This window comes from Clytia hemisphaerica, unplaced genomic scaffold, assembly GCF_902728285.1.
Source record: "Clytia hemisphaerica strain Z4C2 unplaced genomic scaffold, Clytia hemisphaerica genome assembly, whole genome shotgun sequence".
Taxonomy (NCBI): Eukaryota; Metazoa; Cnidaria; class Hydrozoa; order Leptothecata; family Clytiidae; genus Clytia; species Clytia hemisphaerica.
Window position 1 is genome coordinate 1427318 of NW_027104561.1, and position 72089 is coordinate 1499406.

At 34.8% G+C, this 72089-nt stretch overlaps 5 protein-coding genes across 5 annotated transcripts in view; 2 read left to right on the forward strand and 3 right to left on the reverse strand.

The window, feature by feature from the left end:
• Positions 1–793: 793 nt before the first annotated feature.
• Positions 794–7437, forward strand: LOC136823300 (trypsin-like). The gene is made up of 10 exons (XM_067079481.1): positions 794–821; positions 1493–1592; positions 1792–1877; positions 2657–2803; positions 3421–3528; positions 4247–4312; positions 4761–4988; positions 5824–6080; positions 6571–6670; positions 7084–7437. Exons 3-10 carry the CDS (start codon positions 1829–1831, stop codon positions 7284–7286), a joined length of 1158 nt encoding a protein of 385 aa, XP_066935582.1. The 5' UTR covers positions 794–821; positions 1493–1592; positions 1792–1828; the 3' UTR covers positions 7287–7437.
• Positions 7438–9064: 1627 nt separating this feature from the next.
• On the reverse strand, positions 9065–15732 carry LOC136823298 (glutamate receptor ionotropic, NMDA 2C-like). Its single transcript, XM_067079479.1, has 5 exons — positions 15383–15732; positions 14077–14600; positions 11093–12143; positions 10650–10813; positions 9065–9493 (listed from the first exon to the last, which is right to left on the reverse strand). Exons 1-5 carry the CDS (start codon positions 15707–15709, stop codon positions 9085–9087), a joined length of 2475 nt encoding a protein of 824 aa, XP_066935580.1. The 5' UTR covers positions 15710–15732; the 3' UTR covers positions 9065–9084.
• A 2144-nt stretch (positions 15733–17876) lies between these two features.
• On the reverse strand, positions 17877–31297 carry LOC136823264 (L-2-hydroxyglutarate dehydrogenase, mitochondrial-like). The gene is made up of 10 exons (XM_067079446.1): positions 30896–31297; positions 27487–27617; positions 26785–26936; positions 26116–26247; positions 24529–24642; positions 23961–24026; positions 22766–22930; positions 21744–21901; positions 21348–21479; positions 17877–20810 (listed from the first exon to the last, which is right to left on the reverse strand). The coding sequence occupies exons 1-10, from the start codon at positions 30997–30999 to the stop codon at positions 20606–20608; spliced, it is 1359 nt and encodes a 452-aa protein (XP_066935547.1). The 5' UTR covers positions 31000–31297; the 3' UTR covers positions 17877–20605.
• Positions 31298–49101: 17804 nt separating this feature from the next.
• LOC136823266 (uncharacterized) lies at positions 49102–50520 on the forward strand. The gene is made up of 3 exons (XM_067079447.1): positions 49102–49225; positions 49523–49634; positions 50189–50520. Exons 1-3 carry the CDS (start codon positions 49146–49148, stop codon positions 50366–50368), a joined length of 372 nt encoding a protein of 123 aa, XP_066935548.1. The 5' UTR covers positions 49102–49145; the 3' UTR covers positions 50369–50520.
• Positions 50521–71606: 21086 nt separating this feature from the next.
• Positions 71607–72089, reverse strand: part of LOC136823262 (endosomal/lysosomal proton channel TMEM175-like) — a 4938-nt gene continuing 4455 nt past the window's right edge. Inside the window, exon 2 of the mRNA XM_067079445.1 lies at positions 71607–71751. Within this exon, the coding sequence (XP_066935546.1) occupies positions 71642–71751 (110 nt within the window). The 3' untranslated portion in view covers positions 71607–71641. The remainder of the gene's footprint in view (positions 71752–72089) is intronic.

Genomic DNA, 72089 nt, shown 5'->3' on the forward strand with positions numbered 1-72089 from the left:
GTGTCTTCCGCCGTCCTGGCGCTCTTTTGTTAATAGCTCGCTGGAAAAAGATTGATAACAATAGGGTTAAGGCTTTTGGGGCTCTAAAAAACCCCAATTTCTTAGGAAGATGTACAAAAATACTCAAAAAATGGAGAAAATATTAAGAACATGTAAAGGACATTTTTGGCTTAGAACTAAAAAAGTTAGGAATATTCGAAGGTTTCAAAAATGTATTCTTATAAAAAACATGTATTTTGATTTACACAGAACTACACACTTCTTTTATAAGAATGCACTCTATAAGAACATATGAATATTTTATTGAAATTGACCATCATGAAATTCGGCAACAGAACTTAAGAATCAATTTTAGAGTATATTCTACTGTAAAAAATGCCATTTTATGCTTCAGGTATGCATTACACGTTGAATATAAATTGAATTTGGATCCTAACCTAAGAATATCGTAATAATATTCCAGGATCAATTTCCCAAAAAAGTTAAGTATGCATTATTCCCCGATTACATAAAAAAACGTCATGCTTACATAAAAAAGCGTGTATAAAAAGAAAATTATGAGGTCATTAACGACGAAATCTAGAAAATGAAAATACTCAAAATCTAAAATTCTCACTTTGTTTGAAAATATGAACAGAAAATAATTGACAAGCAACGGATGCGATGACTTTCCCAAGATATTTGACAAATGTTTTGTTTTTGTTTATTTAGAACCACGTCATAAAGAAAAACACAACACCACAATACATCATTTAACAAGGATAAACATACCCCTTTCAATAAGATGAGAAAGATAGTAAAATTGCAGTACCTCAATAAAGGTAGAAAAGCTGGATATTTATAAAATAATAGCTAAGTTTTTAAACGAGGCTGAGAGATGTGATTTCATTTTCTTTCATTGCTGAGAGATGTTCGTCAAGTCAGGTGTTGAAGTCTTTTGTCCGCGAAATTCAATACATTGTCAAAGTTTTGGGTGGTTGAGTTTGGTTGCACGCTTCGTATTTATAAATTTATAAATTGGGAATTTTTCTGTTCTAAATCTATCTATGCATGTAAATGTGGAAGATGATCGTAATTTTCTAAATATTTTGAACAATACACGTTTTTTATATAAGAACAAACCATATAAGAACTTTAGATGGCCAAAATGTTAAGAGCAAGTTAAGAACATTTTAAGGCTTCGGGGGCTCTAAAACACCCGATTTCTTAAGAAATGGACAAAAATACTCACAAAATTGGGAAAATAAGAACATGCTAAGAATATTTTTAGGCTTAAAACTCAAAAAGTTAAGAACATCCGGAGGCTTCAAAAATTTTGGATGTTCTTATAAAAAGAACTTCCCCTCCCCTTGTTATTTATCATTTGAGGATAATTAAATTTGCACACTAACTTAATCAAATTAACTTGGCATGGGAAAATGACTTCTTGTATTTTGCCGTATTTGTTATAACACGAATGATATGAAATGATCATTTTTCTGTTTCTTTTTAGCCGAAAAAAATGTCAGATTGACACAGGTTGTGTCAATAACCAAATTCAGTTGTGTTGAAGTTGACGAAAAAGGCTGAAACAAGCTGAATAAATAAAACAGGCAGGTTTAACTTCATACAAGATTGCAAATGATTGGCTGATATTTTATTCAGCTTCAATGAATATAACCAATAGGGTTAAACCTTTCAAAAATACTCGTTATTATATGAAGCTCGAAATAACCAGGCGTGGGAAGAATGTATTCAAAAGTTAAATTTTTGAGTTACCAAGTCAAAGATTTGATCATTCTTCATTTTTAGTTACTTTTGAAATTGATCTGTACAAGAAGCATTTGCCATGGGTTTTATGTGGCTTTTTGTTTTGGCTTTACCCTCTATAGTAACCGGTAAGTAAAGCCTGTTTATATATCACTTACATCTCTGTATCCCCTTTCTGTACTTCTTTTCCTACTAAATCCCATTCCTGTTTTAATGATCTTGCAAGAGATTTCTTGAACCAAATTGGAGTAAAAAGGGTCAAGAACGAAATTAAGCTGCATTGAGTCTAAATAGGGGGGGGTTGTAGGGGTTCGAAATACCGTTTTCCCGTCAAAATTTTTGCTGAATCCCGGAATCCCGAAAAATTGAAAAAATAATAACACCGTCACACCGGCTTGTACAGGGCAAAAAATGTGCCTAAATACCGTCACCGTCTGATTTTAAAATACCGTTTTCCCGTCTCTTTTTTCGTCAAATCCCGTAATACCGTACTAAAAAAGGGCCAATCCCGTCACACCGTAAAAGTACAAACCCCCCCCCCTAAATAGATGCCGCGTCATAAGTGAAGAAATCAAGGAAAAGAATTGGTGCCCTCCCTTACCTTATAACAATACAAAAGGGGAGTCTTTGATCGCCCTCGATTGCGGTCTCAAAATTTACTTACTATGGGTACTAGGTTTGCTAGATGACGGGAACGTCCGAACCAAAACATCAATCCATAGAAAGCGTATTGACTCGCGTACCCGTATGACTTTTCCCACAGTTGAGCGATTTTTACCAATTTTACTCCTAAAGTTTGGAAATCGTTCCCTTTTTACTAATCCCTCGGACTGAAATTGTAGACTTTGAACTTTCAGGCATGACGAATCAAATGATTTACAATTTATTTCTATCGTTTTATTTTTAGCTCAAAATTGTGCAGATAAATCTGCTTACTGCAGTCAATGGGCTAGCGCTGGTTACTGTTTCCCAACAAATCAATGGTTTACATACATGTCAGCAAATTGCCCTATGACTTGTCTATTGTGTTCACCTCCTCCTACTGCACCTCCAGGTGAGAGATTGAAATTATCAAGACAAATACACGGTTAAAATGAACATCACACATTCAAAATTCAAATCATTCTATGTAAATATCCCTGTATCAGTGACCCGGTGAAGTTTTGAAATCCAACGGAGTGGGTACGAAAAAAAGTAAAATTCCACCGGGTTTGAATTTGAGATCTCAAAAACTCACTGGGGTGAGAAATCTTAACTCGATTCACACCGAGCAGGTAGGGAAAATTTATCTTGAAGCATTAGTGACTCGGGTTTTCCTTGAATTCATCAAATTGTTTTTCTTTTTCAACTTTGACTGCGGGTTGACCTGTTCAAGACTATGTGATACGGTTATTGATCTGAGTAAAACTATAGATTTCCCAGTTTTGATCGGGGTAGAGAGTTTCAGTCAATTTTGACCGGGTTTACTCATTATCTTACCAGGGCCTAAAATTAAGCCGGTTATTCATCGGGACGGATCTGATCGGATCACTGAATCTTCCAGTACTGTAAACTTCTTCGTGGATTGTAGTATAATAAAGTTTGAACATTGAAGTTTAGACAAAATCCTAAAGGTCATTTGTGTTTAAAATCAGCATTTAAAGTGAGATTTTGCACTTATTATTTCTTTAGCTTGTCAAGACAAAAGTCCTTGGTGCAGTTCATACAAAGATTATTGCAACCATGCTGATTATCTTGATTACGTGCAAGCTGAATGCAAATTGACGTGCAACTATTGTCGTAAGCTACTATAGTCAACTCATTCTATTATTTGATTCTTCTTGTAATGGGCTTTTCCCGAAAAAAACCGTATACCCCCTGATGAGGAGGTCCACCATTTTGTGGCTGGAAATGCTGTAACCCCCTGGAATTCCAGGCAATTTTAGGTTTAAACCCCTCTGGAATTCTGAATTTTAGTAAAATTTAAAAGGCTACCCCCTTGGAATTCCAGTTATTTTCGACAGATTTTTGTATCTCCCTATGGAATTCCGGCACATATCAAACCTTACCCCCTTGGAACGGAAATGGACCTCCTCAACAGGGGGTATACGGTTTTTTTCTGGAAAAGCCCAATCCAGTAATCTGAACTGAAATATCGGTTTTCTCAGATAGAAACTCAAAATATGAATCTTTCTCTGATACGTAGAAAATTTTCGGTCTCTTGAAAACCAAATTAGTGATAGTCGACTGTATTCAAAATCCATGCGTATACGATAGAGACTGTTTAGTATAAAAATAACCTGAATGTTGCGAGGACTTAAATATAGAGAGATATATTAGATATATAAGAGATATATTAAATATATAAGAGATATCTTAAATATAACTATTTATCCAAAAAATCTCCCGAAAAGCCTACGAAATTCTTGTATTCGACTTATCTTGGATAAGTTCGAACAAACTTGCCCACTAATAAATGACTGATAGTTTATCGAGATTATCTTCTTTTATTTCTTAGACATCACCACAGCTCCACCACCAACCACCCAACCCACACAACCATACACTGGCCCCGCTGGTAAAGGTAAGGCGTGTGTATCTTTTTTTCTCAAGCTCACTTCTTGTACGCGTAGGGTATGCTCAATCTGTTCTATACTACAATCATGGTCGAAAGATATTGAGATTTTAGTGTATTTTTTCAATTTAAAGTACGGGCGAGAATTACTATAATAGTGGAAGTGTACTTTCTTTCATTGAATATTAATGCATATCTGGGCTATATTCCAAGTCTTATTGGAGCGAATTTGAGCTTTTAAATCCTGAGATCTAAGTCTCGTGTTAAAACTCAAAGTTAAAACTCTACTTTCCAACTGTAGTTTAACGCGCTTAAAATTCATTTGTGGTGTTTAAAATTTCGCAGGGAAATCCCCTTCGTCTCAAATATTTTGTCCATGATTGTAGATAGCAAACGGAATTCGTCGTGTGAAGGAACTAGAAGAATTCAGTCCCCTCACATTGTCCCTTTTGAACAGGTTTACAGAAAAATTGTGGCCACAAAGGACCGTCACATACTCGAATTGTCGGTGGCACAAAAGCTAGACCAGGAGATTGGCCTTGGCAAGTAAATATCGACTACTTGTACAATACTGCTAACCCTGGAGCACACTGCGGTGGCACTTTGTTGAATGACGAGTGGGTTTTGAGTGCCGCTCATTGTTTTGAAGCAGATCCAGTGGCCGGACGTTATTGGATGAGATTAGGTGAGCGTTTTTCTTCAATTTGAAAAATCAAAAGGCTTTTTTATATTTAGACCCCTTGGAGTTGGAGGGATACGGGTTTAACGCTGTGACGGAATTAGCCTTTTTCCCGTCTTTATTCGGTGTTTGAAGAAAAAAGGACGATATTTCGGTTCCAAACATGTCATAAGGATTTCGCTGTCTTATTTTGACGCTTAACCAAAAATTAAGTAAAGTTTCAAAATAATGAAAATAAAATCTGTTGTATTGGGCTTTTCCAGAAAAAAAACCGTGCACCCTTGTTAAGGAGTCCATTTCTATTCCAAGGGGGTATGGTTTGAAATGCAGTGGAATTCCATAGCAATAGACAAAAATCCGTCAAAAATAAGTGGAATTCCATGGGGGTAATGATTGAAAATCTATAAAAATTCGGAATTCCAGAGGGGTATGATCCTAAAATTGCCTGGAATTCCAAGGGGATAATTCACAAAAGGTTGGAGCTCCTCAACAGGAGGTATACGGTTTTTTTCTGGAAAAGCCCATTTTATTGATTTGAAAAGGTGAAAAGGTGTACCTTTTCGTTGAACTGGAAATTTACGCAATGCTATAGGGCTTATACTCAGTGCTTTGCTTGATTTTTCAATACCAAATAAACTCGTACTCTAAACTACGTACCTCGTACTCTACCCAAGCTTAAAGAGTCAGACAGAGCTCACACCCAAAAAAGCCCGACTGTTTGATACTAGTTTCATTAGTAAATTTAAACTTACGTAGTTGCAAACACCCGGTCATTTTTGGGGACTTTGTCCCTATAAAACATTACATCATGAATATCACGATTATTTCCAAATCATTTCAGCTGAACATGACATTCATTCTTCAAACGGTTGGGAACAACGCTTCAACGTTACCGAACTCATCATGCATCCAAAATACGACGCCAACAAAAACCACGATTATGATTTCGCATTATTGAAGTTAGACCGTAAAGCATCGTTCAATGATCGGGTACGACCGGCATGTATCCCCGGACCAAAAACTAGTTTTCCAGTGGGCACCGAATGTTGGATCTCTGGATGGGGATTGTTGAAAGAGCATGATTTGACTGGTCCTAAGGTTTGTTACACATTGCAAAAAAAAAAGAGAGCAAATTTATATAGTACTCTACTGTTGTCATTCTTAATTATGTTGAAAATTAAATTCTCGTGACCATGGGCTAATAATTAACATTTTCTAAGCCATATTAGAAATATTAGCACAGTGGAGTCAAATGTTTCCTTAATTCGAACAAGTTTTCTTGTCCCTTCAGTTAACAATGCTTCATAAACCTTACTCCATATCTTCAAATTTCCCTGAATCGAACAATTTCTGTTTCCTGTACTTGTTCGACTTATAGAGATTCCACTGTATTGCTTATTTTTAACGCTTTCGATGCCAAGAAAAATTAGACTCAAAAGAACAAAATTATGTATTGATTCTTTTCAACTCACAAAACTGAGATTTCAAATACCTTTATGAAATGAAATTATTCCAAAAATTTACGAATACAAGAATGCATTCAAAAAGGTGCGAAAAAATGATCTACTGGTGTACGTATTCATTTTAGATTTTGCAACAAGCGAAAGTGCCATTGATTGACCAATCAACTTGCGAGCAAGCATTCAGTCATATGAGTTACCCAATCACCTCAAGAATGACCTGTGCAGGTATGACATATGAAACTAATTGACAAAGTGAGGGCTTGTAAATTCGAAAATGTTCTTGTAAAAATTAATTGAAAAAGAGTTTGCTCTAGTTTAGACGGCCAACTTTCGGCCCTGGCCTATTCTAATTGTTAGAGTAGGCAGAAAGGGGGCAGACAGTCAGCAGTTAAAATCTTTGCTTGAAAAGGATTGAAAAACGACATTGTCAAAAGAGGGTAACAGATTGACTTTAGACAGCAAACTTTTTGCCAACTTTAATTCACAATTAGAATAGGCTCGGAGAAAAGTGGACCGTCTAAACTAGAGCTTTGATACAGACTGAGCAATCTTAAGGCTAAATATTTTTCCCATGTTTCAAGGGACAAAAAGAAGGAATTTTTGAAGAAACTAAATCGAAAAAACATTTAATCTTCCAGGATACGACAAGAAAGCTGTTGATTCTTGCCAAGGTGATTCTGGTGGCCCATTGGTGTGTAAGAAGCGTGTCAATAATGCAGACGTATGGTTTTTATGGGGCGTTGTCTCATGGGGTAATGGTTGCGCCCGCCAAGGCTCGTATGGCGTGTACGCGCGTACGCAATACGTTACTGAATGGATCACACAAAAAGCTTTTGCCTAATCCAATTAACCAGGAAAATAATATACTATTAAAAAAATTGGGCTGCTTTTTGAAAGATTTAGGGTATCTTAGATATAGTCTGATATAATTTATCTTGCCTTTATTACATGTCAAAATATTGAAAGACCAAATAGAAAATATATTATTGAAAGCTGACTGCATTTTTCCTGACTGGTACTCACGGTTTTTATACGACTGTGATTTACATTTTAAGTGTCTCTATCTTGTTCTTCCACAGTAAGTAATGCAATTTGTATACAACCTTGTCCCAACAATCATCCGTCGTTTTTTAGCACTATGCACTTTTTTTATAAGAATATACTTTATATAATCATGATGAATATGTTAAGAATATCATCAAAATGGAATTTCGCAACTGAAGCTAAGAATGCCATTTTCTAGAGCATTTTCAATTATGAATTGTCAATATTTAAGGCTCACTCCTTTCACAAAAATGCCATTTTATGTTATCTTTTAGACATATGTATTAAATGTTAAATGTAATCTGATTAGGGTCCTAACCTAAGAATGCCGTAAGAATATTTTAGGATGATTTTCCCAAAAAAGTGTGTTTGGACGCTTAATGGATTTAAAAAAAAGTTTTACACCACATCAGTTTGTAAGTTATGGAGCGTGAAAATAGCTTTGAGTGCAAAAATAATAAACATTCATTTTCAGCAAATATGATCGCCACAATCTATAGTCTCATTTTGTCACCTACGGAAGTTCTATTTCTAACTAACTCATTGTTTCAACGTTACGACGTTTGCACCATTTATGTTGTGTTTCTTCTTCATAGCTTTGCCAATTACACAATTTAGATGTGAGCGCTACTTTCCATTTTAAGGCTGATAAATCAAGTTCCTTATTTGTAGAATGCTCGAATGACTCTCCTTTCCACATCACATCACAGACTTAAACAAGCGTCTGCCTTTCCGAAGACACGGGAGTGCAGGAATAGCGCTTATAAATATTTCTTGGAAGGATGGTCTGGAAAGCCAAAATAAGGGTAAGCTGCAGCGAAATACAACAACGCGGTTCGCTGGGTCTACACGTCACCACAAATGTTAACGTAAATAACCTTCTCTGACATCATTAAAAGTCCATGCACTCGTATTCAAATAACCCAGATTTTTCTCTTCGTGTTCTTTCTTCTCTTTCTTTAACTTCCTCTTTACGAAAAATTCATCCGCATATCTTTCAATTAATACTCCTAATCCACATACTCAAGGGGATTAAGGCGGGGTCAAAATGCTTGCAACGTTACAAATCATTTTCAGAAGCTCATTTTGGGCTCAAACAAAGCGTATGACTAAGTAGAATAGAATTCAGTCTAGGCAGATGTTTTTTCACTTTGAAATTTTGCGTAATTCGCAAAAATCCTCAATTTTGCGCTATTTTGATGACGTCATAATAATTAAAATCCCAATAACTTTTGATACAATTATCAAAATAATTTCAAATTTTGACCAAAGATGCATATCAATAATGTTTTCAGAATTAAATAAAAAAAATTATGAAATTTGATGACGTCATCACTTTTAAGGCAAAAAACTAAAATCCTCAAAAAATGCTGACGTCATCAAGATTTTGAAAATTTTTGAAAATTTTTCGAAAATTTGCATTGAAATGCATCTTTGGTGAAAGTTTGAAATTATTTTGATGATTCTATCAAAAGTTATTTGAATTTCAATTTTTATGACGTCATCAAAATAGCGCAAAATTGAGGATTTTTGCGAATTACGCAAAATTTCAAAATGAAAAAACATCTGCCTGGACTGAATCTTATTTTAATTAGTTATACACTTTGTTTGAGCCCAAAAGGAGCTTCTGAAAATGATTTGTAACGTTGCAAGAATTTTAACCTCCACGAACCCGCCTTATTCCCGTGGAGTAGGCACGCGAAGAGAGCAATAAACATGAAAGGTGTAGCGAAAAAATTCAACGAAAATTTCTCATTAGCGTCAATTTCATCAGTCTTGCAAACATTCGAAAGCCACCGTTGCTCGAGCTTTGCCAACTCTTTTTTCTCACTTAAAATTAATATAGCCTGTGAAAGAACATGTTTAAGATATGAGTTTTTACCAACGGCCATTCCATAGCCCGATTCGCCAACCGTGTTACTGTGAAGAACAACTTTGCATTGACCCAGTTTCGGAATCATGTAGTTTAGAAATGTATACTCGTTAAGGTATGCTTGGAGTTGGCTGAAATGATATAAAAATTTTAAAATGTTTTTTGAAGGAACTTTGAATCTCAGAGTGTCAAAGCTACAATCAGTGCCATAACATATTGGTACTTTTGGCTAATTTACCATTTTTCGAAAATTGAATTTCGAGCGAGAATGTCAATTTCAGGCCTTCAACTTGATTTCATCCATTATTTCGATCTGGGAGGGATTTATTGGTTGCTAGGCTACATTTCAAGCCCTACTGGACCATTTCTGAACTTTTGATCCTCAGATCTTAAGTCTAGCGTTAAAACTCAGAGTTAAAACTCTACCCTTTAAACTTACTTTAGAGCACTTACAAATCGAATGTGGTTTTAAAACTTCCCGGTGAATTTCCCTTTTGAGGCAAGTAATTTGTCACTGATTGTAGCGTTTAGAAGCTCATATAAAAGTAAAGAAAACTACAAGAACTCCGGAGAATTCCCAAACTCGCCCCCGTGTATCCAAGGCTTTATTTGCGTTACTGATATGGATGACACTCTTGTGAGTCCCCCCCCAATGAAGTATAAGCCTGAAGGGCTAGAAGTGAATCTCGTTGGTAGGATTTGAAGCCAATAAATCCTACCAAAGGAGGCGCGAACTTCACACAAATGCCGGATTGACAGTAAAATTTACCGCTAGATTTTTAAAAAGGTACTACTCGAAGACAAAGAAAGCACTAGATTCAATCCGTCATAAAAAATACGGTGTACATTTTAGAGGATTTTCACTTTTTCTTTCCTGAGAGCCTGAGAAAGGTGTGCTATCAATAAGCATTAAAAGCCGGAAATACGCTGGAGCGAGGTTAACACGCCCTATTCTATGAAAACACCTAAAGAGCTTCCGCCTTATTCCAATGGAAGATGTGCAGAGGATGTAGCCATTGAGTTTCAAGCCGAAGGCTAGAGTGAATCTTCAACCTTGCCCTTAACCAAGAAAAAGTGAATCCTAAAAATTTGCGCCGCATTTCAGATGATGGCAAAAAATTTTCAAATTCTGGCGATAATGTTACTTCAGATCTAAAATGAGGCTCCCTTTGTAGGAAATAAGTGGCTTAAAATCCTACATAGGAAATCTACTCTACAACCTTCGACATACATCATATGGTGTAACACCAATGTTACGAACTATTTCTAAGATTGCCAGATTCTTACCCATTGAGCACTTTATTGATTCCTTCATCAACGGTTTCAACGTTATATTTCCTCATGAATAGATACATTCTGTGGTAAGATGGATCTGGTGATTTTTCGAAAAATGTCTCAATGCTGGTATCTTTATTGGTGGCGAATTTGAAATCCTCTGTTGGATTGACAAACTACATTAATAAAATCGATATATGTTCAATCGCAAAGAGATCCGAAATTTGGTTAAACCAGGAACGTGGGAATAGTGCTTATAATAAAGAGTTCTTATAAAAAATAGAAATTGCTGCGGGAGATTGGAAATTCAGTGAACATTATAGACATAGATCCCATTGCAAGTTTAATCTGCAGCGAAATACAACGACGTGGTTTACTAGTCTAAAAGTGTGGACTAGTACAACCGTCTATCTATTTCCCAATAGAGAATGACGCCGAGTCAAAAAATAACATACCCTTGGATCTTTGAGTCCTTTAAAACCAGCTTGTTGCGATACCACCACCTTACTGGCTGTCAGTGACGCTGTATAAACCGTACTCACAGCCACCATACCAAATGCAAAGAAAATTGCCGTCACGCGTCCACCAAAGGAGCGTGGATTTTTTCCACCTAAATCTCGTTGGAAAGATAGTCCAGAGATGTAACTAAAGCACTCGGCAACAGGGTACATCTCATGTCTGCGGTTACGGTATTTCCGGTCAAACTGGTCTTTGAAATACAATGCACAGTTATCAATGCCACATAAGATGAATAATGAAAGCGTATATAGCGCTATTATTGCATATTGAGTCTCCTCAGCTAAATTTGCTATGAAATCCATATTGAAATAATTTTTATTTTTCTCAATTTTTTTTAATGTTAAGATTCCGATTTCTGTTCTCATAAAGGGTGTTGTGAAATCAACATATTTCGAACGTTGACTGTTGATAGTTAAGCCGGCCAGAGCAACGTCAGCTTTGCGCTTTATGATGTCACCAATTAAACCGTTAAATGTACCGTGTTCTGGGTCATATCCTCCATATTTATTGTCTTCAACAAGGTAAATCTCAAATTTCAAATCCAGTAAATTTGAAATGCTCGATATTAAATCCACTGTATAGCCAAAACAACAAGTGTTTATCCATACGGTGTTGGATTCGTTTTGCGAAGTACGTGTAGTGTTGGACTCATTTTGTAGTGTTTGTCTGCATATGACAGTATTTGCCATGCAAACGCCATCTTTGAGGTAATGCGATTGATCAACAAATAGGAAAGGACCATCTGGAATCGATACCACTCTTATCGGTTTGTTTCTCAACAATATCTCTTCAACATATTGTTGAGTAGTTCCTAAAAATGTTGAGTGTAGTTCATAATTTATTGAACTTTTTTGTTGTAGCATTTCTGTTGTTGTTAAATTTGAACGCATTTCAAATATTGTGTTCCACTTTGAATTTGTGTAAAGAGAAATTTCGGAAATTGTTTTTGACTCCAATTGATAAGCAATATTTGATGGTAATTCTGCTCTAAAAATAAAAATAAGGACAAAATGATTATTTAAAATTATAAGAAAATTTTTGGAAGAAATACACCCCTGTGTCCCACTGGGAAAAATTTCGTCCCCGGTGGGAAAATACCCTTGAATTTCAGCCCTACTAGGAAATCGACTTTTTCATCCCACTCGAAATTCCATGTTTAAAAGTTGCACCCCAAAACCACCCCCACTGGGTTTTTTAACCTTGGAACAATAGAATTTCTTTCCCCATTAGGATTCATTAGGAATTTTTATCTCCACTGAGGACAAAAGTTCCACCAGGGCTGCGAGACAGGGGTGTAGAAATGCACAGTACAATGTTCTTGGAGGGGGGGGGATGATGTAAAAGATTTTGTTCCAAAACAAATGGTCACAAAGAAATTTGTAAAACTACTTTAGGCCTAGCAGAAACTTTCGCGATTTTCGCGAATTTTGCCTTTTTCGCGAAAGTAAATGTCTTTGAAAATTCTTAACAGGGCAATTTGCGAAAGTTTATACTTGCGAAAATTTCTCAAAAGATTTGGAAATCTGTAAAACCTCAAAATCGTAATAAATATCAAATTTTCGGCATGTTTTTATAGTTTGATGTCTTTTTTTAAGTCGAAGAGGAGCAACCGTCTTTATCGAATTTAAGATAGATTTTTCAATTTTATGGCAATTTTCATTCAAAAATTCTCATTTTTATCCAACGAAAGTTTATGCTCGCGAAAAACATTTTTTTCTCAAACTCGCAAAAGTAAATGTCGTAAATTTCGCGATTTTTTGACCTCGCGAAAGTTTTTGCCTTTGAAAGTTTGTACGCCTAAAGTATACTAGTTTCTCTTAGCCCAATATTCTCTCACGTAGCCAAAGATTTAATTCGGATGAACAATGTTACGAATATATTATCAGCATTATAATTAAATGAACGTCGGATACATTTTGCCACTAAATACCTTAAGGGAACTAATTTTTGCGGGAGCTAAATTTTGCGGTTTTTGTGGATTTAGGCCCAAACCGTAAAATTAAGTTCCCGCAAAATTTTCAAATGCGAAAACAAAGGTCGAATAATTCACAGTACGGCTCTAATTTTCTTTCAAGTGAGAAATCCGCAAAATTAAGTTCCCGCAAATATTAAATATTAAATATTGAACTGCGAACCGCAAAAATTAGTTCCCGCAAAAAATGGTTCCCTTAAGGTAACAATTGGCCATCCCAGCTTCACCCTTCAAATATCATCTAATATTGTATAATATCAACATGATAGAATGAGAAAGGAAGGATCAAGGGTGCAATCCGGGAAGAAATAGTGGCGACCTCCCCTACTCTTCGGGGAGATAGCTATCGAAAGAGAAACCTTCATGTCGTCTTCGACGCTGCGGTCGCAAATTTTCTTTATATACAGTTGGGTCTCAAACTGAGAAAACTTGTTTGTGTTAGGATACACTTGAGTAATGGAGTTTCAAGTTAAAGAGACTCTACTTTATATATATGGGGTCTTGATAACTCGAATACGCACGGAGAATACAAATTTGTTTGAGTTAAAGGAAATTTCCAGTTATAGAGATTGGTTTATGAGGTATTGTTAACTAAAGGGACGAGAAATCTTGTTGTGACTTGAGTAATGGAGGTTCAAGTTAAAGAGACTCTACTGTATATATTTTGAACGTTATTCTAATCGGATTAAATTTCGCGAGCGAAAAAAATCGCGAAATTATCTGGATTTAACTTCGCGAACAAGCATGAAAACAGCTGAAAAATAGTGGTGACTATGAAGACTTTTAACTGGTTTCTCCGCTGAAAATTCATTTTAAAATTTTTTGCGGTGGATTTAATTTCGCGAGTCCAGGAGTCTCACGCATTTTTGCGAGTTTTAATTTCGCGAAAGTTAATCCGATTAAATTGGTTTGACATTGTTTTCACCAGGATCTACATTAAATACATACCTCTTTAATACTTGTCTCAAAACATCACCCAACATGAAAACATTATTCTCCATCATACCAGCATCTCCACTATATCCATTGACATGGAAGCTGAGATAAAAGAAGGGATCAAACTGTACTGGTACATGTCGAAGAAGTTGTGTTATCCATATAATATCAAACACCAGCATATTACTATCTTTTGCTTTGACCATCATAGTATTTGTAGTATAGTCATTGCATAAAACTAGATAGGTAACTCGTTTGTTTAGATTTACAGTCTCTTGGAAAGCTAGCTTCAAAGCTACCGATACGGAGTCAATATCGACGAGATAATCTTTTAAAAATAGAGTCCTCTCGTGCGATATTTGGACATGGTGCTTAAGCTCTGTTACAAGTGTTTTGAAATTACGATCGTAAAATATATAGATGGTGTTGGTCTCAAGTTTCAAAATTAGTTCATGGATAGTTTGAATGGTCAGCTGAATCGCCAGAGATGGTTCTGGTTCTGGTATCGTTTCCGTATTGTATGTTAAGGCCATTTCCTGCAAGAAAAGTTGGAGTATACTTTTAGGATTCGTTTCAATAGAAGCCAACCAAAAAAAAATAGATCCGATCTTCTTTACTAAAAGAGAGGTTCATTCCCTTAGACGTCGTGTGATAATGTACTGTGGTCTTGGTAACTTTATATCCCAATTATGTTTGAATATGCTTCAAGCCCAAAACTTATTTATATGCTTTTTCTTATGGTTTAACACGTTCGCTGCCAACTGCAAGTATATTCGTAGTAGAGGGGCGATACTAGGTTTGCGAGATGACGGATTTTTCAGAACAAAGTTCGAAAATCGACTCTTAGAGAAACTGAATTTCGAAAATTTTGTCCACTTTTTTTGGCATTTTTGGCACCTTTTGAGATTTTTTATTTCCGTAACTTCGGAACCCTTACAAAGACTCAATTGATTGATTTTTAATGGTTTTTGTACCCATTTGAGAGACTTTCGAGGGTGTGAAAAAGGACCCTTATGGGTCGCATATACCCGGAAGCTATTTCCCCTAAGTAGCCCCCCTTCCCCGGGTAGAGGGGTCAAAATACACTGTTGCTTTGCTTTTTTACTGCATTTCTGAAATCTTCGTGAAATCCGGTGTCGATGTTATATTTGATTCGAAGATATTTGAAGTAAAACTCAGGCCACAGAAGCCTCGGAGGGTTAGAGATCAATTTTTCGACTCATGAAAGAGGGGTCGGCAGGGGCAGTGAACGTGTTATAACTTAGTTATGCTGACTGATGTGTCCTAAATTACCAATTACCATGATATAATGTCAAACCTGTGAATCATTGGTTTCCAACGTATTAAATAAAGATGGAATTAAATCATAATGACTGTCAATCCATATCCCACAATCCTCCTTGGTTGATTCTCCCTTGACACGTGTTAGTGACGTCAGCGAATAATCAATTGTGTTAGATTGAAAATGGTAACCTGAGGTGTGATTGTATGATAAACGAACAAAATTTAATTCGTTTGACGATTTTGCTTTTTGAATAAAAGTGAAGCATTCGTGCTGCACTGAAGAAATCAAAGAACTTGTGACTTTGTAGCAAAATGCAGTGTAAATGTAAACATTGAATATGAATTTTGCAGTGATTTTCATTTTTAATTCTTTCGATTTTGCTAGAAACTAAATAAAATTCAGAAATTCAGTCATAAACGTCCATGATTTAACCCAGGTGGCACACAACGTTATTTTGACGTCCATCTATCGTCCCTGACGTCTCATTAACGTTAAATGAACGTTCAAACAGCGTTGTGTGCCAACTTTGGAAAGCCAATTTGTTCTAAATATATGCTATTAAAAATATACAAAAAGAAAATTAGAATATTAAGAGAAAATTGAAAAAAGAAGATAATCTTCATAAAAAAATTAGACTTGAGACTCATTCATTTGCATTGGTTCAAAAATAAATCATAGTCCGTATACAAACCGTATGTATAAATTGAAAACCATGGTTAAACTATCATCAAATTTGTTTTTACTTTAAGCCACTATTTCTAGTAAAGTTTAAATATAAAAAGATTTTGAATTCATGTTCAAAATAATTGGCCAAAACTTTTCTTCAACCTTCGATAAGTCCCAGATTTTCTCCACGTGACTTCCTAATTTTTTTCTCCTAGAAGGAAAATATTATCTTAAAGGTCATCAAAACAAAGTACAAGTCTTACTTCCAACAAACGATCTTACACATCCATTTTTTATTTCTGTTTTTCTGAGAAAAATTCAGATACGATTCTTAATATTATTTTGAGTTATAAATTCATAATTATTTCGCTATTTGATTTTAAATTATCATTTTTGCTTAATTTTCAATAATGTTTCCCCTTAAAGAAATTTTTTATGATTTATCCCTCTTCTGATTTAATTTCAATATCATGTTTTCATTAATTCTTTTGAAAATGATTTTGTATTTTCGTGTTACCATCCCATAACAGAATTTCTTTATAAATAAATAATGTTGAGCAAAAGTAACAGTACTTTAGGGATTTTTACCCTTTCCTGGCCCTTCAAAACAATGAAATGTTTCTATCTAAAGACATTTAGTTCCTTGTTGCTAATTTTCTTCAATTTTATTTCAAAGTTTAGATGAAAATTCACAGCCTTAACGGAATATACACAGCATTTGTCTAGCTAAAAAATAAGAACAAATTCCATATTATTAAATAAATTTTCTTTTTGGAGAGGGGAAGAATTTTGAAATTTTATGAGTTTTTGTGATATCTTATATGCCATATGATTGTGTAAGTTTAGGATTCAGAACACTAACATTGACAATCGGAAACAATCATGAAAACACCATTAATTCCGTCACTTTTTACCAAAAACTTTTTCACCAGAAGAACGTCGACTTTTTTGGAGAAAGTAAGGCTGCAAAATTAGAAATGAGAAATTATTGCATACCACCTTTAGTTTCTTTGGCAATCCTTTGTACTTTGTCGTAAGTAGCACATTAGCTTAAACATTTAGCGCTAAAGTATCAAAAATTTAAACTAAAAAATGTTCAAAGTAACCAAAAATCAATTGGAAAAATATACGCTGGCAAAAAAAAATCACCGGTAAAAAATCACCGATAAAAAATCTCGTCACCATGTGATAATTTCGCCGCTTCAATAAACCAATTAAAATACCCATTACAATACATCTTTTGTCATTGAACTAATAGAAAAACAACAACTATGTGCCTAAGAAAAGAAACGTACAATACTGTCAGTTTAAAAATACAAACTCCTCCTCATCATAGGTACTGGCATTTTCAATCTTCTCCGAAAACTAGAAATGTCTCTTGTCATATTGTTAAAAAAAAACTATCCAGGAATAATATAAGATTTGATCATATTTTGCTACATTATTTTGATTATCCAATTTAAAAAGCCCTCCCATCAACTTTTCGTGTTTCATTTAAATGAATATATTTGTTTCTACCACTCAGGTTTTTGTTTTGAAAATATCATTCCTAGAAAAAATGAAAAAGAAGAATAAGAAAAATATATAGTTGACTAATTTATCTGTTTTTATAGGTTTGGCTGTGTATTCGGTTTTCGGTGAAAATGGATCAGTTTTACAAAAGAGAAATTACCTTTTCGAGAGAGTTAGAGAAATGTTTGGGAATATATTGAAATTTTTTAATATTTTCTCATAGACATTAATTATTTTCCCCAATGGTTCTTAGACATGGGTTAGCAAAAGTATATAGAATGTATCGTTTTACATTTTCAATATTCACACCCCTTTCCTTCGATCAAAAATTAAAACAATTTATAACGGCTATAATTTATCAAAAATCTATATTTAGCTTATCAATCTAAGTAAAAAAAAATCTATAGTAATTTTTTTCATGTAAATTTTAATTTTTGCATTGTTGCGTTTTCAAAATATATATTTCATCTCAAAAAATCAATAAATATAATCATGTATTAAAAACTAACGCACAAATTCTTTTCTAATTTTAACGAGGCCCCCCCCAGCGGCACCCCTAATCACGCCATCACGCAAAAAAAAATTCTCCATCACGCATCACGAAAATCGCTAAAATTTGTCATCACGCAAAAAATAGCGAAACATAGGCTAAATCACGCATCACGCCTCAAATTTTTGCCCTATCACGCATCACGCCATCACGCCAAAAAAATCTCTAATCATGCAAGAAAAAAGTCCGAATCACGCCATCACGTAAACCGCTGGAGGTTTCAATAAGGTCTGCTACTAACGAGAAAGGAAGTAAGCATTAAGAATTTTTGAAATTTTAGGTGCGGCGCTCTTTGGTACCCTTTAAGTAAGTAAGTAAGCAGGTAAGTAATTTATTTGTCCTAAAAAGCGAGACTAGCGACCACACTCATAGACATAAAGCTAAACTAAGGAGGTGGCCGCACGATATAATTACAAGAAAAGCTAAGAAAAATAAAGTTACTAAGGTCTTACTAGTAACAAAGTGAAATAAATTTTTTTATAAAATGATTTTCGAAAAATTGGAAAAAAAAAAAAAAAAAAAAAAAAAACAAATCAAGTGTACGAGGAAAGGAAATATAATTTACTTAAATCTTTAAGACGATCCAATGCTAGTGTAGATGAATCATCGAAAGTAACGAAATCTTGAATTTCATTCCAAACCAAGATGGATTGGTATAAAATTGAATAGTTACCATAAGTCACTGTTTTTACTTCAGGTATTTTTAAAAGTCCAGACTTACAACGGATTACTTCATGACGGTCTGTATCGGCATTTAAACGTTTGTACTCAAGAGTTTCTATGAGAGGAAGAGGTAATTTTCGATTCAAAAGTTTAAAAATAAAGAGAATGTTAAGGTATTTAACAAAATCAAAAAATGAAAGAAGTTTAAACTGCAAAAAGAGAGGAAAAGAATGAGCACGGAAGTCAGAAAAAGACATGATTCTGAGAGCTTGTTTTTGAAGAATAAGAATTCGGCGGGCGTGGATGGTTTGGCGTTGCCCCCAGATTTGCGCTGCATAAGATATGTGACATTGAAAAAGAGAAAAATACAATGAAGTCAATGTTTTCTTGTCGACATAATGCCGAAGTTTACTCAGAGCTCCATTAGCTCTCTTTAGTTTATTGCAGACAAAATCGATGTGGTGTTTCCAGTTCAGATGTTCATCAATATACACACCAAGGTATTTTACAACTTTGCTTGGTCTGAGCCGATGCCCGTTGATTTTAATTTTCAAGTCGTAATCGATCTTCTTACGTATTGGACGAACTAATAAGAGCTCGGTTTTACTAGCGTTTATAGAGATTTTATTAGCTTTGAGCCAATTCATAAGAAGCTTCAGATCAATATTAGCTTGTTTGGCGATCGGTTTCAAAGATTCATTCGCAAAAAAGAGCATAGTATCATCAGCAAACAAACTGACAAGAGAATAGCGAAGAGCAATATGAAGATCATTAACATAAAGGAGAAAGAGTAGAGGGCCTAAAACAGAACCTTGGGGGACACCATGTTGCATGTGTTTAGAAGAAGAGTTTTTACCAGAGACTGAAACAAACTGTGATCTTTCAAAAAGAAATGATCGAAACCATTCAAGAGCTTTAACTTGAATATCCATTTAATTTACATGAGGAGTAGCGGACGGTCAATATTCAGTCCTTCAAACTATACATAATGAACAATTTACCAAATTGCATAATCACATATAGGCTCATAAAGATTTATACAACCCCTTCTCACAGACCCGCTGGGACCCCTTCCCACTGAAAAAAATTACCAAAATATCGTCTCCAGTGGAAAATTATCCTCCAAATTTTGTCCCCACTGAAAATAATCAAACAAACTAATCCTCGCTGAAAAATAATATGCTATTTTTCCCATCCCCACTGAACTTTCTGACTTAAAAAAAACAAAAGAATTGAAATCCCCAGCCATTAAAAATATGGGAATATCAATCCCCATCGAGTTCCAGTCCGTTATTTTTATCCCCATTAGCTGAAAAAATCCTACCGGGTCTGTGAACAGCGGGTGTTTTAGCTATGTTTATAAGTAACGGGTAGTCACCTCTGATAGGAAGATACAGGGATCTGATTGGTTAAAAAATAATATATCTTGTATTTTCCATGTACAAAATATAAATTGACGAAAAATTGTTGTTGCATTGTAGCGGTAGAAGCAATCTAACGTCACATTGCTACAAAAGTGCCTTGCGCTTTTCTCCAACACAAAAAGTGCATTTTTGGGGTCACCGATAAACCAGTTATCAGATATTTGCTCGTACAATATGAGAAATACTTCACTCGTTCCGGATTGTCCGTATATTTTACTCGTAATAAACTATTTCTCATATTGTACTCGCAACTGTCCGATAACTATTACTTATTATAGCTTGAAAACAAGTAAACTAACAACACAAATGCTTGTTTTTAAGCTATAATACTGTCTAATAGAAATAAACAGTGCTTTATTTTCTCAAGTCTGCTCGGATCGCTCAACCTTTCTTCAAGGTTAAACCCTGAAAATGTTGTTCATACTACACGAGAAAAATACCCTATTTTTTCAGATCGCTCCAATTCTCTTCCACTTTATCAACTATCATTTCCGCAATAGCTAAAGATGACGTGGCCGCCGGTGAAGGGGCGTTCCGGACGTGTAAACAATGATTTCCGATGGCACCTCTTCCCGTATCGAATATGAAATCGTTTTCAAGACTACCGTTCGTGTGAAGAGCTTGTGCACGAACACCAGAAGGTCCCCTAAAGATTTGAAATAATAAATTGTAACATCCAAGTCCTAAGACGACATATCCATGCATTCTATAGAATATTTCAGTGCAACAAAGTTAATAACTTGCAAGAAGCAGATTTATAAAAAAGTTAGCCGATATTAGTTATATTTTTCTTCAGAAATAAATCTATAGTTGTATTATCTCACTCCTAATGGTATTTCCCAAAAGTGTATCTTTCATTAAAGCCATTCTATACATATATGTAGCTGTTAGCATACATAGAGATTTTGTTTTGATGATTCGTTTTATAACACATGAATAATTTTACGAGCTAAGCATTATTTTCAAATCGATGTAAACCTACAATCCTCCAAAAAATATATTGAGACGAATTCTAAACATTTTTGCAAGATAAAAATCCGTCCCCCGGACCCCACTATCAGTGTTGAGTCCGGAAATGACCGAGAACTCAACGCTGACAGTGGGGGAAAGGGGGACCATGTGAAGTGTCTCGGATATAAATTGGGGGATTGTAGTTATCACATAAAGCACACATATTACATACCTAACAAAGTCATCAACAGTTAACGATGGAATGAATTTCTTGGCACTTTCGACTGTTTTACTGATCACAAAACCATTGTATAGTTCGCGTGCTGCAAATTTCCAATTCGTTTTAAGTAGATTTCGAAAACCACTATATAGATAAAATAAAAAATCTATAACTATCATGTATGGGCCACCATTAATTGATTTTAAACAAAGTGATAATGAACGCTCAGGAAAAGAACAGGAATCAGCTATTTTTACGCCAGCCCTTATTGACGTTATTTTATTCACCGCTGGTGGAATCAAATTAGGGCCAGGCTAAAAATGGAAAAAGAGCTTTGGTGTAATAAGTGCCGGCGCTAAATTAGGGCAGGCGCAAATAGGCCCATTGAAGCAATAATTAAGAGGTCACCTGTAAGCAATCGATTCGAGAAAATCTTTCGTATTGAAGTCAGTTAATCCATAACCTTCCCTCTTGAACGCAAGAATAGAGTTGGGACCGAGCCAAATGCTCCCATCCATCCTTGGTGTGAAATGAACGCCAAGAAAACTAAACTTTTGATCTGGTACCTACAAAAAGAATGGATGGAATGTGTATATAAAGATTGCATCCCCTATGTTGAGGAGGCGTGACGTCCAGGGTGGTCCGGAAAATAAAAAATCCAGTGGGGTCTGCTTTTTTTCGGGTTCAAAAAACCAGGATGGTCAAAAATCCCGGGTGGTCCAAAAATGAGAAAAAATATCCAAGGGGGTCCTGAAACATTAAAAAAAAATCCAGGGGGTCAAATAAAGAACACCTTCTCAAAACCATAGGAGGTACAAATATTTTCTAAAATAGCTTATCGTCTTACGATACGATTATACGAAAGAATGGATATATAAAGGTTATACAAGAATCGATAGCTGTTCTCGCACGCCACTTCCATCTCAAACCATTCAATTTGAGTTCAAAATTACAGAACTAAGCTCTAACAAGGTTCCCCTCAGACTTATCATATTTGCAGCTCTTAAGGGAAAATCTTTCAGGCTTTTGAAAGTAAAAGAGGCTAAAAATTAAATCTGCAAGGTCGAAAAAAAAGGTGTACATTGCATCATATGAGTTCATTTGCAGACAATCTTTTTACATTGCATGAGACCGATTTAAAAACAGTAATTTTTTGTGTCCATCATCCAACGTTTTCACATTGAGTGAATCACCCTCCACCCTAACGTGTCCGTTCTTCTACCTGTCTGTAAAGTGGAGTCTCCATCAATTGAATACGCAGGGTGGAAAGAAATTTGTATAAATTTTGGAAATTTCGAGTTATGGAGATCGGTTCATAAGCCATTGTTAACTGAAGGGACCAGCAAATCTATTCGAGTTAAGGAGGCATTCAAGTTATAGAGGTTCGAGTTATGGGAGTCTTCTGTATTATATGTATAAAAAAATCCTACCGGGTAAATATTGGTAGTGACCATATGAGATTTTTCTGGTTTCAAGACCAAGTAATCACCACGGAAGGGAACAATTTTCGGATCGGACGAGCATCCAGTCATTTTAGCAATACGATCAGATTGTAGACCACCACACGTGATCACGTACCGTGATTTGATTGGTGGCTGATTGATATGAAAGTAAAAATAATTAAAAATGGTATTTTGCGATACTAAGTGTGCGTTACTATACACCTTTTCGACTGTAGCCGCCAATTACCGCGCGGGCATTTTTTACCACCCTAAAACCGTCCCAGTCTTTTTTTCGCACCGAAAGACAATAGAAAGAAGTGTAAAAAAAGGATTGGATCGAGTTTAGGGTGGTAAAAAATGCCCGCGCGGCAATTAGAAGCTACGGTCGAAAAGGTGTATTGTACCGTAAGTTGGTCTAATGTCGACATATCTCTTCTAATTTCGACATTCTTTCTTAGATATAGGAATAATAGGAAGATCGGAATCACTGATGGGCAAAATAATATTTCCTCTCTGATAGCGATCATAAGCAAAGAAAATTAGTTTCAATCAGCAATTCCGACCTTCCTATTATTCCTACCCCTAAAGAAGGGTATTGAAATTAGAAAAGGGATGTCGACATTAGTCACAAATTACGTAACGTAAGTTGGTCAGTTCATCGATATTTGCAAGTTTATATATTTGCACTTTTGAGGAGAGAGAAGTGGCTGAAGCGATTTGGCAAAACCCGCAGTTTGGACCCGAAAAATCAAAAAAACAAATTAGAAGCCAACAATCTCCGTTGCAGACAAACATCTCTTCATAAATTCGTTATTAGAAAACAGTAAGTACTTCTACAGTAGAAGAGAAATAGAATCACAGCTCAAAGGATCCTGTACCCTACGAATGAATGTAATTCCCGTGAGCTGATAATTATCTCTAATTTTAATGATACCTTTCATAGCTTAAGCAAAACTAGCTTTGTGTGCATTAACAATATGGTCAATAACTAACAAAAAGAAAACCACTGGTAAATAGCCTTTATAAAGATTTCTATACCCTTAAGTGAATTAATTTTCGCGATTTTCGCGAAATTTGGCCCCTTTATGCGTGACAAAATTATAACCCGAAATTTCCCTTAGGAAGACGAAAGAAATTAGGTGAAAAAATTATCGAAAATTATCTACAATAAGGTGCATGATACCTGTGATTTACCAGTGATTTCAACACCAACAGATTTGATGTCTGTTCGATATTTGATATCTTGAACCTAAAAGTAAAACACAACGTTGATTCGATGCACATTTAACTACTTTTAGACGCTTTTTTAGTTGAGAACGTATAGCTCAAAACTTGCTTACAAAGTAGTAAAAAGGAATTGTCCAGCAAAATTCTAAAGTACAGTTAATTCATGCTAATTCAACGTGGAACGGGAAGTCTATTTTGTTCGAATTATAGAAAGATTCGTAATAAAGAGAGCATTTTACGATGGCTTTCCCTTGTCGGGGACTGAGAATTATTTCGAATTATAGAACGATCTGGATGAGAGAAGCTCGAATTGGCGAGAATCCACTGTACAAGTATTCTATTTGATGACTTCGTAACCTTCTTTTTGAAGGCCTCAAAACCGCCAATGAGTGAGTTTTGTAAGCGCCTGTACAAAACCCTATAGTCTTGATGTAGCGATCAATAGATCGTGGGGCTTTTAACAAAGTCTCGTAAAAAAAGACTTTGCCAAATAATAGTAAATATTTATAAAGATGGATGCTTACCTCATAATTACTGGCAACCATTCCACCCATTGATTGGAATCGTTTTGCATAATGTCTTGCCACCCGTGCATAATCAACGATTCCTGTGTTTGGTGAAAAAATGCCTGCCACGCCCTAAAATTAAAATATAAGTAAAATGTAAAAAAAAAACATATGCTTTCAGTAGGCCTAACTGGTAACAAGCTTCATACAAATCGTGCAAATTTAGAACAGGCATGTCTAATACGCTGTGGATTGATAAAAGGAGGGCTCTTAAGAAAAATAAAAGTAGGCCTAATTTGGTGGACACATTCGGTTGAAATCTAGGCAACAGCTCAAGGGTTCAATTTTTATAGAAATTTCAAACTAAATTTAGGCCAAAGCCAATCATAAAATCTGAAGGCTCTCGAAAAACTATAACGAAGACTTTGAAGCGAGTATTATTACTATAAACAGAAGTTATATGAACATAAAATACACAGTAGTGTACGACATTTTGACGGTTGTCTTTATAAAGTTCAAGTTCAGAAGTTATTTGATGTAGAAATGTCAGTTTATGAGTTTTATCACCAAATTTGAGCTAATATAGTACACATATTGTACATTATTTTCTATCACGGATATTACAACCGTTTATAAATATCAAGGGAGAGTCTAATCTTCGAGCAGATTTTCTCCGCACTGGCACCATGGCACCGAAAGAGACACATTCACACATATTTGCCATGTTACTTTAGAGCAGAGTGTAGAGTGCGCAGAATAGATGATGTATGCATTCTAAAGGCCATGGCTCCAAAAGAGACAGATTCGCACAGTGCGCGCAGAATGGATGATCTGTTATGAGATTACAGAGAAGCTATTCTTTTCTTCTTCTTCTTTCTTCTTATCTTTTTTTAAAGAAAATAACATAAATGATTTTTCTGCAAATGAACTTATATGATGTAATGTACTCTTAGATTCCAAATAAACGGGCCCCCCCGCTTGTTAATTTTTCGAAAATTTTCCGACCTCCCCGGACCTTATTAGGACCCCCCCCCGTTTATTAATCTCTAAGAATATTTTCAAAGAGAAGGCCCCTTGTTTTGCTCTAAATAGCCTGATTTTAGCCTATTTTTACCTTATTTTTGGGTTTCAGAAGTACAATTTCCAACCCCCCCGGCAATTAGGTCCCCCCCGTTTATTAAAATCTAGAAAATTTTCGAACCCCCCCCCCCCCCGTTTATTCGAACCTCCCCGTTTATTTGGAACCTAACAGTACATATTTTTTTTCAACCCTGCAAATTTCATTTTTCCACAATTCTTTTAACCTTTTTTAATTTCAAAAGCCAGATAGATTTTCCCTTAAAGCCATGACCTTTTACATAGTTATAATGTATGTTGATTCAGCAGATTGAAATAAATAGAATCTTTTGTAATGAATAAAGAAAAATGTGGAGCAAGATTTTTTTCTTCCTTTTATTTACAAATTTGAAAGGACTCTTTTATTAAAATTTTGCTGACATCAGATTCAGACGAGTCGGGTGTATATAACACCGTATAATTCCTTTAAGAGCTGAAAATTTTGTAGGTCCTAAAGTTTTGATTATAAATAACAGCAAAATGTCTTACCTCACAATAGGGTTCTATTTGTTTGATTTCATCTTTGGTGACTAACGTCAAACCTTCGACACCATTTGACCGACCACGATCGTACAATCTTTGTAAGCTGGCTACTTGACTGTCATCTAACGCAACTATCAACTAAAAATTAGAAAAAGAAAATCAATTTCCATCAATGACAGGACACGACAATGATTTTACCTACACAAAGAGTATAAAGTACAAAGTATAAAAAAAGCTGTACTTGGATTGGAAATTAGGAATTCTTGGATTGACGTCAACCAGCCCTAGATTATAGGTGGTTCGGTCGGTAGGAAATTCTTTTTATTTTGGTGTCTCATAGAATTTTTGTCTACATTTTGTAATTTTTGAAGAAAAATCTCTTCGTCGAAATAGCAATAAAAGTTTTTAGGTCGGTAAGTTGTGAGAAGAGTCGTTCGGCTGACGGCAAATCAAGTCTAAGGGTTGATGGAAAGTGGTGTGTATTGGAAAATATACACTATCCTATCCTACAATGTCTTATTACTTGGCTCTCCAACCCCGTTAAACTCAGGGCATTGCATCAAACCCGAACTAAGATACCATTACCACAAGATGTTTAAAAACTTGAGAATTTTTGAGAATTTTTAGGGACCAAGAGTTGCTGTGTAAGAATAATTACAATTCTTTCTATACTACCTTTCCAACCCTTTTACATGGTATGTTATGCTCATCACAGTAATTATACATCATTTTTAAGCCCTTCCAACATAACAGAGCTTTCAACGAACCAGGCTCGTAATAAATTCCTGCATGAATGACACCACTGTTGTGACCAGTCTGGTGATAAGCTGTAAACATTCAAAAAAAATCATACTAGGGATAATGTAATTTAGTATGGTAGGCAACGAACTAATTCAGAAAGATAGTAGAAAATGAGCAAGAGTTGACAAATTTTAGTTTATACAAACACTGATATTATCCCGTAACAATTATCGTATTATTATATAACACCCATATCATTATAAACGATTCCAGTCTAGAGATTTTGCAATAAATACAGTATTATCAGGCTACCTTATACACACAGCATCTATGTAATTATCACAAATGGACAAATTCATTCATTCTAATAAAGCTCCCCTTTTATTTCAAACAGATGTAGCATAAAAAAAAACAAAAAAAACAAACAAATCATACATATTAATAACTTGTGTAAATTTTAAGACCTTCAAAGTCTTGGCATCTTAACTTCGTGTAATAATGTAGGCAATGTCCTGGGATCTGCTTGGGCCATAAAAATTGTGAAGGGAAGCAATAGCAAGATACTTAACTGTTATAAGTAGCAATATAATCGGAATAATTTTTAGATTAAAATATAATGATTACAAATTTTCATACCTAACTGATCCTCTTTTTCTAAAACAATGCATTTTAGGTTTTGATTACGTTGTTGTAATTCTTGAGCAGTTGCCAAGCCAACGATTCCTCCCCCAACTATTGCAATATCATAATTTGTTTCATGGAAAGACCTAATAAATCAAAAAGCTATGTCATAAATTTGGCAGTATAGAATGGTTTCCTGTGGATTCAGAAAATGCGGCAAATCCACAAAACTCGTTATCTTACTTAGTGGATGGATGGATCTAAATACCAAGGGATGTCAAACAAACCCTTCATCAAATAGAATTGAACGATAGTTGTTAATTTACTTAACCAAGTCCAACACCTATAGAACTTTACTTCCCTCTTCAATTTGATTACAGTTTGATTAGAGGTTGCTTGATTAATTTTGGTTGATCTAGTTCTATTGAATCATCACATAATACATTAGTACATTTTCGTGATTTTAAACATAAAGGATAAAAGGATGAAATAAAAAAATAAGTTAAAAACATTAGCGCAGATGTTGTTGAGACGCTGGTTGAGGGTTGAAATCACAAAAGTAGGTGTAGATTTAAAATATGAAAGAAAAGACAAGACAATGCCTAGCTTTAGTAGAGAATTGTAGGAATTATATGAGAAAAATACTTGTAATTACCAAGGAGCGAGTCAAACAATTTACAATATGCAGGTCCCAAAGATGAAATTCAATTTTTCTTTCTTTTTTTTTTCTCTAGCCGCTATTCCCTTGTCTAGCCCTTTTGTTTCAATTCGAGGAAGATGAAGGGAAAAGAAAAATTAGCGTTTTAAAAAGAAGTCGCTGTAGTGTCAATCTTTCACAAAATTAAAAACTGATCAAGATTGTTCCCTTTGTATATATATTATGATTTAATGTTATTTATGTAATATGAAGATGTTATATGTACATAATATGCTTGTTACATGTATTATATACTTTATATTATGATATTATGTTACCCTCTACAATGGAGATCTCATGTTTGCATGTTGAAGAGTCTTGATCTCCATTGTCCCCAGTGCACTCCTCCTTTGTGTCCTTGCTGGAAGAATGGGCCTTAGTGAGCTCTCCTCCCTGTCATGTGGTTTTATAAGAGCCTGTTCTCTCCAGCAAGGAGGAGTTGAAGCCTGACCATCGACAAGACAAGATGAAGGTACTTTGATATTGATATATTAGCATGAGGATCCTTGCTTATGTATTAGGATTTATTCAGGACAAATGTCTTACAATGTAAATATATTCAGTCAAGTCATGTTAATACCTTTGGTCTCTCATCATATTAAAAGATCAAAACAGCCACCCAACAATTGCAAAAATTCCAAAATTCAGGAATTGACCCTTGACAACATCAGGGGTAAAGGGACCCAATGATGTCACGGGTTCGGAAAAACTTCAAAATGCGATATCTCAAGTTTGAAGAGGAGTTGGGAGGTCGTTGACCTCTCATTAGATCAGGAATTTTATGGGGATTAAGATGGGAGGATTCATGAGGCTTGAATAGGACTTTCTAATTCCGCTAAATTCTTTGGCATTTTTAGTTGATGACGTCATCAAGCAGATAAAATGTGATATCTCGCTTGAAAAAGGAGTTTGGAGAAGGTTAACCCCTCTTTGAACTGGAAAATTTATTGAGAATAAAATGGTAGGGGCTACGAGACCTTTGGACAGCTTTGAGAATTGGCATAAATTTTGGCCTGATGACGTCATCAAAACTTGAAAAATCCACATTATCTTGAATTTGAGAAGGATTTAAACAATGATTGACCGATCATTGGATTAGTAATCATTGATAGAGACTTTTTAGAGCAATGAGAAATTGATTTCATTATAAAGTAAAAAGTTTATTACCCTTTTGGATCCGAAAGGATTTAGGACCTGAATGACAACGTCATCAACCCAAAATTCACAATATTTTGAGTTTTGGTAATGTTTTGTTGTAATTTTTAGATTTATGTTTATATATGCGATTTTAGATTTTTTAGGGGATTTGGGCTTTTGGAAAAATATACGAGATTCTTTTTGTTGAGCAATCCACCCCTCTTCTTTAAGATATGAATAGCCCTCCACCTCTATGCCTAAAAATAACCGGAGCAGAGAATTCAAAGTAGTACCGGCTTTCTAGACTATCGCTATCAATCGAAACCATTGTAAATTAGAACATTTTCAATAGGCGGGTTTTGCCTTTTGCTTTGCGAACATGAGACTCGTTCCATCTCCTCCATGTGTAACCCCTTTTATGGCTTTTACAATTGATTATGATGGAAATCAAAAACTAAAATGATGTTCAAGTGGTTCAAATATTGATGACATTGTTGTAAATAAGTTAGAATTTCTATGTTTATTTTAATCTTTCATTTTAATGATTAAATACTGTACCGTCAACTGCTCTAACTTGGGACTATCTGACAAAACATGGGACGACAATTTGGCCACCATTTCACCGTACCTTCATTTTCATTTGATTTGAGTTAATGAACGACGTATTAAAAAAATGCAGGATTTCTCTTTCGCACAGAGTAGGCTTTTAAATCGAAATGTGAGTGAGTGTTCTGTGCACTCTAAAGAGGAACGAAGAAGTATGATTGATAAACTTGGTGGAGTTATCGAAACAAATTTCTTGTCAAAGAGATTTAACAGTAAGTGAAATTACAGAGCAGATATCAACCAGTCCCATGTTTCGACCAATCGTCCCAAGCTAGAGCTGATAGCAGTTGACAGTATTCAGTTTCAAACCTAAACTAAAATGGTTTTTTGAAAAAGGAATTGAGTAAATCATATGCTAAAAATTCTTTATCATTTCAGTCTTACAGTTAAGTCCAATATACATTTTCTCTGAATATTAAGAGCCATACTATATAACTGACTAATGTTGAAAGTTGTTGACCCCTTTATTAGATATTTTTTTATCATCAGATTTTGCATAAACCAGACGTAATTAATCGAACCAATCGAACAGAGTTTTTTGTCGAATTTGTCGAACCTTTTTTGTTGTCGAACTTTATTTATCCAACGGAGTTTTTTGTCGAATTGGTCGAATCATAGATTTTTCATAAACCAGACGTAATTAATCGAACCAATCGAACAGAGTTTTTTGTCGAATTGGTCGAACATTTCTCGTTGTCGAACTTTGTCGAACTTAATATAATAATGTTTTGTCGAATCAAACTTAATCGATCGAATAGCTATACGTTCACAATTTTAACAACTTTTGAAAAGTTCAATTAAAGAATTTAATCGAACTTTTGTCGTTCGATTAAGTTCGACAAAGTTTGATTAGTTCGGTTTAATTATGTCTGGCATAAAGAAAGACAAGATGGCAGCATGCAACAATTTTGACCAATTTTGAAAAAAATGAAGTGGACAAATAAAACAAAAAAATACAAAAGCAAAAAGAACTTTAAATCTTACCTTGTTATTGAAATAGTTCCATTCAAGCTTCTTCCAACTCCAAAGGAAGATTGCTTCAGGCCCTTCAGCTGGTTCAAAGTTTTATTGAAGAGACTAATGTTCATGCTGACACAGACCAGAATTCAAGCTAAATTTCCAAGAAAATGTGATATGGGAAATTCCCCCTCTTACAACTTCCCGTTTTTTTTCCGAATCGGGCTGTCGGATGCCGAATATATTTCTTGGGATGCTTCCTCATGGTCCGAAATCTTAGCGAAGTTGAAGTATGGGAAAAAAAACTGCACGTGCCTGTTCTGTTGAGTCGAGATGGGTGTGGTTGGGGAACAATGACAAATGACAAGAATTCCTTGCTGACCCAACCATCATAATGTATGTTTATCATCTGTCATCTTTTTACTTTAAGGGGATAAATTTTTGAAGAGAGTAAATTTTCCGGTTAAAATTTTAAAGATTTGTCGAATAAACTTAAAAAACACAATAAACTTAAACTCCTATATCCCAGAGGCGTAGTTAATTGATATAATTGATAATCTTGAGTATTCGATAAATAATCAATAAGTAATCGATGGATTAGATATCGATTAACCGATAGAATCGATATGTAATCGATACTCAAGTCAAGATTTTTTCAAAACTCAATTATTATCAGTTACATCAAAATGCCTCGAAAATGTCAATATGAAAATTGCGTAATCAGAGAACGTATGTCTCGCTCATTATAAAAAGGCCGACACAAACTTTCAATAATTGGATTGTAACATCGTATCGAGTTAAGTCTCTTTTGTTAAGTCACCAGGGGGTAAATAAAACAGACCTTGATACATTTATCGTTCGTTTCAACTTGACGATTCGTTTAAAACTCAGCCTCCTAAATATTTGGGGTAGGTAAAATATGTACAAAGAAATTCATACTTTTCCAACCCGGCAAATCTTTAAAAAAAGAAGCGAACAATAAAATATAATTACAGGACCCTGCCGACGCACCGGACTGTCCGGTTTATTTGTCCGGTGGCAAAAAGTATCCTTTCGCTACACCTGACGCAATAAGTCCGGTGTCAGTCCGGTGTTGCCTACAGGGAATTTTGGACGCCGGACATTTATGAAACAAAAAATTAAGAAACACCGGACCCACCAGACTGGCCATGTCCGGTGTTTTGATTGTCCGGTGGGAAAAATTATCCTTCTCCGACACCGGACATCCGACTTCCTTAAGTCCGGTGTAGAAATTGTCCGTTGGTAAAAAAAATTCTCATTTTACACCGGACTTTCGCGTGTCCGGTGTTCGTTAAGTCCGGTGCGTCGGCAGGGTCCTATAATTACCCTTTCCAAATAAACCTCTTCGGTGGCGAGCGTAGTCTACTCTGACGTAATTGTAAAATTTATGTGATGCAGTCAGGACCTCATTTCACTTTATCGATATTACGCAAACGGCAGTGTGCGCTAAATAATCTTGGTTTCGCTTTCGATTTCAAGCAAAGGTCTTAGCAACAGGGCGCGGGTACATAGCAACGGGGCTGGGTAGAAAAATCTAAACATAGAATTAAAAAAAAATAGCGATCATCGTATAAAGCACTAAAAAATCCCCCCTTTCTATGTTTAGTTTGTTCTACCTTGGATTATAACTGAAAATATCTTCAAAAAAACCTTCGTCCGCTATAAGCCGCGCGGTAATCTATTGCCCGCTTCAATTCTTAGATAATGAATAAGAGAGGTGCGCTTAGCTAAGCCGTGCTCGCGGGCGATAAATTTATGTTTACTTATCTTGTATATTTTAGTGGTATTTATCCAATGAAAAGGATGTTGACAAAATATGTATGGCGCTGACAAAATATGCACGGCATTGATTATGACATCATTAAATATGTCAATGTCGATTCAACGCCCGTTAAAGAAAATAATTCGTAGATAGTTCTTTTTATCTTGAAATTTAGTAATACGAGCAAAAAAAGATCAAATTTAATATTTGTTTCCTATCTAGATTATATTAGCGTTAGAATACGGTAAATTTTCACGAAAAATATTTCGCGATGGCGGTACGCCCAATCGCGCCCACGGGAAAATTCCAATTTTTAGTTATCGGGAAATCGGGGAAACCGGTTCACCACGTGGATAAAAAACGTACGGAATAAAACCTGACAGAAGGTTTTCAACTAGATTTATTCAGATAAAGCTATAAGAGGTTCATTACTTGTGGATTTTAAAACCTACATAAGCAAAAACGAAAGTTGTTGTGAAGGAAAGAGTAAACGCAAGACAGAAGGTTTGGTTGTGTTGATCAGGTATGTTTTTATTCTATCCGAACTAATGTTAAAAAAGACCAAAGAGGCCCTGACTGATGTGATGGGAGTTTGACATTAATGTAATGTTGTTTGGGGAATTATGAAGTTCTTTGGAATTTCGATTGCATTTATTCAGGTTGATTTTTTATGACTTCTAATGGTACTTTTTCTAACGAGTTTGATTACTCTGTTCCCACACTTGTGTCTTTTTTTTTTGCGTCCTTTTCCGTGATTACTTTTATTTATATTTTTAAAGACAGGTGTTAATGCCACACAGGAACTGACATTAGGGATTGTACTCGTCAATAAACATATATTGTACGGCTAAAACAAAATAGCACAAAAACTAAGTTACAACTTTATCCTTAACAAAATTCACAAGTTCTAAGGTCTGTATTAACTAAACATACGAGACATGCAAAAGCCTCTGTACAAAGGTACAATAATACAATGTAGACAAGCATACAACAAGAGATGAATACAATTACAAGAGAACATGTAACATAGAAGGATACTTACTAAGGACACAGTGAAAAAGGCTAGGAAGCCATCTAGGTCAACCAGCACACCACTAGACAAACATATACACAAGTGACAAGTGAATCCACAATACTTTTATACACAACAGTACATTCACAAGATGATAGACAATTAGTATGCATGAGTTAACATATAACAATACAATAATACAATAACATAACATGACATCACTATGACAACATTGACACACCTCCAAAACATGACAATTGAAAAAGCTACCATTTTGACAACATGACACATCACAACAAAAACGTGTAATTTACAGACCAACATTTAACATTGATAATTTACAGAACATCCTAGCCTTTTTCACTGTGTCCTTACTGTTAATGCCACACAGGAACTGACATTAGGGATTGTACTCGTCAATAAACATATATTGTACGGCTAAAACAAAATAGCACAAAAACTAAGTTACAACTTTATCCTTAACAAAATTCACAAGTTCTAAGGTCTGTATTAACTAAACATACGAGACATGCAAAAGCCTCTGTACAAAGGTACAATAATACAATGTAGACAAGCATACAACAAGAGATGAATACAATTACAAGAGAACATGTAACATAGAAGGATACTTACTAAGGACACAGTGAAAAAGGCTAGGAAGCCATCTAGGTCAACCAGCACACCACTAGACAAACATATACACAAGTGACAAGTGAATCCACAATACTTTTATACACAACAGTACATTCACAAGATGATAGACAATTAGTATGCATGAGTTAACATATAACAATACAATAATACAATAACATAACATGACATCACTATGACAACATTGACACACCTCCAAAACATGACAATTGAAAAAGCTACCATTTTGACAACATGACACATCACAACAAAAACGTGTAATTTACAGACCAACATTTAACATTGATAATTTACAGAACAAAGTCAAAATATATAAATAAATGTTACTAAATGTATAAGACTTAATAAATAATGGCTTAGATACTGAAAAGACACACAAAAGACACTGCAAACAAAAAGAGACTGGAAACAAGGGAAAACACTGACCAAACAGAAAAACACAGAAAAAACTGAAAAACCTAAAAATGGGGAAAACCCCAAACATCCTGAGGAGAACCATAAACAGACACTGTGCCTCAGCCGCTACAACAGGTAAGAAGGCATATTGATGTAACTGATTATTTATTGATCAATTTTGTCATCGTTTGTTTATCGATTATAGATCGATTATACTTCTATTAAATTAAGTATCGATTAAATATCGATCACAGCTTTTGATCGATTACATGATTGATTACAAATTGATTAATCATCAATCAAATAGTTAATACACCTTTCCTTCAAAGTTTCCTGGAATATGTCCGCTCCACCGTTGTGTATAAACTTGTTTGGGAGGTAAAAAACGCGTTTTTGCCTGCGAGGGGTTAGGGAAAGTGGGATTTCAGCCTCTAACTTTTGACAGCGATCTTCTTTTGGCAAAATATTTTCAGGGTAGTATAATATTGAATAGATTGAACCAGACGGTGTCAATCGAACGAATCGAACGCCATATCAATTGAACGCAATTGAACGCAATCGAATAATTGCAATTCGATTGTCGAACGCAATCGAATCACAATCGAATATTACCCAGGATTTGCCGTTCGATTGCTTCGATTATGTTCGGTTGTATTCGATTATGTTGGATTACGTTCCATTCAATTGCATTAGATTTTATTTGCATTCGTACGGTACGGTACTTAAGTACCGAAAGCAATCAAACTCATCGAACATAATTGTAATCGAACGAAATCGAATATTAATCGAATGTAATTGACAATCAATCGAACCAATCTAACCTTCTTCAAAAGCAATCGAACACAATCGAATTTTACCCAGGAATCGGCCGTTCGATTGCGATTCGATTACGTTCGACAATTGAATCGCAATTATTCGATCGCATTCAATTACGTTTGATTAATTCGATTGCAATTTTTGTTCAAAGTTGTTCGATTGACATCGTCTGGATTGAACATGCTAAAATTTGAGGGGATTAAGTTAAACAGAACTTAAGAAAAGCTCAAAAAACCAACTTTCCCTAAGGGAATGCAGGCAAAATCGGGTTTGTTTACCTCCAGAGACCAAACGGTGGAGAGCATCAAAATAATGCGCACGCATTAGTTTTACGAATTACGGGAGAGGTGTATCGATCAACTATCGATTTGTGATCGATTATTTATCAGATTTTAGGGAGTGGTACTTTAATTGCATTAACTTTCGCCTTTGCGAGATTAAATTTCTCGATTTCTCGAATTTTCGCCATTTTCGGGAAATTAAAAGCAATTGGGATGTACTTGAATCCAATCCCCTGGTAGCATAGGGCCTAGAAAAGCTACTACACTCATTTTTTTTATAAGCATACGGTAAATTTTGGTTGAAGCATTCTCAAACCCTCTGAAAGGCTGAACAAAAAAAAGTTAAAAAAAAACAACAAAGTTACTGTTTTATTTAGGGGCGTTATTGAATGGTTTGCCTTTTTGGAGGGGCATTATTAATTCGAAAGCAGGCGTTTATTCAAAGTAATACGATCGGTATGAGATTCGGCAAATTCCAGAAATTTTCTTTACTTTATTAAATACCTTATCTTGGCTCTTTTTACGCCGGACCTTATTAGCGTTATTTTTGGGCTCGTTAGTGGAATAAGGGTCGGCGTAAAAAGGGCCGGTAATGTAGTCAATAGTCGGTCACGATCGATATATAACCGATAATGATACGTGATCGAAGATAAGTAAATAATTGATAAGTAATTAATGCATGAACGATAAGTAATCAATGATTGTTAACAATCGATACATGATTGATAAGTAATTGATAGGTTGTATGTAGTCGATATGTGATCGATAAGTAATCGATAGCTTGGAAATAGACCTTTTTTCAAAGAGGCTACCCTGTTGAATAATTATGTAGTGCAGCAGAAAAACAATGATAAAACCATGCATAATTATTACAATATGCACGATACAGTAATTATGCATGGCTCTCTCATTGTTTTTATGGCTGGACTACATAATTATTCAACAGGAGGTCCTCTTTGAAAAAAGGTCTATAATCGATTGCTGATCGATACTCAAGATTTTCTGAACGTCTGATTACCTATCGATTCTATCGGTTAATCGATATCTAATCCATCGATTACTTATTGATTATTTATCGATTACTTAAGATTATCGATTATATCGATTAACTACGCCTGGTATATCAGGATTGGAAACTAGACTACTGTAGTCTTGCCTCTTTTGGACCTACTCCGGTGGAGGTCCTATAAATTAACCGTTGTATGTTCGTTAGTTACCAGCTTTTCTCGAGATTGGCTCATTAGTGTTTTCTGATTTTTTGCACAAAGATGCATAACTATAAACCCTCAAATGTGACGGAGCCCGACTTTTGAAAAAAAAATTTTTTAGGCAAATTTGGGCCAAAAAACGGCTAAAGAACAGGTTTTTTGGACTTGAAAATGTGAAAAATTGGATCATTAATTTGTTCTGATTTTTTGTATGAAAGTAGGGTACCATCATTGGTGAAAGATGGCTCAAGCAGATTTTTGCAAAAAAATTTTGTTGGCTTAAAAAACGCATGTTTATCTATAAGAATTAATATTAATAAGCATATATACATCAATGTTTTTAGTCAAATTACTAAATTTTTTTATGAGATAGATGTTTTTTTTTCTCATGAGGGCTTACATTTAAAGAATATATGTGTTTAGACATGAACCTTTGGTTGCTTGGCGTGTTTTTGTAGAAAAACTGGCCAATTCAATATTTTTTATAAGCACATTATCAATTACTTAGGTATTAGTTTTTCTCGAGATTGCCTGTTTCATTCTTTATCATTTTTTGCAAAAAGATGCGTAACTATAAACCCTTGAATGTGACGGAGCCCAATTTTCGAAAAAAATGTTTTTGGGCGAATTTGGTCCAAAAAACGGCAAAAAAACACGGGTTTTTTGGACTTTAAATAATTGGATCATTAAAATTTTTCTAATTTTTTTGAATGGAAATAGGTAAAAGATGGCTCAAGCAGATTTTTGTAACAAACAAATTTTTCAGCTCAAAAAAGCATCTTTATCTATAAGAATCACTATTACTAAGCATACATCAATGTTCTTAGCCAAATTATTCAATCTTTTGATGAGATATATGTTTTTTTTTGCTCACAAAGTCTTGAATATGAAAGAATATATTTTATAGAGCATGAAATTTTGGTTTCTAAACAGTTTTTTATAAGAAACAAACGACTGATTTTAATGGATCGTCACTATTAGTGTTCTGAATGATTGTTTTAATGGTCACGCTCAGGTAGATATCAATTATATATGTGTTAAATGCATAACCAGGTAGGTCCATAAAAGTATCACTTGTTATCTTTTCCTTTATATACAACAATACAATACTGACAAGTTGACACAGCAGACATGTGTACATGTCATGGCGTCCTCCAGCTTTTTGGTCCCCCCTTATATGAGGTAAAATCCCCCATCTGGCCTTACCTGTCTTTAAAATTTGTGCTTCCCCCAATTGGGAAATCCCCCTAGCCGTATTGTATAAGGGTTGCGAAGTGATGATCCAGACTTGCCTCAATTCGTAAGCTACTATAGCAAAAAAAAGACTCTCAAAATCCCTAGAAAGACAGGCTCATAAGCCTGAATGCCCAAACACACCAGGAAGGTCTGTATTTATCCTATTACTCCCTCACTAGGTAGAGGACTGAATATACCCCCTATTCGCCTTTCTCCCCCATCAAGCTTGAAATTTTCACTTCCCCCTGGCACCAAAATCTGATTCCCCCCATCTTCCTGGGGGGGATGATCCCATGCATGTACATTGACAACATTACAGTGGATGATCCAATTGGAGCACACACAAACTGCGCAGCGCATGCGTTCTTTTAAACCGTAAGTGGTTAAATAGCGTATAGAACTAAGTGAAATGAATTGCTAGGGGTGGTACAGTCACTTTTGGTTGAGGTTGTGGATGGCAAAATATGTCGTTTGTATTGTCGTTTTTTCGTTCTTTGTCGTAATTTGTCGTTTTTTGTCGTTTCTCGTTTTTTCTTCGTTCTTTCATAGTGTCTTTATGGTGGTCTCATTTTGGCACTTACACTCCCTCACAAGTTAGCAATGCCTGAGAGAAGTTTTTATAGAAATCTGCAGCAAAAACGAAAGTGGTCTCATCTATTGATTGCTTCCCAATGCTTCTTCGCAGCTGTTTATCAGTCCATCACAAACTGCCATATAAACAAAACTCAACATTCTCACAAAGGTTGTCTTTTTTGATTTCCCAAATTTCGTCGTAAGCGTTCACTTTCACATTAATTTATGTAATTGCAATTTCGGTCAGTCCACAGTCAGGTTCAACATATACGCGTGTTTTTATTCACGTGACCGAAGTGCCTACTAAAACAATCCAATTTCAATGGGCGTTTTTCCAGGGCTTCGTTTATCGCGCAATTTTTGCGTCACTCAAACTTTCTCGGCCGCTCGTAATAATTATGCATTGCCAAATTTGGTTCTCCATTGTCAAGACAGGATCGATGGTGACGTCACCTAAGCATAAAAAAGAAAGGATTCCAGCAGGTTTATGCATATATTAATTTGCGAGATATTCTATTCGCCGCGGGAGCCCATTTTTCGTAGACTAGTCGGAATACTTTCTTTTACTTGGGGGATTGATGGTAACTTTTCATCTTCGTTTTTTTTTAAATGAAGCACAACCGAAAAAAAATGAAACTTCAAAAAGTTGCGTATTTCCAGTGAGTAAAAGATTCTGACAATTAACAAAATTGATGATGATGATTTTTTTTCGGTCAGGCAAATGTCTCGTATTGGGGGTTTTAGTCTTGACCCCTAAGCCTATGCGAGATTGAAGCATTTGGGTAAACTAGACAAAACTCCAAAAAAGCTGGTGTTTTGAAATATCGCTGTTTGTGACGGACTGTTTATCAAATTTCCACCAATGAGGTTGCCGCATTTCAAACGGCCATTCCGTGGCCTTTCAGTGCCTTGCACAACGGGCGGCTGTAAAATCCAACCCTTCATATATTTGTTTCAATCCGTGGCGTGATCCGTGGCTTAGGTTTTTCCTCATCTTCAATTTACTGAAGAAAGCGGGGAATTTGATGCAAGAGCTAGATTGTCAACCAAGTGTCGTCATAGACATATGAACAGTGAGAAAGTCTCACAACGAAGCTCGGGTTGCCATGGTTTCCTATTGTTTTTCGAGAACAATATGTCCCGAAGCGATACTGTTAGAACTCATTCTCTTTTGCGCATAAACAACATTTTTTACGCATAAATTATGCCATTTGGGTTTTCCTTAGAGAGTGTTGCTTGCTATGCAATAAAATTTAGCGGGTTTTCCTAAGTAATCAATAAACCAGCCGAGGCTGGAAGGTCAGCCAATAGAGCTTAGCTAGATAGCTTAATAAGTGGGTTAACAGATGTAAGAGATGTACTGAAACACAGAGTAGACTAAAAATGTTGAATAATGTACAAAATGTGAAACATTTGATAACTTGATTTAAAATTATTTAAAATAAGCCTGAGAGCTCCTCCAACCCCCCCCCCCCCACGAGAAGCTCAAAGTATACTTCTCTTTAACATTGTAGCACTGTTTCTATGACATCAATCAATTAAGCTATAGTTCATTACTATAAAATAAAAGAGAAACATAGTGTAATTAAACTTTTTGTTAATTTCATTCCAGTCAGTTATGACACATTTTTTCTGTTGGATGTAGACAATATCCATATCTGACTAAAGTGTTATACTAGAAATAAATAAGAAAATTGCCAAAACGTCAGAACCAAAAGAAAGATATCCATCAAATATACATAGAAACTGTACTTTTTGTTTTCCTTGATAAAACTCTAATAACACTTTAAAAACTAACAAGCTACAAGCTTTAAGTCACAAAGTGCAAACTCCAGAAAAACACAATTTGCATCAAAAACTTTGCAAAACGTAGTTCATATTTATAACATTTCAACAGGAACTGTATTTTGGTAGACTTGGTCAAATTACAGAAACCATTAGTCAGTTGTGTGCAAGGCCAATGAGGTACGTAAAAACTGACTGCTATTCAGTCAAAGCCAAAATTTGGCAAGGTCAGAAAAACATAATTTGCATCCAGTCTGCATAAATAAATTTTGTAGTACCATCAAGTTCACAACATTCTTGAAGACTTTGCTGGTCGCAAATGATAATCGAAAGCAAAACTTAAAATTCATAATTATGCGGGGAAGCTCATTTTTCCCCCGTTTTTCTTTAAACTACCTTTTGATTGGTCTATGAATTTGGGCGATTGCCTTACCGCCTTGGCGGAATAAACACACGACCATAATATAAAATAAATTCAACAGGGCAGCTGAGTAGCAATTAATTTCAACTGGGAGTCCTCTCTTCTGTGCCAAGCACTGGCAGTGTTTTTTAAACTTTAAAACAATGTTAAATGAAGACCAGATGGATCTGTTTGTTATGACTGTGCAAGTTGTGACGAGAGTGTGCATGTTGTGTAACTTGACGGTATAATTCATTAAATTCTAGAAACTATTTTTCATAACTTTCTGCAGTCCGCTTTCTGCAAGTCTGATAAGAGATATGTATAAACTGTTATCGCCATTCATTCCATTCCATCATTCAGTCAAAACGTGCGCCAAGGTTAGAAAAGGTTAGAAAAACACAATCTGCGTCCGGAACTGCATGAAAAATAGTTTGATTAAATTTCAACAAGAACTGTATATAGTAATATTAATATAATTGATCAAATTGCAAAGACCATTTGTCATATTTTTGCAAGTCTAATAATAGGAGATGTGATGTCATCATTTGGTTCCCGTCATCTGACCGACCCTGATTTACGGTCAGCAGGTAGAGTTGGAGAGACAGAAAGCTTTTCCGCTGCTTTGCTGGATTTCCACTGTCGACCTCTGCACGCTCTGTGTTTACAAGTTTTCAAATCGAAGTAGCGGGCCGCATGCTAATGGAGAGTAAACCGAAAACCAGTTTAATCCAGGGTTTCTCAATTTTTTAATTCGGATCAGTCCACACGGATTCCCTTTCAACAAGATATAGCTGCTTCTTAACAGAAAAATATTTTCGACCGACCGACCCCGACTTTTTAAAGTAGAAATGACGGGAACCAAACAATTTTTTACGATTCGCCTTATCAAACACGTCCACAAGTCCAAAAAAGCACGATTGCATCCAGTCTTTATCATATTTAGACAGTAGCTGTACTTTTGTAAACTTTATCAAATTCCAATAACATTATAACACCATCAATTCCCCCCTAGAGACAAACAAGAAAAATATGTTTTGATTGCAAAAACTAATAAAAAGCAGCAATAAAAACTATCAGAAAATTCAACATAAACAAAAACTTGAGCAAACGGCTTTAAACCTTTAAGAGATGTAGAAAAAGAATCCCCTTGATGAAAATCATGTGTTTAATTTGCCGAGTTAAAAAAATAAATGACAGAAATTGAAGCTTGCAACAGATTTACACTGGAAATACTTTGGTACAACACTGACTTATCACATCTGACTTATCGTTTGAGCCGCCATCTTGAAACACCACTATGATCTGTAAAAACAACGCACGCTAAAAGTACCCAAAAAGTTAACCCGATCGGAAGAAAGTTTAGAAATCAAAGTGAGATCGGGAAATCGGATTTTTTTTTTGCCGTCTTATGATGATGATGATGGAAGAAGAACTGAATTTTACCTATTTGAATGCTCAGCTTAGGCTGACCAAATAGCAAATGATATGTCCATCTGTCAAGGGTTTCCTCTGTTTTCACTGGGAGAAAGAATTTGGAGTTTTCACTGATTACAAGAGGAGATAGTCATACTTGAATATAACACTTCAGTTTTCGAGGTATTTCATATTCTCCAGCACATATCTTCTTAACTACAAAGGGCTACAAAAAGGCTATAGAATATATTGTTAACAATGATAAAAGGTAGCTTCCCTCCAAATTTTAATGTTTAGCTATTTGGCTATCCAAAGTTACAGTATTTTTCGTCGGTAATTTTTTTCATTATTTTTTTTGCATAATCGAGAACAAACTTAAAACTTTTGCTTCGTAAATTCAAGAGTGAATTTGCAAGAGTTTTTTGGAAGTTTTCTATATTTTATGCTTCCTGATTTTGACCCTAAATCGACAAAAAGCCTTCTGTCGGACTGAAATATTTCTCTACAAACACAAAATTAACAAATTCATGGAAGAAAATTTATTCATACTTTCACGCATAATTATCTCCCCTTTCGCAAAACAAAAGGTATGGCTACGTCACATTCTTATCAATCAAAATTTTAACAAAAGAGAGAATTTTTTTATGAATGTACCACCAGTTCAACATGTACGGCTAGAACAAAAGAAAATAGCCAATGTGAGTCTTTCTTACTATTCATATGTCTATGGTGCCGTAAAAAATCATTGAATAAAAGAGAAACTTAAAATCTTAAATATTTTCATTTTGAAGAATAGGTGCAAAAAAGTGAAACATAGAAAAGTTTCATTTTTCATTGCATTAATCGAAATGGGGGATTTGGAAAATTTTCTATGTTTATTTTTTTGCACAAACCCCTGTAACTATGGGTGAGCTCCCCGTTGCTAAGATGTTGGCTTGAAATCGAAAATGAAACCACTCAAAACGAAAGTAAAATCGGCCCGTACTTGAAATCCCGTAATCTTGATATGCAAGTTCAAGTCTATACTGTCTGGATTTTCAATTTGCTATGGAAATTCCATGTCGTCCCTTGGGGGGGGGGGGGTAACAGATAAAAACTGGCCCAATTTTGTGTGGAAGAAGAATAGTCAGGAATTTTTGCATAATTTTTTAGGAAAGTTTTTTACTCTAGACGGTACTACATACTACTAAAGGAAATTTTGGAAAAATAGTAAGGAACTTTCCTAATTAGGTAAAAACTCCTGAGTGGGTGATGAAGTCGATGACAGTCCAGGCGGTCAGGCTCGATAGAATCAATAATCAGAACGAATTGATGAAGGATCGATAAAAGATCGATAAAAGATCGATAAAAGATCGATAAATTACTTCTCGATTCCAATAAGGGATCAATATAAGATTGAGCTCTATAAAACTTTGAGTATCGATCCTTCCATGCTACATCAATCTTTTTTTCAATCCATCCTCTATTGATTACATATCGACCCTCTATCCATTACTTATCGATCTATTATCGATTACCTTTTGATCATTTATCGAATACCTTTTAATCTAAAATTGGTTACGGGATTATGCATCAATCTGTTATCGAGTAGCTATTAATTTTTTATCGAGCAGCTTTCGATCTTTTATTGAGTACCATCAACTGCTCTAACTTGGGACTATCTGACAGAACATGGGACGGCAATTCGGCCACCATTTCACCGAACCTCCAAAGTCATTTGATTTGAGTTAATGAGCGTATTAAAAAATACACGATTTCTCTCTGGCACGAAGTAGGCTTTTGAATCGAAATATGAAATCTGTAGTGGAACACACGCGGATGTCTGGAACAAAGAAGACCAAATTAGTGACAAAACAATGGAGCATTTGACGTCACTTGTGCGGCAAGTTACACCCGTTATTTGTTATTCCCATCAGGTGTTCCCTAATTCTCCAATCAGCGACCGGTAATTTTGAATGAATCATTTAACGAAGGCTCGTTATTTACAATGCAAATTCGTCCATCCATCGGGGTTTATATTTTAAGAATTGATTGTTTGATTGGATCGATAAGATTGATATCATATGGAATCAATATAATTCTACCATCTATAATTTGATTGTATCAATGTAAGATTGATAAGTAATCGATAAATGATCCTGACCAAAAAAATCTTGAGTTTTGATCCCCACTTGATCCCTTATTAGAATCGATAGTCAGATTGATATATTCAAGTGTTGGTATTTGTGACTCACGCAGATGAAGGTCTTAGTTTTGAAGAGGTTGGGTGAAGACAGACTTCTTGGGCAATTTGAGGCCAGTCCAAATTTTTCAGAATACCTAATTTTTTATCATCGTTCCCACTTATCAAATCATATCAGTTCATACATCAAAAGAAGCGTATTGGAGTTTAATGATCACTGAAATGGCTGTGTCATGATTATTTTTTTGACCCAAAATAAGATGTTAGGCAAAAACCAAAAAATGCTGACGTCAGCAAATCTTATTTTTTGAATAACTAGCACTTCAATTTCAGCAAGTGTTTCGGTAGTTTTAAGACTATGTAATCTTTTTCTCAGTTTCTTTTTTTTCGCATTAAAATTTGCCTGTTTGCATTTATTCTTGAATGAAAATATTTTTTGGGGTCCATTATTGAGGTATAATGTTAATATATGCATTGTTTGATAAAATCATCATATTGGGTGTCAGGGCAGTTATTGGAAGTACCTGGATTTTAAGCATGTTCAAAGTTCACATAAACTCGACTTTGTTTTTACAACGGAAACCAAACAAGGGAGAACAAGTCATTTAACTTAAGGTCAGTGCTCTGTGGTTGTGACGTAGTTTACCAAATTTTTAAGATAAAATGGCATGACTTTTTAAATAAAATTTTTAAAAATGACTTTTTAACAACTTTTTTCTATGTCATTTTTTTGAAGCCTCTTCGTAGCAGTGTCTTTCTACAGGGAATTTTATAGCACTTCATGGCAGATTAGAAAGACCTTCAGAAAACGGAAGCTTCTTCGTTTTTCATTTTCACATTCATGGGGAAGAATGAAATTTTCAGAAGATACTTTATTCGATATGGATTCCCATTCCCGTAAAATTGCGATTCCCCATGGTTGCAAAATGGTGGCTATGGGTAATTCCTTTGTTCCTTTGCTATTTTCTTTTATTCTATATAAAGTAAAGACGCTTCACAAATTGAAGTACTTCCACTAACTGCACCCCTCTTCTGCCCTGTTTAGTGGTCTTGAGTGACCGGAACTCAAGGTAATCATTATTTGAAACATGTTAGTACCCTAAACAGCCCTGGGGTTGACACTAACCTTGGTAATTTTTCTCTATTTGATTTATAATAAACACAAAGCCGAACTATGATACTATTACAAAGCTACAAGACCCAACATTTAAAGTCAAGTCTGCCCAGCATTATTTAGGTCTAAAACACCAGAAATGAATATCACTTTTGCATTGTTCGACGGAAGACTGGGAGAAAAGCTTTAGAAGACATTGTAGTGATGCACAATTTAATGAAAACAAAAAGCTGGCAATTTAGCCTGATTTAGCTGCCCATAATTTTAACACAAGAAATCTTTGACATGGGATTTAAGATTCAAGCTGATTTGGTAAGTCTGGAGGGTAAAAAAAATAAAGCTCCTATAACGAGAAAGCCTTATTGACAAAGATAAGACCAGCCTTTTTTAAAGGGGAAGTTAAGTGATTTTTAAGGTATATGTTTTTTCCCTGCAAACCAATCCTAACATCATAGAATTCACGAAAATCTCAACTTCAATGTCTAAACATCGATATATCTTTCATAAACACATACTCTTTTAGACGCAAAAACCGGTGTTTAAAAGACCCCCTTTTTGTTTAAAATTTCTTCTAATCTCTCTTTCGTGTGACGTCATTTGCTCCAGAAAGAATCTTTTTTAAACGATTTTGTAGTAGAAAAGAGCTGTATCATAACTGATCAAAACTTTTTTCAACCCCTGATTTTTTCAATATTTCATTACTTGATGTTTTATACGGTCTAACCATACTAGAATCCAAAAACCTTGTTTTTTTCAATAGAAATTCAATGGTAGCCACAATATCTAGGTATGTGAAAGTCGAATCTTTGTGTTTTCAGTAAGTTCCAGTAAGCTTTGTAAGTTTTGGACTTCTTTCCATGTGAAGAGGCCGTAAGTAAAGTTATAGTTATGAAACACGAAAGACAAGAGATATAAAAATTGTATTTAGACCATTCCTCGCTCTTTAAAGAGAAAAATGTTGTTAAATAATTCCTATTTCATGACAAGTCAACGTTAGTGAGTTAATGCTAACGTACGTTGTGCTTCCTATATCTAAAGTCTAGAACTTGTTTTTACCAGAAGGTTTTTCTAAAGGCTAGCTAATCCAGTGGGAAATTGAAGTCTGGAAGCAACTGGGTTAAATATATATTTTTCTAAATTCTAGGAGAAGTAAAGGAAGGAGGAACTTTTGAATCTCGAACAGTAAAGTCAAAGTCAAAATAAGAAACTTTTAAATGGGACATGTTAATTCTTTTTTTTTCTCGATGGAATCATTTTAAGCCACAAAATTCAAGTGGAACTAGCGATTTACCCAATCGGGATGAGGACTATTCGTGGACACACATTCCTCTGGAGAGCCGAAGCTTTTTCCGCATCTACAAATCTAGCATTTACGGTTGCTTCATCAAACTAAAATTATCACAAAAGGTCAAGGACTTACTAATCTTGTAGCTAGAAAGAATGAGAAAGTATAGGATCGAAGAAACGTGAAGAAATCTTGAAAAAAACGAATAAATGTCTAGCCAGGTCTAGCAGAATCTCTTTACAAAACACTGTTTATCAGTGCAGATTTTGTTTAAAAGAAAATTTCTGTTCGTCTTTTGGAGCAAATTACGTCAGAACAGATGCTCGTGCCATTCCTCTTTAAAGAACGAGTCAGGGTTCCCAGCGGTCAGGGAAAACCTGGAAAACCTGGAAAAAGTAGCTTTTTTGGAAAAAGTCAGGGAAAACCTGGAAAAGTCAGGGAAAATTTAGAAAAAGTAGTGAAAGTCAGGGAAAAGTCAGGGAACTTTTTTTGGAATAGTCAGGGAAAGTCAGGGAATTCCAAAATCAGTCAACTCCAAATTACAAATGATAATTGAAATGATATTATCCTTTTCATCTTTCATTTTTGCAGGTATTTTATCAGCCAGTAAGTATTGGTGTATTGTAAGCTCTGTGATATTTATTTATTCCACAGTTCTGACAGTTTTGTTTTACTTATCTCTTCATTAGTTTCTTTTATTTCGTTTTAGTGGTAGAAAAATGATCCGGGGGGGGCACTCAAGGTAAATGACCTACCAGACGTTCGGCCCTTAAGGGTAGGTTTTTCATAGTTCAGGAAGGGTAGGAAATTACAAAACTGCACTGAACTGGACTGTAAGGGTAGGAAATTGTGATTAAAGGCCAATTTTTTGGTAAAATTGGCACAAAATTGGTCAATTTTGGAGGAAAAATTTCACATTTTCTTGGAAAATTGCAAAAATTTTTGCCCTTTGAAAAAGTGCACTGTAAGGGTATGATTTTTCATGGAAATTCACTGCACTCTAAGAGTTCGATTTTAGATAGAAGCCAAATTTTGAAGAAAATCTTTTAGAAAGAGGAAAGAGGAAAGTTTTCATTCAAATGATAGCACGTTCATCTTTACATACATACGACGGTACCCCTTTTGTATCCTGGTTTTAGTGGAGTTTTAGTAGACTCACTTTTTAAAAAATATATGTATTGAAATTTTGTTAAGTTTTATTTTTTTATCTCAATATGGTGTTTTTCAAAATACCGTCGGGGTGAACGGTCAGGGAAAAAGACCCAATATTCTGCTCTGGTCAGGGAAAAAGGCACCTTGGTCAATCTAAAAGTCATGGAAAAGGGCCTTTTTTTGGAAAAAGTCAGGGAAAAATATTTCTCTTAAGTGCTGGGAACCCTGCGAGTTCTCTTTAAAAACTCCCTTTTATTGCAAAAAAGAGGGAGCTATATCTCGTAGAAAAAAGTGTTTCGAACGAATGAAAAGTAACCTGAGGCACATGATATTGTCATATAATGATGATAACAGCAAAAAATGGGTATCCTAGAAATTACTTAACTTCCCCTTTAAACTTAGTACCCTAAACGTACCACTTGATCGATTTGAAATTTATAGCACACCACCCCTCATAGCAGTTAGTACCCTAAAAATACCATTTGATTAAGTTAAAATTTATATTACACCACCCTTTACAGCAGTTAGTACCCACAAGGTACTAACTGCAAATTCCAAAAATCAAATATGACCCACCACAGTACTAACCCTCATGATGTCTGGTTCCAACTGCTTGACTCCCCCCCCCCCTGGGCTGGTAAATGATCAGTAAAAGTTTTCCAAAAGGCTGCAGTTACTTCATAGCGATCTAGGAGCAGCCTGGACTGTTCGGAATCGACTTTCTAGAAGGCCAATCTTCAAAGATTCCATTGCTACTAAACTGCTCTTAATACTATACCAAGAACGACCCGATTTTTAGATACTTTAAATCGCTTGTGGAGTCACATATAATCTGGCATGTCTCCCTACACGCTTATACCAGAGGAGTGATATGTAATTCCTTCAAGTGAGAATCAAATTCTGACTTCATGAATTGAAGGAAAGTTTGATATAATCACTACTCTGTCGTGCATTACTTGAATATTTTTCAGATAAAAATAAAGATATATGCAGCTAACATTGAATTTATTTCGCAAGCTTGGGTGGAGGCCAAGGAGTGTTGGCACACCTGGCAGACAATGGAGTGGGTAGGTATTGAACCCTGCTATGCCTCACTTTTTTCTTTAGTGGCATATTGTATCTCTAGTAATTTTGTCAGATTTTTTTAGCTTATACCTTTTTTTCCTTTATTTGAAAAACTTGTAAAATTAATTTAATGAAGTGAATTCAGTCACTCTCATTCTCATTCACTTCATTGTAATACATAAGGGCAATATTCATGAAAAATAATTTAGTTTTCCTCCATGACATGAAAATCTACCATCAAGGTGTAGTCAGGAATTTTTTAGATTAATTATAAATTTATTCTTATTTACATTTTTTAGAAAGAATCGTCGTATTAGAGCTGTTACTTCTGGAATGAAGAAAAGAATGAGAGACAAAGAAAATAGAATTGCCTCTGTTGAAGAAATGATTCAGTTCTCATATTTAACAAAGGTATCTTTTAAGACATTTCAATAACCAATTCCATCTCAATTCAATGAAATTGATGATCCTACATATGTGTTTTTCACTTTTTGTTTTGGCAAATAAATTTTGATTTAGCTCATCAGGTCCAAGCACTTTATATTATTAGTTTGCCCTCAAGACATAAATTTTTCATAGACCTTTTTGCTAATCAGGATGTCCTGTTGAATAATTAAAAACCTTTAAGCATTAAAACAATGGCAAATTAATGCATAATTATTGTAAGGTGGAATTCTTTTTTCTTATCATTGTTTTGATGCTGAAGTTTGTAATTACTGTATTCAACATGACATCTTGATCATCAAAAGGTCGATTTGGTCACCAAGTAAATTTTAGAGTTTCTCCACAAAAAACACAACTGTTATGCAAGTCAAATTGACTATTATCTAAATTTTAAGTTCGACTATTCTCTTTCGAAAGGAAGTAACCCTGTGCAAAATAAGTGGCTGTTGAGTTTTGAATCTATTGACACATCTAAAGTACAATAATTTATGACAATTCAAAACTTTATTTCTTCTTTCCAGGAGGAAGCTGAAATACCTAAAGAAAAATTGGAAGAAATTGAAAGTATTAAAAATCGAATGCTATGGCAAAAAAGGATTTTAGGACATGATGTTTTTGGTCTTGGTGCAGGGAAACCAAGCCCGTTAGATCATTTTATGGTTACTGACACTCGTAGATATTCTAAAAAAGACGATGAATAATAAAAGAGCGCTACCAGACTGACTCATGTGGATTCGAGTCGACGTGGAATTAAGGACTGTCAATTTGTCAAAGAAATTGTCAAGAACCTAATAATATTTTTTTTGTTATCTATTGCCATCTTTTTATAACATAACATGAACTTAGTTATTTTGAGACTATTTCTGAAATTTGACAATAATTATTGTTTGGAAAAGCCTCAACAAATTTTATTTTTTATTCATAGAATTATATTTCACAGGTCTATCGACCTCTACGAAATAATTTTAGATTTATAAATTGTCTAATTCTTCATCTGTCGTCCAGTCGTCAGAAGATATGGACAGAAGAGAAGACGTTGTTTTGGTCTTTGTCCTAGGTTTTCGAACTAGGCGAAGGTTTGTTCTAGGGCTTCCTCTTACATGCCAAACGAAATCGTCATTTTTTGAATTCATTTTTTTCGCCTTTTGGCACATATCTTTAATAATTTTTCTTTCGTTGATGGTGAAGTCGTCTGTGATGCTAAAGCCACCAATTTCATTGAATCGTTTCAGCTTATGCAGATTTTGCATTATCCGTTCTTTTTCCTCTATACTTTTTAAGATCAACTTGATTGGACGCCAATGTAGCCCTTTTCGGTTTTGTCCAATGCGATGATGGTGGGACGGTTTGATATCTTGAACGCCAATGTTACCTAGTATACCTTCAATATCTATTTTGTCTTGTTCCTGTTGTTCCTCTTTGTTGTCTACCTCTAATTCCACCATTCCATGTATAATAATATTCCGTTTTCTTGATTCGATGTCTCTTTCTTCATTCTTGTTTTCTTGTTGGTGTTCTCTCACTGCTGATTTGAAATTATCCTTGTGTTTCTTAGTTATTTCAGCGTATGTTTTTTCTGATGTTTTCTCTATGTAATTCGTCGTTTGCTTTATTTCTTCTTTTATAATCTGCTTGGTTTTTATTTCAAAGTCAGCCATCTTATTGGTTAAGATGTTTTCGATATCGTTCTTAAGGCTGCAGTTCTTGGCTAGCTGGTTTTTGAGCTTTTTAATGACGTCGTCCTTCTTCTCAATCTCCCTCTGCATCATATGATACGAGTTCTCACCTATTTTACTCATTAGAGATCGTGTTATACGCACGCAATTCTGACATAGATATTGTTCGTTATAAGTGTTGGCAAAAATTTGCAGCTGATAAAGCGGTAATTGTGTGCACTCGTAGTGTACCATGCGGTGGCATTTTCGGCATTTTAGACGGTTTTGGTCATCATCATCTGAGCAGGAGGTGGGAGTGCATGTTTGGTTTTGTTTAGCTTCTTCAAATGGTTGTTTTTCTTGCTTTTTGTCGGTTTTTTCGTTCATGTTTTTGATTTTGCTAAATTTCAACCATTTTTGAAGAACTACACAAAATGCGTGTTGACTAACTGTTGACTAATTTTTGATACAATAGAAAAGGTAATGCCATCAGATAGTCTTGGACAGTCAACAAAACTAAAACTTTCTTATTCAGCACCTTACTACCACTTTAGACATTGTATTCCAGTATATTCTACAATTTTTATTTATTTTCAGAATCAATATTACAAAACTTTAAAGTTGCAACTGGTATAATGCAAGCAGTCATTCTTGGGAATAATGATAACTCCATTTCAAGAACACGATTTTCACCAAGAAATCTTATCCCTGGACACTTTCCCATTTTGAAGTCAGAAGAGGAAGAAACTACTCATAAATTATCTTTTGATATAGCCCTCAATGGAAGAGCTATTGTTGTGGGCAATATGGTAAATTTTCCGCAAAATGAAAGTAACCATGATGATGTTGATGAAATACAAAATATTTACAAGTTCTATATGTTCTATGAAGGCGGGGTTTCATTGATGTATACCAGGAAAGACTCTGCAAAATTACACGATGATTATGTTATTAGTAATAATTATCATTTTGGAATAATGGCAATTAGTAAGGACGACGAGATCATTTTAAACGGAAGAATCCTTGAACACAAAAAATATAGTAAGATCACTTCTGGAAGACTTTCAAAAGATTTGTGTGCCATCAAAACTAATGACAGACTAATTTTTCAACTATTCTTAGAGTTATCTATAACAAATAATACACTGTGCCTTGTTATTGAAGGCCTTGAAAAAAATGCCTTCCGATCTAAAAACTTTTTCGAGGCTTATTTCTTTGATTGCAAACTTTCTGTGGAAGATAGAGTTTCACTTGACCAAAAATTCATGGTTGATTTAACTCAGCTTGGTCACATGTTTATTCGACATGTGTCATTTAACGTAATAGAAGATAAAGTTTTAATGTTATCAGATACAAGCTACTTGATTTATTCTATACGGAATCAGCAATTAATCGCTAGTCAAGATGTTTATTTCTTCACCTCCATTTACTGGTCTCATGATATGAGAAATGGAGAATTTTTGATTTATTTAGATATGCTACAAGATTCGATTTTCATGTACACTATAAACTACAACAATAAATCTTTAACAAAAATGAGAACAGTGATTCAAGTGTCAGACTTTCTTGGAATAGTGCCTAGAGAGGAATTTTCTAATGTTTTGGTTAGAGTTTCATCAGGAACATCTTTGGTCATGCTTGGTTATAAGAATGTATTTCTGATTGATCCATTTACTGGAGTTCTTGTGCAAAGATTGAAATCAAGTGGTGCTGATAATTCTTGTTTTGTTAAAGAGATAAAATTGAATTGGTGTTCTAACGAGGTTATAGTTTTTTATACCAACAGCAAACAAGAGTGCTTTGGCAATGTTTTTCATTTGAATATAAGACATGTTGATACTCTATTTTATTTATCGTTAAAAGTTTTATTGCTTAATCATTCTATTGATAGTTTGTTAGAAATGAATTTACCAAAATCCATTAAAACTTATTTTTGTTATTGAAATAATTATTTTTATAATACAATTTCTTAAAAGATTTGAGTTTATATTTTTTGTTAAAAAATGATAATTTTTTGACTTAGAATAATTGATTGACAAGTAAGGCTCCTTCCAAAAAATGTTTGGTGGTACTATTTTGATGGTGGTCTTTAAAAAAATGGTAGCACTAGTCAATTGTCTATTGCTAAAGCAGATACCAAAATAGGCTAAACTGTTTTTAATATAATAATTTTCATAATAAATTATTTATCGTCTAAAAAATGCACTTTCAGGCAAACTCTACCATTAACAAAAATTAGTTCTTGCTAATTTGAAATTCTTTTACAACTTTTGCTGCTCGCCAAAATTTGTTCTTGTCAAATAGATTGATGCACTACTTTCTTTGATTTTAGGAACTACTCAAGGATATTTTCCCCTCTATGCTCCCAAGCTCTTAGCTTTTCTATATTCTATATAAATTTCTGGATATTGAAGTAAGGGAAAGTTTTATTAATTTTTACTTTCGATCTATTTATTTATTTATTTCACTTCTTTTTCAGTGTATTTACAAAAAATTAAACAAAATTCAAATACAATGAAGTCAGCACTTCTTGGGCATAATGATGATTCACTTCCAAGAAAACGATTCATGCCTGTTGGACATAAAGGCTCAATTAAGGAACCTTTTTATATCGGTAAAAGGCAACAAAATCTTCCTTATTTCAAAAGTTTTGAAATGACACAAAATAATGAGAACTTGGTTTTATGTGAAGAAGCAAACACTAATCGCAACAATCCTTATTGCAAATGTATTTTTTCCTTTTACAAACTTGAACTTGACAGAATGGTATGCTGTAAAAAGTTTGATTACTCTTCAAGGAACTCTTTTCAATATAAATTGAATAAAAAGCGTTCTTTAGTAATTATTGCGTCACTGGATGATAGCGAAAGATCTATTTCATTGAGCTTTTATAAAATCGATGAAGTTAATGATATAGGAGAAGCAGTTCAAAGTCCCAAACCACAGGATCTCAACACAAGAATCAAAATTGAGAAAGGAAAGGAAAGCATCAATGAGTTCTCCATGGAGCTTTCAGTTGATGAGAGGAAGTTATGTATCATGGTTGAGGGTGGTGAAGGTGATCAATATTATTGCGATGCTCACTTTTACCAGTGTAATTTCACTCCTGGGAATGGATTAACATTAGTAAAAATGTTTTCAATGGATGCTAGCGTCATAGGAGTCGTCAAAGTAGATCCTGTTGTCTTCAACATGAGCGGTGATAAAATTGCAATGCTTACAAAGAATGGATTTCTAGTGTATTCCTTGGTCAATCAAAGTGTAATCGCAAAGCACTCTTTGAAAGATTTCGAATTTCATGAGATCGAATGGTCTTATGATTTGGAAAAAGGTGAAATATTGGTTGACTTTGATTATACGGCAAATGAAATATGTGTTTTTGGTTTTAACAGCATTGAAAAGACTTCAAAGTTATTGAATACGATTCACATTTCAACATTTGTGGAAGAGTTATCTGAGTTTGAAGCTTGGAATTCTGGGATCAAAATTTCAACTGGTACTTCGTTCATTATCTTTGGTGACGAAGATGTATATCTAGTCGATCCTTTTACCGGGCAACTTGTACAAAAAATAACACCGCCAAAAGACTGGGATAATGTTTTCGTTGACTTTTTTTGTCTAAATTGGTTTTCAAGCGAAATTTTGATTCTTTATCAGGGCGAGAAGGAAAGTTTTTATGGAAAAGTTTGCAAATTGAAAACAGGTTGTGTTGAATCACTTTTACAATCTGCGATTAAAATTGTGTTGTTGAATTATTCAGTCAATGACTTGATTGGAATGAACTTACCAAAAACTGTCAAGAGATATTTTATTGACTGAAATGAATGTCTGGATGATGGGCGATTAGATCATTAAAACCAGTTGTTGAGTTTTCTATCCAACTTTTTTTTTTAATCTTTTAAATAACAGGAACTGATTTTTCGCGGTATTCAAGCCTGTTCTAAAAAAAATGGTAGATTTTGATACATTGCTCTGTGAAGAAAAAAAGAAAAAGCCTGGAGTTCCTTATTTTTACAGAGAATTTCAGCCTAAAAGTTCCTTATCGAGTTCCTTATTTACATAGCTGCTAAGTTTGGATAATCCTTTCTTACTGTTCCTTAAAACTTGATTTCTTATTCTCAGCCTGAGCAGTTCCTTAACAATTCCTTATTTTTTGGACCATTTTCAGCCTCGAGTTCCTTATAAACGTGTTCCTTATAAAAAAAAAAAAGTGTAATATAAAAATTTTAAGTTTAGTACTACCCCTTCAATATTGTAGATAATTCACTTCGGAAATATCTTTCAAATCGTGTTTAACCTTTCGGATAAATCGTTTTGCCACATATTTTCGAGACAGACTTTAATTTATATTGAGTTATTATGCTTGAGTTAAGTTTTTTGCATTCTTATTTATCGGGAAATTTATCAGATGCAACTAAATCACTAACGGACCCAAATGTTGTCAATTCTATGGAGTTTATATTTTGATAATTTTATAGTATTTTGTATTATTTATTTTTGACCCAATTATATTAATTTATAATTTGCTATTTAAAATAGAGCTTGTTCGAGTTTAATTTATTTGAGTTTATTTATTGGAAAAAATGAGGGCCAGATTATGTGCACCGATGAAATATTATCTTGAAATTCATTTCAACTGGGTTTTAAGGTGTTTTTTTTTTGCTCAGTGAAATATTTGAAATTATACGGGAAAATCGGGTCGAGGCTCAATATGCTTAGCAAAATCACATTTTCAGCCTCAATTTGTGCTCATTTATTATGCTTAGACTTCGATTTGTTGATTTTCTTTGGGTTCATGGAAATTTCGAATCTTTAAGTCGGAACAAAGATGTAAATCAGCAATGCCCAAAACATGGCCTTGTCCGATTTTGAAGAACATTTTTTTCCGGCCGAAAATGCCGAAAATCACCGTTTTTTTTCAGATTTTCATTGGATTTTTTCGTTTTATGTTTTTTTTTTCAAACAAAAACTTTATTGATAACAATGCCAACCATCAAGCATGATTCAATTGTCAATAAAACTGAATTTTGAAGCCGGAACTTGTTTTTGCCGTATTGCAACAAAAAGGTTGTTGAATTATTATTTAGTCATAGTTTGTAACAAACAAATTGAAGCAATGGATCATTGCAACTCAAAATATCATGCATTTCTTGTATAAATCTTTGTTAGTATTTTGCCTACACTTGCCTGAAAACTAAGTTTCAAGAATTGCTAATAAACTATTTCTCGTATATATGTTGTCTAATTTTGATGACCATTTGTTTATTATTTTGTTTCTTTTTTTATATCCTTTTTTATTTCCATTTTATATTTATCATAAGGGGGCTGTCAATATAGTACGTACGCAAATGTTTTCCAGAAATTTGATACCCCCCCTTGTACGCAGAGAACAATAGAAATGATGTCATTTAAACAATAGATGTATGCTTTTGGTAAACCCCCTTCTCCCCCTTCACTGCGTACGTACTATATGGATGGCCCCTAGGTAGGTCTAATATGCATTGCGCCTGTTCAGTTTCATTTAGTTTCAAAATAAAGAAAGTAAAAACAACAAAGCAATAAAGTTAGACAATATCAATGGATATTTGAAACTTATCTACAACAAGACGGATTGCTGCCGTATTAAAGAACTGTAAGAGTCAATGGAATGATCATCCGATCTTTGGATCACCTGGACGCTAAACTCAAGAATATGACGGCGAAAATTCTCGTAAGAAATCATTTCTTCAAAGATGTTCTTTTAAGTTATGAGTAACCCGTAATACGGGCGGGCTCAAGTTTACGAAAAATTTGTGTAACGCAAGATGGTAGCTGAGCTGTTATTCTCAAATTTTGCCAGGGGGTTGATTCGAGGGATTTGACTATGAAAGTAGGATTTCCTGCAGTTTTTTTGACTTTTAAAAAAAAAGTTGATGATATGTGGTGGTTTTAATTTATGTTTAAAATTTCATTTTCATCTTTGATTGAGGGTGAAAATTAGCACTGCCTTCCGATAAAACCCCCGTCCAAGAAAAGTTTTGACGTTCGCATGTCGACCTCAAATTCGTAGATACAGCAACATTTTAAAAATCTTTTTCATTCTTATACACTGATGATACATTAGACGCTCTCAATTTGACGTTTTACTGCTCAATAAGTTCCGTTTCGATTAAATTGAAATCGCCTTCCAAACTTCCTGAAGAAACTCTCATTTTATTGTTTACTGTGCTAATTTTATTATGAAGATTTCAAATCATATTCTCACATTCAATTTGAAGTATAAAAAGTTTTTTGCAAGAAATCTTCCAACTATTTGATGTACTGCGAAAGCAGTAAAACTAATTCAAATCCCCCTTAAAAATAAAGTTAGAGATCGTCAACAATACCATCTTTATAATCCTAAGGACATTTGACGCGCAAGCTAAACCGGCGTTTGCGATGACGAGGACCGTCTAGTTATAGACTATTTCATTGTCTTAGGTAAGTTTCATCTAAGAGGAGCAAATGTGGAGTTTAGACGACCAACTTTCTGTGTTATCATAATTGTTAAAGTATATGCAAAAAATGTTCAGAAAGTTGGTAGTTCAAATCTTTTCTCGAAAAGGATTTAAATAAGTCATTGACTAGGTCACTTTATTGACCATGGTTTCAAAGATCCAAAGGAGGCTGGATCTGAAACTCTTGGATGGGAAATGTCACTTATTTTCCATCCAAAACGCAGGACCCGCGTGGTTTTCAAACAAAGATTTCGAAAAATATTTCGAAAAATATGCCGCTTAAAATCTAGTTAGGTATAAACTTATTTCTTTTTTTATGACTTTTGTTGACCAAGTTTATACCTAAGCTACTTAAAATCAAAGAAAGTATTAGATTCTATCCGACATTCTAAAAATCTTGAGGCGTCACTTTTTCTTGCTTGCGAAAGGTTGAAGATTCTTCTCTATTTAAACTCAATGGCATTGGCGTCAAATTCAATTGGGAAATCAGCCAACTTTTTATTTACTTTAAGGGCTCTGGCCATAGTGAATTTTTCATAATTGATGTGTTTAAAATGTGTTTTCTGACTGATGTAACCAACAAAACTATGACATGTTATACATTTTTTGTTAGACAAACTACTCCTGAATCTGAAAATTGAAAAATTGCATTTAAAAAATTTGATGAAGAAGAAAATGAAGACTTTTTCGAGGAAGAGTATTTCAACTTTGAAGAGCTTAGTTTCGGCGAAGAAAAAACATTTTGAAAAATTTTTCGCAGTAGATGGTGTATCTTTTACCGAATAATAAAAATTTTTGCGGAAAATATTTGTAAATGCTTCTTTGTCTCGAAATCTTCAAAATAGTGGTTTTTCATCAATTTTTCATCTGGATTTTGCTTAAAAAAACAGTCATAACTTTTGACACATCTTTTTAGAAAAATTTTCCGCAAAATTTACAATAGTTTAATTCTTTGCGGACAGTTTGAAAAAAGTTCGAAACAAAAAGGTTAATTACCCATTAAAACTTAACACTTTTTATAAAAGAAGGTGATGCACATATTATTAACGTCTCTTTAAAGTTCATAACGTCATTTTTGCAATTAAGTTCTTAATTACTCTTAAGGGGTTTGATTAATAAGCAATTTATAAAGGCCATTCTTTGTTAAAAGTGTTAAAAAACTAAAACATAACTTTTATGCTCAGATACTAAAATCAATTTTCTGACTATGGTCAGAGCCCTTAAGTCAAGCTTAGAATAGACAGGACAAAAAGTGGATTGTCTCAACAAGAGCTAAAGAACCTGTCCAAATTTTGTCATATGCAAACAAAATATATCCCGAATTATTTTTATTTTCTAGATGCTCTCCTAGAGATGAACCCTGTAAAAGAATGGGTTCCCTTCTACCTATTTCTCTTATCTCTCAGGTTGAGAGACCTTACAATTTCATTTCGTTAAGATAACATCTGATTCTTTTTAATTGTCACCTGATGAGACTGTCCCGGGGCACTACCCATATGGTGCAAGGTTGAAAAGATATGAACTTTAAATTAGAAAGAGTTATTTAAGATGTGACAGCGACTGCACGGAGTGAATTTATTTAAAGAATTTGTCTTCAAAAAGTTGATCAAACGATTCATAAAGGAGAAAAAAATTTATTGAAAAGTCATTCTAAAATCTATTTTTCTTTTAGATTTTAGAATAGAAAATTCTTCGAAAGGTAATGAAAACTTGTAATTGATAATGTGTGGTACGGATGATTTTTATTCGAGAAACATAAATTCTCTAATGCACGAAATATTGAAATAACCGGCAATAAATAATTGAATTTGAGTTTTAAATTGGTTAAATTATTGAACAGTCACACAAGTTGACTCAAAGTTGAAAGGATGACTTACTACACCTCAACCTTAAATCAAACAGAAAAATTAACAACTATCTTGCCGCAATCTGGCATGAGAAATCCGGCAAATTTAGAACGAACAGTTATTGCTGCCAATTGGATAACCTTCACTTATGTATTACTATCCAACACCTCGCTCATTTTCGGCTTACGGAAAACTAACAAGAAATTATCAATGTCTAAGAAACTATTTTTATACCTGTCTTGCATTGATATACTTTTAGTAGTGTTAAGTGTAGTGCAAACACATTTATCATTATATTATCCAATGTCTCTTCCCTTTGCCATTGCAACGGCTTTAACTCAAGGACTGCATTATGCAGATTATATACTTTTCATCACTATGACAACCATACGCTACAGGTCACTTCGTTATCCTTTGAAAAGGACGCCCGGTAGAATTTTCATTTGGGTGTTTTTGATTAGTGTTATCATTGGATCATTTCGTGGAATGGTGAGCTACTGGTCAGTAAGGGAACCCAGTGAGAAGATTAATTTTATTTCTGTAATTACTTGGTTTACAATGTTTTTATTAATGATATTAATATTGTTAATCGCAAATACCCTATCACTTCGCATTTTAAATAAATCTTTAACAAGCATAACCACACTAAATTCAAATGATAATCATACAAGCGTTCAGCGCACTGGTCGAAAAAACAAATATCCAGACGGGGAAAATTCGTCAAACAGAGCCGATAAAGCCGTATCTACACGAAGCATACAGAAGAAAAAAGAGGCTATCAAAACATTATTTTATATCACACTATCATACGTTATATGTAATTTACCAATACTTGCCATGATGTTGCTACATCTTGATGTTAATGCAGTTATGAAGATTTACCGGGAGCATCCAGGTACATTGGAATATGCAAATGGTCTATTATATTACGTTCTTCTGGTGAAAACAGGCAATAATGCGGCAATTTATGTTCTACGTTCGAAAGAGTTACGTGTTTTCTACAAGTATCGAATAATGAAGATGTTGGGATTGAGAACTTCCAATTATGTTGTGACAACAAAATCAAGGACAATCACAAAAGAAAGTAAATTTTAAATAGACTGGACTGCTAGTTGGGCTTGAACAATAGCACGCGGGGGAAAATGAGAGTAGGAGTTAGGTAAGATGATGAAGGACATTGTCGGCGGGAAGAAGCTATATCGGATCGCCCAAAGTTACCTTCTTTTTTTTAATTTTATTTTCTTATCTCTGATCCTGTTTATCTCTTTTCTGACTGTTTGAGTTTCTGAGACTTTGTTTCTCAATTCTGACTAAGTTTACATACCTGTATCATATTTTGACCAACCACATCATCGCACCGTGCGGGGTTCGAACCACAGATATCTGTAAAGCCCGAAGGGCTAGATAGGCAACTTTAAGCTTTCTCCAGCAAAAAAAAGTGAAGCAAAAATTTGACTTTTTAAATTTCGTGCCGATGGATAGGATCTAGCATTTTAATTGTTTTCGGAGCGCGAGATCAAAAAAAGGAGGCGGCAAACGCTATTTCACATCTCTCAAATCGGTGAAATTGCATATTTTAGTCACGTGACTTTGGTAGGAAATCCTTCCAAACCTAGGCTTCACTTTTCGATAAAAGCCGTGGATCTAGCCCTTCGGGCTTTACAGATCTGTAGTTCGAACCACCATCAAAGAAAGACCTTCGGATTCAGAAACCAACGCCTTATCCGTTAAGCCATCGTCACACAGCAAAATCACGCAATTCATAACAAATTATACCGAACTGGCAAAAGACAGGGGTAATGTTATTATAATATGGGTAAAAGTACCCCTTTTTTAAACCTGACTGAAATTCGAGCCGTTACTAGCAACCCTGCGGGGCCCAAGGCGCCGAGTATACACCGGCACAGTGACAAGCCGTTACTAGCAACCCTGACCCTACGTAACTATTACTTAATCAATTCCAAACAACAAAACCCCTGGAAACACAGATTCCGGGGTGACTATCAGCGATCCGTGGATAAGAAAAAAAAAATGAAGGTAACTTTGGGCGATCCGATATAACTCACTCCTTGTCGGCGGGAAAGACTGAAAACACCGCCTACTTTTCCTTGCCAACCAACGCAGCTCCTATTTTTGCCAGGTCCGTATAATATATTATTATGATACTAGCCGGTACCCGGCGTCGCACGCCGGTTTAGCTGTTTGCTGAACGCATTTAAAGGGACATTACAGTACTTGCGAAATTTGTAAACAAACTGTATGCAGCGGATACAAAATCAAAACAAATGTCACATGTCAAAATAAAAAATCAAACCAAATATGGCTAATTTTGATTGTTCAATTGTTTTACAAGTTTGTTTTGGACACGTGATTTTAATTGTTCTCTTTAATGACATGTGGTTTGCGCAATGTTTACATTTTACTACTGTAATGTCCCTTTAAAGTCTTTTGAGATGTTGGGAAGGTGGCTTAAACCTTAAACACGATAAAATCTAAATTAAAGGGAAGAATTCTCTTCAAAGTTTGACTCTATCCCTCCCGGCTGACGTATCTTTTAACCATATTTTGAAAAAAATTTTTGTGGTAAAAATGATCAGAAAACAGAAAGGGCGTCATTCCCAAATTACACCATACCGGCGACCAGCGACGTCCGAGACGGCTCTGCAATTAGATTTTTTTTCTCGCTTCGCTCGCGTTATATTTGCCGTAGTTCTTGATGTTTAGGAAAACTTTGATGTCAAGATAAGCGGAGTGAAACATGAAAGGCGATTCGTCGAAAAAAGGCAGCCCGGGGGGGGGGTACTTAGGCAAGAGAAAAGGGTATGGGTATGGGTATGTGCCGGCCTTAAGAGTGCCTTTTTTGAAACATGGCAGTTCGAAAAATCGGAAAATCAGTCCCACTAAGGATTGGAAAAATAGGAAGATTTCAACTTTTTGCCCCCAGAAAAATAGAAATTTGGTCAAATTATTTCCAAAAAGTGAATTAATATTCACACGAATTCCCTTGTTTCTTCTCCTCTTTATTCTGCTAAGGGTCCAGGAGGCAGGGTCGCCCGGGGGGGGGGGGCACTCAAGGTAAATGACCTACCAGACGTTCGGCCCTTAAGGGTAGGTTTTTCATAGTTCAGCTAGTGCACTGTAAGGGTAGGAAATTACAAAACTGCACTGAACTGCACTGTAAGGGTAGGAAATTGTGATAAAAGGCCAATTTTGGAGGAAAAATTCCACATTTTCTTGGAAAATTTCAAAAATTTTCGCCCTTACGGGCGAGAAATTTTGAAAAAGTGCACTGTAAGGGTATGATTTTTCATGGAAATTCACTGCACTGTAAGGGTCCGATTTTAGAAGCCAAATTTTGGGCCGAACGTATGGTCGTTTTCAGATCGAGTGCCCCCCCCCTGGGCAGGGTCGAAAGTCAGCTCGCAACCATAGCCCCCCCCCCGGAAGGCAGCTAGGACACGCAGACAAAAAAGCGTGATAGATAGCGCAATTTTATGTTGCTTTTTATAAAATAACTTCCTCATAATTCAACAATGACTTAGATTAGAATAATTTGTCTATTAGTTACCCATGTCAGAAGGTGAGGGCATCTGGCAAAAATAGGAGCTGCGTTGGATGGCAAGGAAAATTTGGTGGTGTTTTCAGTCTTTCCCGCCGACAATGTCCTTCCTAATCTTACATAACTCCTACGCTCATTTTCCCCCACGTGCTATCGTTCAAGCCCAACTAGCAGTCCAGTCTATTTAAAATGTACTTTCTTTTGTGTTTTCTACAAGTATCGAATAATGAAGATGTTGGGATTGAGAACTTCCAATTATGTTGTGACAACAAAATCAAGGACAATCAGAGTGCTCAATGATCGTGTATCAATAAAACGAGGGTTAGGTATAAACTTATTTCTTTTTTTATGACTTTAGTTGGCCAAGTTTATACCTAAGCTACTTAAAATCAAAGAAAATATTAGATTCTATCCGACATTCTAAAAATCTTGAGGCGTCACTTTTTCTTGCTTGCGAAAGGTTGAAGATTCTTCTCTATTTAAACTCAATGGCATTGGCGTCAAATTCAATTGGGAAATCAGTTAGCCAACTTTTTATTTAATTTAAGTCAAGCTTAGAATAGACAGGACAAAAAATGGATTGTCTTAACAAGAGCTAAAGAACCTGTCCAAAGTTTATCCTATGCAAACAATATATATCCCGCGAATTATTTTTATTTTCTAGCTGCTCTCCTAGAGATGAACCCTGTAAAAGAATGGGTTCCCTTCTACCTATTTCTCTTATCTCTCAGGTCGAGAGACCTTACAATTTCACTTCGTTAAGATAACATCTGATTCTTTTTAATTGTCACCTGATGAGACTGTCCCGGGGGACTACCCATATGGTGCAAGGTTGAAAAGATATGAACTTTAAATTAGAAAGAGTTATTTAAGATGTGACAGCGACTGCACGGAGTGAATTTATTTAAAGAATTTGTCTTAAAAAAGTTGATCAAACGATTCATAAAGGAGAAAAAAATTATTGAAAAGTCATTCTAAAATCGATTTTTCTTTTAAATTTTAAAATAAAAAATTCTTCGAAAGGAAATGAAAACTTGTAATTGATAATGTGTGGTACGGATGATTTTTATTCGAGAAACAAAAATTCTCTAATGCACGAAATATTGAAATAACCGGCAATAAATAATTGAATTTGAGTTTTAAATTGATTAAATTATTGAACAGTCACACAAGTTGACTCGAAGTTGAAAGGATGACTTACTACACCTCAACCTTAAATCAAACAGAAAACTTAACAACTATCTGGCCGCAACCTGGCATGAGTAATCCGGCAAATTTAAAACGAACAGTTATTGTTGCCAATTGGATAACCTTCACTTATGTATTACTATCTAACACCTCGCTCATTTTCGGCTTACGGAAAACTAACAAGAAATTATCAATGTCCAAAAAACTCTTTTTAAACCTGTCTTGCATTGATATACTGTTAGTAGTGTTTAGTGTAGTGCAAACACATTTATCATTATATTATCCAATGTCTCTTCCCTTTGCCATTGCAAGGGCTTTAACTCAAGGACTGCATTATGCAGATTACACACTTTTCATCACTATGACAACCATACGCTACAGGTCACTTCGCTATCCTTTAAAAAGGACGCCCGGTAGAATTTTCATTTGGGTGTTTTTGATTAGTGTTATCATTGGATCATTTCGTGGAATGGTGAGCTACTGGTCAGTAAGGGAACCCAGTGAAAAGATTAATTTTATTTCTGTAATTACTTGGTTTACAATGTTTTTATTAATGATATTAATATTGTTAATCGCAAATACCCTATCACTTCGCATTTTAAATAAATCTTTAACAAGCATAACCACACTAAATTCAAATGATAATCATTCAAACGTTCAGCATACTGGTCGAAAAAACAAATATCCAGACGTGGAAAGTTCGTCAAACAGAGCCGATAAAGCCGTATCTACACGAAGCATACAGAAGAAAAAAGAGGCTATCAAAACATTATTTTATATCACACTATCATACGTTGTATGTAATTTACCAATACTTGCCATGATGTTGCTACATCTTGATGTTAATGCAGTTATGAAGATTTACCGGGAGCATCCAGGTACATTGGAATATGCAAATGGTCTATTATATTACGTTCTTCTGGTGAACACAGGCAATAATGCGGCAATTTATGTTCTACGTTCGAAAGAGTTACGTGTTTTCTACAAGTATCGAATAATGAAGATGCTGAGATTGAGAACTTCCAATTATGTTGTGACAACAAAATCAAAGACAATCACAAAAGAAAGTACATTTTAAATAGACTGGACTGCTAGTTGGGCTTGAACGATAGCACGTGGGGGAAAATGAGCGTAGGAGTTATGTAAGATTAGGAAGGACATTGTCGGCGGGAAAGACTGAAAACACCGCCAAATTTTCCTTGCCATCCAACGCAGCTCCTATTTTTGCCAGATGCCCTCACCTTCTGACATGGGTAACTAATAGACAAATTATTCTATTCTACATTTTTAAATTATAAAAAAGGGTACAAAAATCTTATTTTGTTAACTCTTGAAGATCAACGGTATTATTAGACGATGCTATCGTCCGTAAAATATATTATTATGATATAGCATAGTTTGTATATTATCTAAAACGTAATATGTTTCGCGGCGGATAGAGTCTGTGCGAGACAACAGCTACTCCCGAAAAAAAAAATTCCGTCTTTACGTTTGTTCCTCTTAGATGAAACTCGTCATAGACTATAGCATAGTCTACGGTATTATTAAAGTTTTTTAGTCGTTTTATTGCCGATATTGTCTTAAATAGGTTTTAAATGCTTGTTTACAGAATTAAATTATTTTAGTATAATAGCTACGCTTAAATTTATAAAAACATTTTTCAATGTCTAATACTTTTGTCAATATAGAGCGAAGTTCACATTCCTTGCTCTTTTGGATGAACTGAAGGATCTCCTTACAGGTAATCTCAAGCATTGATACTACATTCCCTAACAAATGTTCATAAGTGTCATACTTGAGTTTATAATGTTTTCTTAATAACGGAACTGCTTTTGCTAGTAGATCACGTGACAACAAAATGGCACCGTTTGTAACGAAAGTTAGATTTTTAGAAGTGATTAGATTTGTCGATTCGTCTGGTAAAGATAATATTTTTGACGTCACTTGTCCAGCGTATAACTTCTGTTTAGGTAATAACGGATGGTGAAGTATGGAGTATAAACCTGACGGCTTAACAAAATTCTCCATCTCCACAGTTAATAAAAATTTGAATCGACAACTATTCAAAGCCCATGTTAATGCACTATAAAACTTCATAATCTCAAAGAATCGATGCTCCATTAAATCGACTCGTAGCGTATCGTTTTTTATCGATAATTCATTCTCGATGTGTACTCCTTTCGCGTAATTCGAAGGATAATTAGCGATAATGAAGACACGTTTCCATTCCAGATGGTGTCTACCGTGACGCGATTCCAAATAATCAACACTGCCCCAAGTTCGGCGTACGGCTTCTCGCTCCTCAATCTGATTGTATTTGGAAAACACTAAGAATAAAACAGTCGAAGTTTTTCTTCCACATAATTTCTGATCGTCTGTGTAGTGAACAAAGTCGCCAGCAGGTTGACGATCTCTAACTAAACGTCTTGATGGGTCTAAGTTCAAATTTTGTTCTGTTTCCAGACTCGATTGACGGTCAAATAATTCTGAAAAGGTCATGAATTTCGATTGGAACATTGACAAAATAGATTGTAATTTTCCTTCTTCTCCAGCTATATTATTATGTCCTTTTGATTGTTGTTTCAAGTCGTAATAGAATTCATTTTCTTCGTTCAATTTAGCTGCTTGATGGTAGGTGCACAATACAAAAAATTCCAATATCATTAAAGTCAAAATGAGTGAGATTTTACTGAAATTACGCTTAATGTATCGTTTAAAATTATTTGCCATATTGATATATGTGTAGTCTCTCTCTCCTCTTTATAACAACAAACCAAAATTTTCTTTTTGTGTTATATTATACATGATGCGATGTGTTTAATGTATAGCAACGTTAATTGCCTGTCATTAAAAATGAAGTAATTATTTCCTTTACAGTGAACAGGAAGTGATTGAAAAAGTACTTAGATGTTCCCTCGCCTTAGACACAGACGTATTTGAAAGATAAAGCCAGCTAGATCCAAACAACCTTTGACTGTGCCGTCTGGATTAATTTTGAGGAAAATGTCGCGCGGTTTATCTTGGCAGACTGGATTTTCGGTGTACTAATGAGCCTAACATTTTCTGAAATTTCAAGGGAGTTCAGTATTTTCAGTTGAAATTCAAAGAAAGTACATAAGTCACAAAACCAGGAAGTTATTTCGCCCAGAAATAACCACGCGCGATGTGTTTGCGGATTCCTGGGTTTAACTTCAAGCTTCTCACGCGTAATATGAATATAAAGTAATAACAGAGTATCTTCTGCCAGGTGTAACATAAGCACCCATTAAAACCGCAGTAAAACTCTACCACTGAATACAACCTAACTGCGATGATTACATTAAACAGAGAAATTTTTGCGGGAATTTAATTTGGCGGTTAACTTGAAAAATTAAATTTGGCGGGAATTTAATTTGACAGATGACGAAAAAAAAATAAGTTTGGTGAGAACTTAATTTGGCGGATTCTGACCAAATCCGCCAAATTTCTTTCCCGCCAAAATTTCTTCCTTTATATGTAATCTGGGGCAGTCAGGATCAAAATAACTGAGAATACAGTGAACTGAAGATGACATAGATCGTAGGCGATTTAGATGGTATCGATTCATTTGAGTTTCTACATGCGGTTATAGTCGGTGTTAGAGGCTGTTTTAGGCCAATACCAGTGTTTGACCTTTTTATAACGGAACAAATTGTTGAAAGTGCTAGAATTCATGATATTCAAGACGTAATGTTTTTTACGGAAAGACCCCAGTTTTTATACCTGTAGTGGCAAATTCTATACAACTCTTTTGTCTAGTTTAAATTTGCCACTACTATTTAAAACCGGGGTTTTCCGTAGAAAACATTACGTCATTATCATGAATTGAGAGGAGTCATAGAAACTATATTTTTTTTCATCATTAATTTCTTGATCTCCAAAAGTATATTGGTTCTTTTTAACAAGAAATTGGAATATTTTATGTATGTATAAGTAATATATATAATGCCCATTCTCCTTTATGGCTCTGAAACCTGGACCATGACAAAATCTATGGAGAAAAGTCTTGATGGGTGTTATACCAATCTCCTAAAAAGGGTTCAAAATCTTGATTGGAGAGATCACCCCAACCTCGCCCAAATCTACCAAGGTCTCCCTAGAATCTCTTCTGTTCTTTTTTCCAGGAGGCTAACTTTCTCCGGCCATTGTTTCAGAGCAAAGTATTGAAATAGTAAATCAATGGGCAACCTTATATAGAAGACGCTTAAAGATAGGTTCGTCGGATAAGATGCTCACCTGGGGGGGGGGGGGGGTCAGGCAAATTGACCGACGGGTATTTGCGGCGGTTAAGGGTATGTTTTTCAAAATATCAGAAATGCACTGTAAGGGTGGACTTTTGATAAATGCACTGTAAGGGTGGAAATTTCATCAAATCTTGGAAAAATTGCAAAATTTTGCTCAAAAATGTTGATTTTTTTTGCTCTAAAAGAGTTTAAAATTTGAAAAAATGCACTGTAAGGGTATGAATTTCACCGATTTTTTTCTGCACTGTAAGGGTGCGATTCTAAAAGCCATTTTTTTCGCCGCACATACCGTCAGTTGGTAAACCCACTGCCCCCCCCCCCCCGGGGATGCTCATAAGATGATATAGATAAGAAATTACATAAGTCGCATTGTGTAGGTATTGTCAAAGACAAGACTAGTTTTGCAATCAAATAGTAAATATTAAATGTAAGGGAGAAAAACTACGAATATAATAATATATAATATAATACTCATAGGAGATCAAACTGAGGAGAAAAATCGAATGTAGAATAGACTAGACGTATACACAATCAATCAATCAATCAATCAATTAAGCGATAAATGCATCCTTGTTCATACACAAAGCAAAGTCAATGCTGTAGGAGAACAGCTAAAACGTTCGTTTTTGAAAGGTCACTTGGCAGAAATGATGAATCCAACAATGATCAAAAGGATCTGTCAAAATTTTTAAGTAGTTCCTCAAATCTGAGGCTCAGATTTATCGTAACCAGTACTTTTAGTTTTGGCCAATTTTCAGCTTCATGTTCTTATAAATTTTTCTTATAAAAAGTTTGAATAGGTTTTTGAGATAAGTATGCAAGACATAAAATTTGGCATAATGAGAATTTTAATTTATATATAGATTGTCCGCTTTTTTGGAGAACACTATATGACAAAGTTATTCTTTAAAATACAGCGGTTAAAAATTCATTATTTACAAATCACAATAATTCAACAATGAAGCACTGAACGCCAAAAACTATATAATAAACGTAATTAACATATAAAAAAGATTTGGTTTCGTAAAAAATATAAGAAATAGTTTGAATCAAATTATTTTATCGTGAACATGAAAAATATGAGCAATCTAATTTGCTAAAAATGCGTACATAAGTGCTTTCTTTCATATTGTACCGTAAAAATACAAGACCGCGTTCCAATAAGGGGTCTGGTAAGCGAGAGATAATATTTCTTATCATCAACATGAAAAATATGAACAATCTGATTGGCTAAAAACGCGTACATAAATGCTGTATTTCATATTGTACCGTACAAACAATGAAGTATAAGCCCTAAGGGCTGGAAGTCAATCTCTTTGGTAGGATTTGAAGCCAACAAATCCTACCAAAATTGCGCGGCCTTGAGTAGCTCGCCTGGTTTTTACACAAATGACAGATTGAAACTAAAATTTACCGCTAAATTTCGAAAAAAAAATCTATTGTAAACAAAGGAATTGCTAGATTCAATCTGTCGTCAAAAATGCGGCGCATTTTTTAAGGCTTCACTTTTTCTTGCCTGAGAAAGGTTAGAGATTGAACTCTAGCCCTTCGGGCTTTAAACTCAATGCGTACAAATACAAGACCGCGTTCAAATAAGGGGTCTGGTAAGCGAGAGATAATATTTTTTATCATCAACATGAAAAATATGAGAAGTTTGATTAGCTAAAAACGCGTACATAAATGCTGTATTTCATTGTACCGTACAAATATACGAGACCGCGTTCAAAAAAGCAGGGGTTTGGTAAGCGAGAGATCATATTTCGTACAATCCTATGATTAGAAAGAATTTCTATTCGCTTTTAATACACACTACCGTTCAAGCCCGACTAGCATGCCAGTCTAGTGAAGAGAGAAAAGTTTGTTGACATTTTTCAAGTTGATGATAATGCGACGTTTCAAAGTTTCGAGAAAGAAGCGAAAAGCATCCTATATATGAAAAATTAAATGTTGACACCAGGAATTTTCAACTTTTAACCTTAATAAAACCAGCGATTCACCATGGGCCTCCAAAACACTCAAGTCTAATTTATGTCAATCTTAGCTCTTCTCAGAAAATAGTTAGAAAGATATTGTCAACTTAAATTTCAGTATCATTTTAGGCCTTTTGTTTAATTTTTTCTTGTCTAATTTTTTTTTGATTCAATACATATATCCATTAAGTATTTTCGCTTTAATTATATGGTTGATTACATTTAGCTTAGATTTGTAAGGGACGAGCGGGCGATAAATCCGTAATAAACCCGCTTTTTTGTAATCGCCCTAAACAAGAATTTCTATTGGTTGAAAAGTATCGTACGATATCTTCAGAGCATTTTGATTGGTTAACAAAATATCGCACAAAATTTTTAAGCAAATATAGATAAGAGTGTCAATCAAATGTTTTTTATAGTTTCGAATGTTTTTATAAGTTTCGAAAAAAACAAAAAAAACAAAAACGATTGATTGTTTTTCAATTCCTTTTTTGACCATATAATTAACGTGGAATAACATAGTATTCTCGGGTGATTTTGGATTAATAACCCCTCGTTTCATTGAAAATATTTTCCTCGGGGTTATTAATCCCAAATCACCCTCTAAACCATGTTATTACTAGTACTTATTTTAAAATTTTCAGCGAGTAAAAGTACAATTACAAGAAGAAATAAAAAATATACATTACTGTCAGTTTCACCCGAAGGATTATCAAATGTAAAATGATTAACTTCTACTTCAAAAAAATTTCTCAATGTACACATAAAATCCCATTGGTATAGAGCACTTGGCACAACAAAGATTACCTTCATGTTTCTAAACAATGGAAATACAATACTTCGCTCTCCACCGTTTCATGCGTTGTTCATCCAGTGTATATAATAAATTCATGGTATAAATTGAAGCCGAATATATTAAAAAAAAAAAAAAAAAAAAAAAAAAAATCAACGAAACTTTCGTTATTACTTTAATGTTCCCAGGAAGCTCAACAATGTCTTGACAATGAATCCGGTTCTTCACACCTTATTTTTTATTCTTCGCAGCTCAATTGGGTTCAATTGGCTGGTCGAACGAACCGATAAACTTCCATAAGAGGTGACACTTTTTCTGTCCGTCAAACTTGATTCTGATTAAACATAAACGGAAAATTAAAAAAAAATAAAGAAAAATAAATATACACAGTTTGGGTGAGGGGCTGGAGAAGTATTAGACAGGAGACCCGTCGTGTGTTTTTTTATAATTTGATGTACACAAGACGGGTTCGAGGACTTACATTTTTTATAGTGGGAAATTCGAATTTTGCGCTGTCCTCACTTACTAAAATAAAAACCAAATTTCGAAAGTTGCGCTTTCTCTAAGAAAGTGTGACCAGTAAAAGAATAACAAAATTTGATTGGCTATGTTTTCAACCGTTATTAGGATCTGAGAAATTCAAACTCTCAGCCCGTACCATGCTATACATTT

What these genes read in the sequence shown, in the direction of transcription:
- LOC136823300 (XM_067079481.1), top strand. Translation starts at nt 1,829, where the DNA reads ATGGGTTTTATGTGGCTTTTTGTTTTGGCTTTACCCTCTATAGTAACC. An exon ending in ATTGACGTGCAACTATTGTC is followed by an intron (nt 3,529 to 4,246) that starts GTAAGCTACTAT and finishes TTTATTTCTTAG; the next exon opens with ACATCACCACAGCTCCACCA. An exon ending in ACGTTATTGGATGAGATTAG is followed by an intron (nt 4,989 to 5,823) that starts GTGAGCGTTTTT and finishes AAATCATTTCAG; the next exon opens with CTGAACATGACATTCATTCT.
- LOC136823298 (XM_067079479.1), bottom strand. Translation starts at nt 15,709, where the DNA reads ATGAAAATCACTGCAAAATTCATATTCAATGTTTACATTTACACTGCA. An exon ending in TTGAGACAAGTATTAAAGAG is followed by an intron (nt 12,144 to 14,076) that starts GTATGTATTTAA and finishes TTTTATTTTTAG; the next exon opens with AGCAGAATTACCATCAAATA. An exon ending in ATCAATAAAGTGCTCAATGG is followed by an intron (nt 9,494 to 10,649) that starts GTAAGAATCTGG and finishes ATATCATTTCAG; the next exon opens with CCAACTCCAAGCATACCTTA.
- LOC136823264 (XM_067079446.1), bottom strand. Translation starts at nt 30,999, where the DNA reads ATGAACATTAGTCTCTTCAATAAAACTTTGAACCAGCTGAAGGGCCTG. An exon ending in AAATCACTGGTAAATCACAG is followed by an intron (nt 22,931 to 23,960) that starts GTATCATGCACC and finishes CATATCAATCAG; the next exon opens with CCACCAATCAAATCACGGTA. An exon ending in ACTGTTGATGACTTTGTTAG is followed by an intron (nt 20,811 to 21,347) that starts GTATGTAATATG and finishes TCAAATCTTTAG; the next exon opens with GGGACCTTCTGGTGTTCGTG.
- LOC136823266 (XM_067079447.1), top strand. Translation starts at nt 49,146, where the DNA reads ATGCAGCTAACATTGAATTTATTTCGCAAGCTTGGGTGGAGGCCAAGG. An exon ending in CCTGGCAGACAATGGAGTGG is followed by an intron (nt 49,226 to 49,522) that starts GTAGGTATTGAA and finishes TACATTTTTTAG; the next exon opens with AAAGAATCGTCGTATTAGAG. An exon ending in AGTTCTCATATTTAACAAAG is followed by an intron (nt 49,635 to 50,188) that starts GTATCTTTTAAG and finishes TCTTCTTTCCAG; the next exon opens with GAGGAAGCTGAAATACCTAA.